Consider the following 71,370-nt stretch of genomic DNA (forward strand, 5'->3'; position numbering starts at 1 on the left):
CTGTGCTCCACTTAGGACTAAATCAAGAATTGCCTCTCCCTTTGTGGGTTCCAGGACCAGCTGTTCCAAGCAGCAGTTATTAATAGTCTAGAAACTTTATCTCTGCATCCCATCCTGAGGTGACATGTACCCAGTCAATATGCGGATAGCTGAAATCCCCCATTATTACTGAGGTTTTTTTTTTAATTTTTATAGCCTCTCTAATCTCCCTGAGCATTTCACAATCACCATCCTGGTCAGGTGGTCAGTAGTATATTCCTACTACTATACTCGTATTATTCAAGCATGGAATTTCTATCCATAGAGATTCTATGGTACAGTTTGAGTCATTTAAGATTTTTACTATATTTGACTGGATGCTTTCTTCACGTATAGTGCCACTCCCGCACCAGCATGACCTACTCTGTCATTCCTATATATTTTTTACCCTGGTATTACCATAGCCCATTGATATCTCATCCTTCTACCAAGTTTCTATGATGCCTAGTATATCAATATCCTCATTTAATACTAGGCCCTCAAATTCACCCATCTTAGTATTTAGACTTCTAGCATTTGTACACAAGCACTTATAAATTTTGTCACTTTTTAGTTGTCTGTCCTCCATGTGATGTAATTGAATGGGACTCTTTCATTTGACTGCTTCTCTTCAGTTCTCCCTGTACTTTATCAACGTATATCCTCTCCTCTCTAATAGAATACAGAGAATCCCCTTTAATAAATCTGCCCCTAAGGGATGTCTCTCTCTGAACCATGTGCTCCTCTGCACTTGTCACCTTTCATAGAATCATAGAATATCAGGGTTGGAAAGGACCTCAGGAGGTCATCTAGTCCAACCCCCTGCTCAAAGCAGGGCCAATTCCCAACTAAATCATCCCAGCCAGAGCTTTGTCAAGCCTGACCTTAAAAACCTCTAAGGAAGGAGATTCCACCACCTCCCTAGGTAACCCATTCCAGTGCTTCACCACCCTCCTTGTGAAAAAGTTTTCCTTTCCCCCAGCCCTTAGTTTAAAAACACCTTTATGACCTTTTTAATTTTACATGCCAGAAATCTGGTTCCATTTTGGTTTAGGTGGAACCCATCCTTCTTGTATACGTTCCCCCTTTCCCAAAAGGTTCCCCATTTCCTAATAAATTAAAATCCCTCCTCCCTACACCATTGTACATGCATTGAGACCATCCAGTTCTGCCTGTCTAACTGGCCCTGCGCGAGGAACTGGAAGCCTTTCAGAGAATGCTCCCATGGAGGTCCTGGACTTCAATCTCTTACCTACCAGCCTAAATTTGGCCTCCAGGACCTCTCTCCTATCCCTCCCTATGTCATTGGCACTTACATGTACCACGACCACTGGCTCCTCCCCAGCACTGCACATAAATCTGTCTAGATGTCTTGAGAGATCTGCAACCTTTGCACCTGGCTGGCAGTTCACCATGTGGTTCTCCCAGTCATCACAAATCCAGTTATCTGTATTTCTAAAGAGCAAATTCCCCCATAACTATTACCTGTCTCTTCCTAATAACTGGAGTTCCCTCCCCTGGAGGGGTGTCCTCAGTGTGAGAGGGTACCATGGCATTACTGGGAAGAAGAGTACCAACTATGGGTCATTGCCTTCTGCTCCAGCTTGATGTTCTCCTTCCCTGAGACTTTCATCCTCTTCAACAGCACAGAGGCTGTCAGACTGGGGGTGAGACCCACTCTACTGAGTCCCGGAAAGTCTCCTCTATGTACCTCTCTGTCTCCCTCAGCTCCTCCAGTTCAGCTCCTCTGGTCTCCAGAGCCTGTACTTTGTCTCTGAGAGCCATGAGCTGCTTGCACCGAATGCACATATGCCACCTGCCCACAAGGCAGGTAATTGTATATGCTGCAGTCAGTGCTATAACCTGAATATCCCCCACTCTGCTGCTGGACTTCTATCTGCATTCCTTTACTCCTGCAGCCTTTTTTGGGGAGTCAAATGGGGGGGTTGTTGGCCTCAATTTAGAGAATGTTAGGTGTATCTCTCTCTAAACTCCCTTGCAAACTGCCTTGTTCACTAGTTCCTCTGGTCGCTTAGTGGCTGGCTATTTAGACCCGTTCTCTCTAAGACCTGCCCCCTGGTTAATGGATCCTAAAAGGATGAAGGATCAAAGTCTCCTTAAGAAGGTCTCAGCCTTCCCAAGCAGACCACTAGGCACAGCACACAGCCCCCAAACAGACCATATTATACTTTAGTCAAGCAACATGCACACAAATAAACTCACCGCAAGGTCACGTAGTTGCTCCTCCGTCACCTGGAGAATTCCCTTGCAAAACTCCCATTTGCTGCTCCTGTACACTAGCTCCCACTGAATCTTGTGCATGTTCCTGATAAGATGCTATTAACAATGAAATATATATTTGCTTTTACAAGCAATAATCAAATTCATCCATATGCCAATGAGAGAGATTTAAAACCAGTTATATGCATAAACTCACTTTCCTTAATAATATACAGTTTAAATAACAGTTAGACCTGGCCCAGCTAGTGGTTTTTATGCCTCTATACTTAATTGCATACTCAATTGTCTGTGTATCGTAGGTTAAAGTATAGTTGACCAGTCTGTAATATATAAAGCACTTTGTCTTTTCTTCTTCTGATGCCCAGGGAACTTCTTCACTGCACACTGATGTATTCTGGGGGCTCCAGTCTGTGGTATGCATCCTTAAACTGCTTATGCTGGTTAATATAACTAACATAATGAATGAGAGATGGGGAGTGTATCACTTGATGACTACATGTTCTGTTCATTCCCTCTGGGGCACCTGGCATTGGCCACTGTTGGAAGACAAGATACTGGGCTAGATGGACCTTTGGTCTGACCCAGTATGGCTGTTCTTATGTTCTTAATACGATAGACTTCTCCACATTTCTTTGTTTCCAGTAACCCAAATTTATACACAGATGAGCTCGGTTTGTTCACAATGCGATGGGGACCAAGCTATTGATTAAACAAGTTATGTTTCGGCATAGACTATGATAGATGCAGGGCCTAGTTTTCTATTCTTTTATTATTTTTCTTTTACTCATTTGTTAAAATAATTTTTGCTGTTTGTTTTGAGTTTCCCAATTCTTTAGCACAAATATACCTGTTTTAGATGCTTTTGCAGTTTTTGCATAAAGACATTATTTCTTACTTCCTTAACATGTGCATTACTAGTTTTCCATAATAAATATAGTGCTTGATGCCAAGACAGTGATCACAATGTTCTGTGAGATGAATTGCACTTCTCCCCACCTACCACCAGGACACTCTTAATAAGTTAGCAACAGAATTTTTAACCAAGGTTCTTAGAGTTAATTTGTATGTTATAGCAATTAAACTTTGTTAATTATTTTAAAGCACAAACTTTTATAACAATACATTGTTAAACACAGCACAAAACAAAAAATAGTATAAAAATTAAAGCAAAATGAAGTTTAAATGAAGGTTTATATATAACCTTGAGGTTAATACATTCTTATGACATTTGCTTATGCTTGGGAGACAAAGACAGAAATCTGCTGAAATTTATTTGGTTAACTTTAACATTGTGCAACATAATTAGACGTAATATATATTGTTATAGCTTAAACACTGGTTATAAAATAATGTAAGTTTATTTTAATATTTAATAAAGGTGCAACCAAATTTATAATAAAAAAGTTATGATCTTATTAAATGTTGTTTTTGCATTGAGGCCTTTTCCCCCGTTTTAAAACATTTTATTTGTTTGCCGTTGAATTATTCTTTGAGACAGAAATATATGTACATATACTTATAAACTGACCCCATTTTGAACTTTGCAGAAAAAATGAAGTGGTATTATGAAGTGCAACCATAATATCAAAATAGTGTGGTACCACTAATGTTAAAAACATATATTTTTATAATTATGCGTGCAAAATTGATTTTGTTGCAACAAAACTGAAAAATATAGTAAAATAAAAGCAAGAAGTCACATGATCCACAAAACATAACACACAGGACAACATATGACACATAGGATTACTTACAATTAAAGACAAATGGTGCCAAAATTGTTATTTTTAAATATACATGATGAAGCATTAAGAGTTAAAAAAGTTACTATGGCAAGGTATACTACAAAACAAAAAGTTAAAAGAATTAAACAATTAGGCAGGTTGGGTTTTTTTTTATTAAAAAACTTTTAATAAGAATTGATTAAAATCCCTATTTTATTTGCCCACTCAGTTGTATTAATTTAGTTAACTTAAGGCAACTTACATTACTTTACAATTCTCTTACCTTAAGAATACTACTATATAGAAATAAGAAAAATCCATGTATATATTCATTAGTTAGTGTCTAGTTAAAAGAAAAAAAAAGAGCAGTTTTAGGATCAAAAGCAAGTTAGCATTCTGTTGCTTGGCAACCATATCTTCTTTAGCTATTGATTTCCAGAAGGGTTAAAATTATTAATTTTACTGAATTTATTTAAAGTAAAGCTTTTACCTTTGGCATTTTGGTAATCTGTTTATTTTAGTTTCTCAGTCTCTTTCTGCAATAGGGGTTTCTGTAATAACTATCACTTTTTAAATTGCAGGAAGGGAAGAAGTCACAGAATCGTTATAGGAAAGGAAGTAGGCACAAGCCAAGGGAAATTAATTAATTCTGTGAGAAGCATGTCACATGTGTCTGATGAAGTGGGTATTCACCCATGAAAGCTTATGCTCCAATACGTCTGTTAGTCTATAAGGTGCCACAGGACTCTGTCGCTTTTTACAGATCCAGACTAACATGGCTACCCCTCTGATACTTAATTCTGTGAGGGCATTCCAAAGCACAGACAGCAGCAGCGAGTTCAGCAAACTGAGCCATGTGAAGAATATAAAAGGAAAGGGGAGGATTTGACAGAGAAAGGACATAAAGAAAAAACTAGAACTAAAAGTAAAAATATTAGAGAGAGAAGGTTATGTCATTGGCTGGGAGAGGAGTGGTTCTGTGCATTTGAGAGGGGAGGGAGGAAGGAGGGCTGGGAGCCAGGACCTCTGGTTTTTATCCTGGCTCCGGGAGGAGTGTGGGGATTGCTACCTGTCCCTGCAAAACCTGTATTTGTTCCCCAAGTACCTGCTGCTTTTGTCTGCACTCCAAATTGTTTACAGTAGTGCCCTTTCTTGCTTTGGTTAATAGTCTGTGTGTCACTGTATAAACACCCATTTCTTTGTCTTCTCCCTTTTTGCTTTTTCCCTCCATCTACAATTTAAACAAATTACATACATGACTCCATGGATCACTTTTTGGATTGCCTTTAATGTGACCAAATCACTGCCATGGTCTGTTATGTACTGTATGATAACATGCTTTAAAACGTCCTGTTTCTCCCTTTCATTTGCTATGGCTTATATTTTTATATTTCTACTCGGTGTTTTAGCACAACATAGTGTTCTGTTGCAAATAGTGGCCACTTTAGCCTTTGCTTTATCTGGGTATTTTGTGCAGAAAACATTTTACTTATAATTAATCTTTAAATATTCTTAAAATATGGCTTTATTATGGCACAAAAGCAGTTTTTGCTTTCCATAATCTTTGTTAACCAGTTATTTGCCAAAGTAACACTTAATATAATTTCCCCCCGAGGGCAAGGACTCCCAAAGTCCAACCTCTAGGAAACAGATACTCCAAATCCAACTGGCTAGCTCATGACCTCAGGACAAACGGGTTTGACTAATGCTTGGCTAATGTCCCCTGGCCTGGTTTGCCAAATTATTGATTAATGGTCTAACCAATTGATTTGACTACACTTATGGTTCATCATTAAGGGCTTGTCTGCACTTAAAATGCTACAGCTGCATCACTGTAATGCTTCAGTCCAGACACTATCTCAATGGGCAGGATTCACCCATCAGCATAGGTAATCCACCTCCCAGAGAGCCAGTAGCTAAGGCGATGGATCAACTTAGATCAACTTAACAACGCCATACAAGGGAGTGGATTTTCCACCACCACCCCCGCCCGACTGACACAGTTAAACCAACCTAATCCTCCTGAGTAAACCAGGCCTAAGAATGTTCAAGGGACCAACTAAACAAGCCTAGCCAAATTTATTGCCTAAAGACAAAACACCATAATACGAAGATGAAACATACATACCCTCCTTCTGGGACGCAATTCTTATCTCGCAGCATGTTCACCTTTCACAGAAGGTGTGCTTCAAAGATATGCCCTCAAACCCACTTCTATTTATAGTGTGATTGTTACAAACTAAATGACCCATGTACGTCCAGTTAAAGTTTAAATGTAACCCACTAGTTTGTGCCAGCTTTGCCCTTGGTACCTCCCTATACTTTCCCATATCTTGTTCTGAATATTACATTCCAAGTGTTGATGAGCCAGGAAAGTACTCCCTAACTGCACTTGGTACAAGGTATTTATGCAGCTTTGCTTTGACAGGTTTCCTATTTTCTAATGCCAAAGCTGACTTCAGCTTTGCAGTGTTGTGGGATACTTGACATAGGTGAACAAAACTGTGGGAAGAGCATAATACAATCAGTTAACGTAATTTCCCAACACCCATATACATAATGTATGTTATATTAATACCATGCACATAATACCTAGTAATGTGGTGTATAAGAAGCCAAAACAGATGTACTAGCTAACAAAATGAGACTCTAAAAAGGCAGAATGTGGACAGTGACAGCGATCCTATTTTTGTTTTTAAAGATAGTCATATCTATTTGAGGAAAAAATAAAATTTAATATGAACCTCTCCTCGTACCATAAAAACCTTTCAGCATGTACAATTGTTTATTATTTTATACACATTTAAAATAAATGCCTATGCTCAAAGCGTGGAGAGCAACACCACATCTGTACTTAGCTTCAGGGGATTGACTAAAATGTTTGTTTTTTAAATTAAAATATAGAGACCGTCATGTGCCACGAGCCAGTGAATTCAGAGGGCAAGACTAGCCCCTACCATTTACAGCTACAATCTTCATCTGTTTGGATTTACAGTCTGACAGCTAAAGTCACAAGCTATGCTGGGTCTGCTGGCTTCCTGCAAAAGAGTCTATACACTGTTCTTCACCCTCTCATAGATCCCATTCTCGTCAATGATCAACGGCGCATGAAATTCTTTGTTTTCCACATACTTTTCCAGACCCTAAAAGGAGAAAGATAGCTGCCGTTAGGAACCAGGTGACAACAGCGCAATGGATTTAGCAGCATTAAGAATGGCTCTACCTGCCAACAGACAAGAGCTAGATACTTAACCAAGTGGGGTGAGCAAATTAAAGTGACATTCCAGAGCAGAAAGCTTGGTTAAATAGTTAATGCTCTGGGCCCATCCGCATGACAACCTTTAACTGCAATATTGCAACCATCCTCTTAACCAGTTATAAGATACAAGGTTCTGTTTTGTCTGAAGGAATGGCTCTCAGCCTTTCCAGACTACTGTACCCCTTCAGGACTCTGATTTGTCTTGCATACCCCAAGTTTCACCTCATTTAAAACTACTTGCTTACAAAAATCAGACAAAAACACAGACGTGTCACAGCACACTATTACTGACAAATTGTTTACTTTCTCATTTTTACCATATAATTATGAAATAAATCAACTGGAATATAAACATTGTACTTACACTGAAATGTATAGTATACAGAGCAGCAGAAACAAGTCACTGTCTGTATGACATTTTAGTTTGTACTGATTTCACTTGTGCTTTTTCTGTAACCTGTTGTAAAACTAGGCAAATATCTAAATGAGTTGACGTACCTTCTGGAACACTGCTGCATACCTCCACGGGTACATGTACCCCTGGTTGAGAACCACTGGTCTAAACAGCAGGGCTCCTGCCATCACAGCTCTGGGGTATGTCCCATCTACCATGCTGCCCAAGAGTGGTTTTTCAGTGAGTTCTGGAGAAGTTTGGGCAGCTCTGACAAAGCGCTCCGAAGACATGTATGCAGAGCAGCATCTGCAGCAAGGTATTCTGGGATGTCCTCCTGCACAAGGAGGAACGGCCAAGCCAGAACATGGCTGGGGGCGGTCCCCATTTGCTCTGTCCCCAGTTGACCATATGGTACCAGTTACAGAAAGAAAACGTGTCAACCTGGGCCACCTTGCTGCCACGGTTCCTAGCCAAGTTTGGCCAATGCTGATTAGAGCAAGCCATGGCAGTAACTGGTTACCAGCTTGGTTAAAAGGCAGTGTGGACAGGACATAAGAGGTAAGTTGTACTGAACTGATGAGCATGTAATGCCAGCAGTCAAAGGGACTGCATTGCATCCTGTGGACTGAATTGGTTCTTTCCAATAAATGCCAGCTTCAGATTCGCTGAGCTGGTCTTAATGAAACTCAAAGCAAGGGCTCTAAGCTGCACAGAGAATCCAGCAATACTCCCTTCAGCTACTAATGTGTGGCCTACATAAGAAGCCAGCACCATCATGTACTGTAAGGTGTTGCAGAATTTTGATGCATCCAGTTGCAATGAGACACACCAGTGACTGTAAGACTGTTCCAACAGCTGCAAACTCACTGCCATATTCACTAAATAACAGCTGAAGGGGTGATATTTCCAGAAGGCCAAAGCACAGCTGCCTGCTCAGCGGATACACAATGCAGATACACTAGGCATGGGCAAAGTCAGGCCCTGACTAGACAAACACTCCACCTCCAGAGGATCAAGGATGTACCTTGCCTAATTCAGTAAAGCCTAGGTAACCTCACAACAGGAGAAATTCTCAGTGTCTCTAACAAGCCAACTCTACCCCTCACTCCCTCCCCCTTCAATTACAGAATCTGCATAATCCCTCAGTCACCCGAAAACCTCATTAAGCTAGTTTACAAATGCATTTTCAGTTAGAAAGAAAAGGCGGGGGGAATAATACTTACTTCTCCACCATACGAGGTGAGAGGAGAAATTTCACACTGAATGGGCAAGTCGTTAGCATCCTTCAAACTAAGGCAGAAAGAGAAAAGTTGTGTTAAGAAACAGATGCTTCTAGTTGTGGTGACTATCAGTAAGAGCCCTGGAGAATTCAGCCCTTAAACACCAGCAGCCTTCAACGTGCAAGCAGCTGCACTTTATATACGCAGACTGTGTGTGTACAGTAGCCCCTGATGCCAATGCAAGGGGCGAACACAGTATACTAAAGAACGAACATGGCTTGTACTCATGCACTGCCTTCCAATGCCTGGCTCATTCACAGATTCATCAAGCCTCAGCTGTGCATGCAGGATTAATGCTTGCTAAGCCTGAGATAGAGGCAGTGACTGATTGGGGAAGACCCAGTGAAGTGACATAGTGTGACCCTGTTCTCTTGTTCCCCATGATCAGCCCCACCCCCATGTTATATCAGACTACTTGTCTGTAAAGGTGCATGAGCTGTAGCTGTTTCAGGATGCCTCAGACTGTCTCTGGGGCATGCAGGGACTCCAGTCTAACATCAGGGTTTTTCTTAGTCTTAATTCAGAAGCTGGAGGTGTGTTTTATGCTGTAAGTGGTGCATGTGCTGTTTGCTTTTTCTGATTCCAACAATTGTTAGCAAAACTTTTTAGATGCAGCTCACCTTTTTTAACATGAAATTTCTACCAGGAAGCCACACGAGATGGAGAACTTCCCAAGCAGATATTTTAAAAGACTTTAAAAATTACTGATCTCCTGTCCACTGCTGTCCCATATTTAGTCACCATTGAGTGGTTCTCAGATCCAGTTTGCTCAATTTGTAAGTTTCTGTAAGTATCACCCCTGTACTTGAGGACCAGATACTACTTAGCATGAGTCAGGTAGTAGAAATGCAGTCCTCAAGCAGGCCCACATAGGGCTTGTCTACAGTTAAAATGCTACAGCAGCACAGCTGCACCACTGTAGTGCTTTAGTGTACACATTACTTACCCCAATGGAAGCTGTTCTCCCATTGGCATCGGTAATCCACCTCCCTGAGAAGCGGTAGCTAGGTTGACTTCCATCCATCTAGTGCTGTTTACACAGGGACTTCGGTCAGCTTAACACTGCTGCTCAGCCGTGTGGATTTTTCACAGCCCTGAGCAATGTAGTTATGCCAACCAAATTTCCTAGTGTAGACCAGACCTAAATCAGCGAGGCTACTTCCAGAGCAAAGAGTTGCTCAACATGAGTTCTTTCTGTTTTGTGTTGAACAATGCTAATGCTGGCAGTGGCAGTCATTACCTGATGCAATGCAAGGGGGACAGAATCCTACTCTCTCTGGGAGGCAGCATGATCTGGGACTCAGGACACCTGGGTTCTATCCCGAGCTGTGCCACTGGCCTGGTGGGTGACCTGGGGCAGTCCCATCACATGTCTGTGCCCATCTCCTGCCCCCCTTTGTTGTCTGGTTAGACTAAGACCTGCAGCAGGGCTTGGGCTGGCTCACTAAGTTTGCACAATAGGTCCCCGATCTCAGCTGTGGTCTTTCAACTGTTTCTGTAATACAAATATCAACTTGTACTGGTTCTGCAGGGCGGACGGTATCAAAAAGGGGTTTATATGAGAATTAAGTGGATTCTGGGTGATAGGAAACACGAGCAGTAGCCAGACTAAGCTCTCTGGGAAGGGACTGATTTTTGGTGTTTGTATAGTACCTAGATCCCATGGGTGTACCTTCTGGTTCTACTACAGTACAAACAGAAGGAGACCTCTCTTTAACCATACCCCATGTCAAAGCACAGCCAAGAGAGCCTCAGGAAATCTGTTTCTGTGACACTAGAACTCACGGCATCTCAGGACAGAAGTAGAGGAGGAAATATGCTGTAGAAGTAGAGATTGAGGGAAAGGGGAAAAAGGATGTGGTCTCTACATGTGAAGGGCCGGGACATAAGCATGTCAGACTCAGCAATTCCACTCTTTATGTGGCCGGGCATGTGTAGGGCTATGCTGATTATTAAATGAGACCTCAGGAAGATCTAGCATATCTAGCAGTGTTCACTGTTGTGGCACCCTCTCCCATGCCTTACCTGTTAGGCGGGAATGGAAAAGTTTGAATTCAAGCTGCTGGACAAGTTGACCACAAGGTACTAGAGCACTCTCAGTGCGTTGCTCTGATGAAAGGTGAAGGGGTTGGATGTTTTCCCTTCGTTTACTGATTTTATCTTGCCCAGCTTCACAGTGACTGACGTCCTTATCACCTGACATAGATCAAGCAGTTAAAGAGGGGAGAGGTGTGTCTTTCTCTCTGCCCAGTTCTTAGCTCCCAAACACTCCATCTTCACCCGAGGGAATTCTGCGCCAAAAAATAAAAAATTCTGCACACAATATTTTAAAATTCTGCATATTTTGTGTGTCAAAATAACACAATAAAATCACATCATTTTTAATTATTTGCTGACAAGTATTAAATTACCAAAATAATTGAAATGGTGTGTGTTAGTTTGACAAATAAAATATGCAGAATTTTAAAATTTTTAATGTTTTGGTGCAGAATTCCTTCAAGAGTACCAGGGTTTTGTGTGGCGCCATCTGGGTGCAGGCAGCTCGGTGGAGGGGATCTGGATGCACAGGGGCTCGTTGGGGGGGTTCTGGGTGAAGGGGGAATGGAACTCTGCAGTGGAGTCCCGGTGAAGGTGGTTATGTCTTGGGGAGGGGGGGGTGTCTTGGTGCTGGGGGAGTGGGGCTCAGGGTGCAGCTGGTTGGGGCTCAGTGTGGCGGGGGTCCAGGTATGGGGGGGGGCTCAATTCAGGGGATGTGAGACTGGGGAGGTGGGAGTTTGGGAGTGGGGAATTGGGGGGGAGGGTCGAGGTGCAGGAGGGGGCTCCCGATGCAGGGGGTTTGGGGGGGGGGGGGAGTGGTGTCCAGCTGCATAGGGAATGGGCAGACAGGAGGAGCAGCTCCCTGTACAGTGACCCCTCCCCCAGTAGCTGAAGAGTCATGGGGCCAGGAAGTGGGGAAGGCGTCACTGTACAGGGAACTGCTCCCCCTGTCTGCCCATTCCCTATGCAGCTGGACACCCCCCCCAACCAAACCTTGCCCTGCCCAGACCCGGAACCCCCACCCCACCAAGACTCACTCCCTGAACCCAGATTCCCCTGCCAAGCCCCACCCCCAGCGGTGCAGAGCTTCCTGCAGCCGGGGAGGTTTCTGGGGATTGATCTGACCCAGCCCTGGCTGCTCCATGCAGGGGAGGGAGAACTCTGTTTCCATCGTCCTCCTCCTCCCCCTCTGCCTAACTGGGACTAACGTCCCTGGGCAGCCAGGGCATCCCCGGAGACTTACCTCTCCCCTGGCAGCCCGGGGTGGCCAAACAGACGCAACTGTGCTGCCAGGGAGTGGTGAGTGAGCACTGGTGCAGCTTCTCTTTGCTTCCCCACAGAAACCATTTTTCTGTGGAAAAGCAAAAAGAGAGAGAGAGAGAGAGAGAGAGAGAGAGAGAGTGTGTGAGTGAGTGTGTAGGGGGGGAACATGTTTCTGCAGACGTGCAGTGGTGCAGAAGTCCCCCAGGAATAGCATTTAAATGAATCACAGAAGCAAGCCTGAATGACCACTGTCTCCCAAAGAGTCCAAGGCAGACCTTCTCCCAAACACGTACAGTACAAGGCTCATGTGGCAAATAGCCCCAATTCCTAACGTTCTAAGGAAACTGTTTTCCAGTTAGTTTCCCTAGTGTGAGGCCTGAGATGATGAACACTGAAGAGGATGGTCTCCATTTATGGCTTGAAATACACAGACTCTCTGGAAGTACAAGTTCAAATGCCAGCAAGCTCAGCTGGGCCCGTAGATGGTGGCTAGAGTTCCAGCCAGTCTCTGGTGCAGGAAGAACAGTTTGACAGAAGGCCACAACCAACCCCTGCCTACTTTGCAAGGACGTGAAGAGCTCCCATGCCATTTTTACATGGTTCACTCTCTCACCTTTTCCCAGTGTGTATCGGATTCAGATCCACTTCCTAGAGAGAAAGACAGCACAGCCACAGAAGGGAGCTGAAGTCTTTCCTGCATCAGCAAAACTGTAAATCCAAATTCCAACTGCCAGGCTAAGTTCTGCCTCAAGTTACACCACTCAGTCTCATTGCTGAGAGGAGCAGTAGGAATTAACACACACAAAGGCCTGGACATGAGACAGGTCCGGGCAAGAACACACAGAATATTATAAATCATTGATTTTGGATCTAGCTACCGTGAGAAGCAACAGATACAGGATTCTTTAGCAGGACATGCTCTCCGTTTCCCAGCATGCACCCTCGCTACCATTCTGTTAGTAGCTCCCAATCAGAAGCCAGTCACCATGAAAGCAGTGCACACCAACCAGTGCGAACTGCCACTCACCAAGCACCTGGCCTTGCAGTGAAATGCAGAGCCTGTTAGTACCTAAGCATAGCCCCATCACCATGCATGATGCACAGCCTGGCACTGGATATTTACTTGCAATTGACATCAGCTGTGATGGCATCTGGCTTTCCACTTGTGAAGCTGTTATGTAGGAATAAATAAGGGTTAAAGAGGACGGAAACAAACTGAAACGGAACTAAACCAAGTTAGGAGGTAAAGCTGTTCATCAGCCCCTTCCTGGAACCCCCTAGTAGTGGTGGCTGCGGTGAAGAGCTGGTGAGGGGGATGGCTAGCAGCGGAGAGCACAATTGCTGGCAAGGATACATTATAACTCTAGCTGCTCCTTAAGATGGGCTGTGTGGTGGAGAACTCTAGTAACCTCTTCACTGTATTGAACAAACTCAGCCCAACTGCCTGAGCTGGTCAGGAGCCAGGGGAGGGCAGCTCACACCAGCAAAGTTGCGTGCAGCTACCCTTAATGCAGAGGTCGGCCAAAAGGAGACTAGCAATACACAACTGATCTCTGCAGGTTGCACTTCCGCCAGTAGCAGTGGCCATGGACCACATGACAGAGCTCCACAAGCCATATTTCACTTGTGGGTGGCACTTTGACCACCACGGAGTAGGGACCAATTAGCCATCAGTTCCAGGTAACGAGTCTGCACAGGCTCTCAAAGGATCTGTTTGCTGGTTACTGAATGGTTGCACAGCGGCTGGGGACTATTTGCTAATATTTTCTCTGCTCTGAACCCATGGGATGAAAAGAATTCTCTTCAGTGTACAGACAGACCAGTCGCTGCCCCCTACTCAAGACAGGTGCTCAGCTGAGTAACAGAACAGTACATCAACTGGACGACACGAGTCACAAGCGGCCAAGCCTCTCCAGAAGAAACCTTTAAACCCTGAGGGCAGGAAGAGTGCTCCCCGGTAGGACAGCCAATGGGGCTCCCTTGTGTTCCCAAGGCTAGATCACCAACTGGGAATGAAATGTCTCTGCTCTGATCCCACCATTGAGACGGTAAAGGAGCCTGCTCTGTGGGGATGGAGCAGAGGTAGGGCAGCTAACAACAACTTACCGGGGAATCGCAGGGATGCGGGTGCCATTTTCATCCACAAAGTGGCCCCCAGCATTGAGGACCCAGCAATGGTGCAGCGACATGAGGGCATGTCGGGCAGTGGTGGGGTTGTCTTTCCCATTCTGACTATCTGCATTCTTCAGAGGAGAGAACTCATCTTCACGCAGCACTTCGTACACCACAAACTGTCTAGAGCGGGGATAAGGCAGGGAAGAGCTTGGTGTCAAAGAGAAGAGCTTTGCTACAGATTCCCTTTATTCTCGCTTCTCTGGAGCTGAAAGGAAGCCTCCCCTCTTCTCTCCATCCCAGAGACTTGTCAGCAACCGGCAGCACAGATAATGCCAGTGGCGTCACAATTAGCTCCTCTGGGCCGAGATACTGCACCCACTCAGTCTGTAAAGTCTGTAGCCACCTAGGCCTTACAGCCCTGAGCCTGTGTCGCCTGCTCTGAGTACAGTAACTCCTCACTTAACGTTGTAGTTATGTTCCTGAAAAATGCGACTTTAAGTGAAACGATGTTAAGTGAATCCAATTTCCCCATAAGAATTAATGTAAACAGGGGGGTTAGGTTCCAGGGCACCTTCTGCTACTCTGAAAGCACCAGGGGCGGGGCTCAACCCTCAGCCTGCCCACTCCACCCCTTCCCCCAAGCCTCCACCCTTGACCCGCCTCTTCTCCCCCCCCCTTTACTTCGCACGCTGTGTCCTGGCTCCTCCCCCCGCCCCTTCTAAACGCTGCAAGCCAACTGATTGCCATGTTCAGGAGGCAGGGGAGGGAGGGGGAGCCTGCGCACCGAGTCCCCCTCCCCGGGGCAATCAGCTGGCTTGCTCCGTTCAGGAAGCAGGGGAGGGAGGGGGAACCTGCACGCTGAGTCCTCCCCCCTCCCTCCTGCCCAGGATAATCAGCTGGCTTGCTGGGTTCGGGAGGCAGGGAAGGAAGAGGGCGCCTGTGTGCCGAGTCCTCACTCCTCCCCCTCCCTCCAAAACACGGCAAGCCAGCTGATTGCTGCCAGCAGGAGGGGGAAGGTGCTGATCCGCAGGGTCTGCCAGCAGGCGGGAGGCATGGGGGGGCTGGGGGGGTGCATAGGGAGGCTGCCAGCTGTGGAGAAAGCAGACAGCCAAACAACGTAAGAGTGGAGCATTTCACAACTTTAATTGGATATGTTCCCTAATTGATCAGCAACGTAACAACAAAACAACATTAAGCGGAATGACTTTAAGTGAGGAGTTACTGTACAACACATTTTCCTTGTTGCTGGAGGTGGCTTTTGTCAGTCCAGAGACCACTCTGCTCTGACAAGAGCTCCATGATTCAGGCTGTTCCCAGCAGAGGATGTGACTGAGATCGCTGGCAATGCACCAGAGGGAGTTCGAGAAGCTTCTCATCCCAATTCCAGGAGAATGGCCTATCTCAGAAGGTGGTTTCTGGTCCCACTCCCCAACCTGAAGAGACCATGTAGGGGCTGGAGCGGGAAGCATAGAACTTTCCAACCCTGCCCTGCTGCTTCCTCTCTTGGCTAAAGGGCAGTGCAGAGTGCACCAGACAGAGGTGACAGGGCAGCTGCCAGCCTGCAAGGAGGCAAACGAACAAACCAGGGAACAAAGCCTGGGCAGAACTCAGAGCAGGACTGGGCACCAAAACTGGCTCTTGCAGCTGGACTCCGAGTCTTTATCTGTACAGGCCAGAGACACCACAGTCAGCCCTCCTCAACACTGTGCTGAGAGCCACGTCATCAGCATGTGACAGCGCAGCTTCCTACACGGTTTGTAATGGAATCTAGAGTGTAACTGCACTGGGGGAGGAGCCCTGTGACCAAGCCATGTTGTCCTTGTTGGGAGACCACTGCCACTGAGCGGCCGAATCCGTGCTGGGTTATAGCATACCAACACCAATACAGTAATTGCCAGTAACACTGGCATACCCAGCTCCTCCTTGGAGCAGCCCCAGGAAGAGGGTACAGCAATATTCTACCATCTGAGTAACAAGCAGCAGAGCCCAGGGCATACTTGGCAAACTGGAAGATGTCAAAGACAAACTTCTCCATCTTGATGCCATTCGGTTTGTCTGGCTTGACCAACTGCCCACTGGTGATGTCCACGTACGGAATCTTCTTCTGGGCCACGTGGTGCTTCAGCTGAGGTTCGTAAATGCTGGCAGGGCAAGAAAGAGGAGTCAGAACCTCCTACAGTTAGAAGGCATGGTCTAGCCGCCACTGTCCTCTAGTCATTCTGGCCCAGGAGCAGAAGGTAATGATGGGGGTGTATCGTCCTCCCAGCTGCCTCCTCCTTTGGTCCCACAGCTGCCTGCACTTTGCTTGCCCTATGGCCAGAATACAAAAAAACCAAACTCCCTACAACCTGCCCTCCTCCTGCTGTTGGTGCCCATTTAATGCCCCCTGGATCAAACCATTCTGTCCCCCTCTTCCCTAGCTTCTGGGAGTGTTGGCAGGCTCACAACCTTCTCTGCAGGTTGTGAGGCTGGAGTGGAGGAAGCCCAGGTACTCCAGTGCTTCCGCCTCCTGCTGAAAGACAGGAGAGCAGAGCAGAGCAAACTGGTGGACAGAGCACGAGAGGGTGACAAAGCATGATGCTGATACTCCAGGCCTGGTGCTGTGCACACGATGCTCCTGAGGGATTTGTGGAGGGGAAGAAGTTCATGTACAGGGCCAGATCTTGTCCCTTGTCTCAGTGCTTTGTTGGCTGCACATATGCATCCTAGTGCCTGTTATTAATCTTGCTAGACAGTCCAGTTGGGTTTCAACCCTTGCTAATTGTGCTTCAGTTTCTAGAAGCAGTTTTGTTTTGTTTCCTTATTTACCTGTCAGTGACCGTTCCGGTCCATATATTCCCAGCCCCAGCAACCACCTCCCAGCTGCCCCATACCCACAAAACAATATGCTCCATTTACATTAAGGAATGAAGCAATATTAACCAGTCACAGTCTTGCCAGGGACAGAGAACGTATAGGGGTGATGGAAAAGAGAATTTAGGGGGTTGAGAGCAAGAGGAACTATTAAAGTGGCGAGACATCTGGAGAATAACAGTGTGATGTCTGCTCCAAGGAGTGCCAGCTTTCGCTATGATGACCATGTGAATAGACATGCCAGAAGGCCACCTGAGGCTACAATAATGGCAACAATGCATACTGCAGCTGGTCCCTGCTCAGTAATGACAGCTAGGGCTTCTGCCAGTAGTGCAATATAGTCAGGGCAGTGAGGGACTGTGGGCCTGGGGACAGGTGTTACAATTCATTCCAGACATAATGGGAGAGCGTTCATTATGCCCGGACTCTCAACCGTCCTGTCTGCAAGGATGTAAGTGACTTTTGTTCCCCGGTGGCAGGGGGTCCCAACCTCACCGAAGCAGGAACCTAGTGAAGGCAGAGGTAGTTTGCCATTTTACCCATGTCACTTTAGGGCGGGGGTTTGGATTGCTGGTTCTGAGAGCTGTCTCTATAGCAAGAACAGCAGCAGCAGGGTACTTTACCTATCTTGCACTCTGCAGTTGTTTTCTACTTCCTGAGGGGTGCCACAAAGTTCAGAGAACAGCCTCATTCTGACAAGAGATGAAAGTCTCCTGCCTTCCACCATTAGCTTGGACTTTACTACACATGGTGAGCGTGAACACAGCCACTGGGCTGCTGCAGAGGTAAGGTGGTTGTGAAGAAAGGGGCTAGGAGGAGAAATACTAGTGCCAGAAGGAGACACTCAGGCCCCACTCCTCATCCTACTCTGCTCTGGGAAAGCTGCAACCCCTGTAGTGTTTAACAGAGTGATATGCTGCACAAGAGCTTTTGCCTGATTGCAATGGGACCAGGCTAGATTTCCAAGTCCCAGCTCTTCTCTTTGGCACTGCACTAATACACAGCCCCTGGTCCAAGCTTGCCCGTACTTGATAACATCTCTCAGAAAGGGCACTGAGAGGTAGTGATTGGCAATGTTGCCTGCGTTGAACAGTAGCCGGCCATCGGAACTACGTTTCTGTGCTGTGGCCAGGGAGATCTCGCTGTACTCCACCACCTGGTACATGCCATCCACTCTGCACACCACGCCCACTGGCTCCATGGGGTTTGTCTTCTCCACCACCTGCCCAGAGAACACACACAGGAGAACTCAGATGAAAGGGCATTTGTCCAGGAAGCCCCTGTAAGGGGGTGAAGTGGGTTACCACAGCCAGTGCAGAAAGGGGCACGAGTGGGAGCACCTCACACAGGGGTTCACAACTTTTACACTGGCTTTTAGGTGATGCTTGTCCTTAGAAAAAAAAAAAAAAAAAGAAGATAAATCAACCCTCTTTATCCCAATCTGTTCTACAGTTCTTCCCCCTCCATCCAAGCCCTGTCCCCTGCATGTGCTTCCCTGGCACCTGCCCCTCTCCCTCACAGGCTATCCAGTCCTCTGCTTCCTTCTCCCAGAAACATTGTTCTGCCAGGAGAGGACTTCACTCCCATAGACAGCTCCTCTCCTGTGGCAGCATCTGGTGCACCAGAAGAAGGACAGAATACTGCTGTCTCCCTCCTGCTAGGGGAACTGGCTCTGCAGTTGGTAGGACACTCCATGCTCACATTGCCCATGGAGAATCAAAGAGGACATGGAGCTGGGGAGAGAAAACGGAGCAGGGAGTGGCCTGCCCTTCGGGCTGCTTTGCACAGGAGCTGAATGAGACTGTCTACTCACACCCACAAGTGTCATCTGCGGAGGCAGCAGGTCTCGGACTGCCCTCTGTGGCAGGCTGGCTGCTCACCTTGGTGCTGAACACTAGAGAATCTGGGCCAGCTATTGGAATATGGAAGAGCTCAGCTGCTGCCTTGGGCTTTCTAAAAACTTGGTCCCGGCTGTGGGTGCTGAGCTTTGTTAGACATGGCTCGTGGGGCTAGCTCCCCCTTGTGCTCTTTGTCAAAAGAGGCTGGATGCAAATAAAAGTGGCTTGGCAGGAGGGAGTTTCCTAGGAATGGACGGAGGCATGCCCTGAAGGTCCTTCCAGTGAGATCTTTAGTTAGAGATGGATACGGTAAGTCACAGCAGACACTGCTTTATATCCCCAGAGTATCTACTGTTCGGTAGTGGTGAGGAGTGCATGGGAAGCCTCGTGTGGCACTAGAGAAGAGTCTTACAGGGTAAAGCTATGTTTCCTACCACTAGGGCACTCCCCACACAGAACTACAAAGTACCAGGTCTCTCCTTGGATGAGTCTCCTTGCCTGCATGGAATCTGAAGACCATTCTGGTGCAAACTGAAGTGTCCAATCACAAGTGCTTTGGGGGAGGGATCATGGGGGCTAGCACAAGCTGCACTGAGACATGGGCCAGAATCAAATCACTTCAGCCAGCCAAGCAGCAGGCAGTCACCCCCTCCAACACGACAGTACTCAGCCATGTTTAGAAAAATCAGAACTCTGTAGAGGTTCACATATCCCCCAGAGACAGCATATGGTACCAGGCAGCACTAGAATGCATATCAGGTATTGTATTATGTCCAGGCTTCCATTCTAACTCATTATTTTCAAATGTCCATCACCTCCAGAAATATTTGCTTTTGAATGAAGTTTCCCTTGCTTGATTTCAGCCCAAACTGTGGAGTTTGAGCACAATTTCCTCCTCCCTTCAGTTTGGCAAAAAATGAGAAAAAACCCACAATGATTGTGGTCGACCTTTGCAGACTGACATCTTTCAAGCAGCTACTCCTCACTGACTGTTAGAGTATGGCTACACTTGCAGCTGTACAGCACTGTGAGTTAAACCGGTCTTCGTACAGCTGAGTAGGGAAAGCGCTGCAGTCTGTCCACACTGTCAGCGCACTGTCGTGGCCACATCTGCAGTGGCATTGGGAGCGGTGCATTATGGGAAACTATCCCAGCATTCAAGTGGCTGCAATGTGCTTTTCAAAAGGGTGGGGGTGGGGTGGGGTGGGGTGGAGCGTGACAGGGAGCGTGGGGGGAGAGACAGTGGGTTTATTGAAATGCTGAGAGTGTCAGCAGGCTGCCCTGTAAGTTCTGACCCCCCTCCCTCCTCCACCCCCTCTCACTCACTGAAAGCAAACAGCAGCTGTTTTTTTTCCCCCTCATAGACCAGATAAGCAGCTGCTGAAAACGGACTCCAACCCCCTCCCCGTCTCTCTCTTCAAGCAAACATTAGCTGTGGGCATTCCAAAGGGAGCCCCCCTGCCTGCCTCTACTCATTCACAGCAAACAGTAGCTGTGTTTGTTTTTTTGATAAGCAGCTCCCCAAACGAAGCCTTGGGAGTTCACAACAAAACAAAGAGAGGAAGCTTCAGTTAAAAGGATTATGGGGAGTTTCCAGAGGTAATAATATTGAATAAGGACTGGCAATGGCTGAGCCATTACAAACATTTAATCTATCTCCCCTTGTAAGTATTCTCACACTTCTTATCAAACTGTCTGTACTGGGCTATCTTGATTAGTAGGGGAAGCAAAAGTGGATGGGAACCTGGGAGGCAGTGACCATGAGATGGTCGAGTTCAGGATCCTGACACAAGGAAGAAAGGAGAGCAGCAAAATACGGACCCTGGACTTCAGAAAAGCAGACTTTGACTCCCTCAGGGAACAGATGGGCAGGATCCCCTGGGAGAATAACATGAAGGGCAAAGGGGTCCAGGAGAGCTGGCTGTATTTTAAAGAATCCTTATTGAGGTTGCAGGAACAAACCATCCCGATGTGTAGAAAGAATAGTAAATATGGCAGGCGACCAGCTTGGCTAAACAGTGAAATCCTTGCTGATCTTAAATGCAAAAAAGAGGCTTATAAGAAGTGGAAGATTGGACAAATGACCAGGGAGGAGTATAAAAATATTGCTCAGGCGTGCAGGAGTGAAATCAGGAAGGCCAAATCACACTTGGAGTTGCAGTTAGCAAGAGATGTTAAGAGTAACAAGAAAGGTTTCTTCAGGTATGTTAGCAACAAGAAGAAAATCAAGGAAAGTGTGGGCCCCTTACTGAATGAGGGAGGCAACCTAGTGACCGACGATGTGGAAAAAGCTAATGTACTCAATGATTTTTTTGCCTCTGTCTTCACGCACAAGGTCAGCTCCCAGATTGCTGCACTGGGCAGTACAGCATGGGGAGAAGGTGACCAGCCCTCTATGGAGAAAGAAGTGGTTCGGGACTATTTAGAAAAACTGGACGTGCACAAGTCCATGGGGCCGGATGCGCTGCATCCGAGGGTGCTAAAGGAGTTGGCGGGTGAGATTGCAGAGCCATTAGCCATTATTTTTGAAAACTCATGGCGATCGGGGGAGGTCCCAGATGACTGGAAAAAGGTTAATGTAGTGCCCATCTTTAAAAAAGGGAAGAAGGAGGATCCGGGGAACTACAGGCCAGTCAGCCTCACCTCAGTCCCTGGAAAAATTATGGAGCAGGTCCTCAAGGAATCAATTATGAAACATTTAGAGGAGAGGAAAGTGATCAGGAACAGTCAGCATGGATTCACGAAGGGGAAGTCGTGCCTGACTAACCTAATTGCCTTCTATGATGAGATAACTGGCTCTGTGGATGAGGGGAAAGCAGTGGATGTGTTATTTCTTGACTTTAGCAAAGCTTTTGATACGGTCTCCCACAGTATTCTTGCCACCAAGTTAAAGAAGTATGGGCTGGATGAATGGACTGTAAGGTGGATAGAAAGCTGGCTAGATCGTCGGGCTCAACGGGTAGTGATCAATGGCTCCATGTCTAGTTGGCAGCCGGTTTCAAGTGGAGTGCCCCAAGGGTCGGTCCTGGGGCCGGTTTTGTTTAATATCTTTATTAATGATCTGGAGGATGGTGTGGACTGCACTCTCAGCAAGTTTGCAGATGACACTAAACTAGGAGGCGTGGTAGATACACTAGAGGGTAGGGATCGGATACAGAGGGACCTAGACAAATTAGAGGATTGGGCAGAAAAAAACCTGATGAGGTTCAACAAGGACAAGTGCAGAGTCCTGCACTTAGGACGGAAGAATCCCATGCACTGCTACAGACTAGGGACCGAATGGCTAGGTAGCAGTTCTGCTGAAAAGGACCTAGGGGTCACAGTGGACGAGAAGCTGGATATGAGTCAACAGTGTGCTCTTGTTGCCAAGAAGGCTAACGGCATTTTGGGCTGTATAAGTAGGGGCATTGCCAGCAGATCGAGAAACGTGATCGTTCCCCTTTATTCGACATTGGTGAGGCCTCATCTGGAATACTGTGTCCAGTTTTGGGCCCCACACTACAAGAAGGATGTGGAAAAATTGGAAAGAGTCCAGCGGAGGGCAACAAAAATGATTAGGGGTCTGGAGCACATGACTTATGAGGAGAGGCTGAGAGAACTGGGATTGTTTAGTCTCCAGAAGAGAAGAATGAGGGGGGATTTGATAGCAGCCTTCAACTACCTGAAGGGGGGTTCCAAAGAGGATGGAGCTCGGCTGTTCTCAGTGGTGGCAGATGACAGAACAAGGAGCAATGGTCTCAAGTTGCAGTGGGGGAGGTCCAGGTTGGATATCAGGAAAAACTATTTCACTAGGAGGGTGGTGAAACACTGGAATGCGTTACCTAGGGAGGTGGTGGAGTCTCCTTCCTTGGAGGTTTTTAAGGCCCGGCTTGACAAAGCCCTGGCTGGGATGATTTAGCTGGGAATTGGTCCTGCTTTGAGCAGGGGGTTGGACTAGATGACCTCTTGAGGTCCCTTCCAACTCTGATATTCTATGATTCTATGATTATCACTTCAAAAGTTTTTTTTCCTCTTACTTAATTGGCCTCTCAGAGTTGGTAAGATAACTCCCACCTGTTCATGCTCTCTGTATATGTGTGTGTGTATATATATATATATACACATACATACACACACACACCTCTCCTCAATATATGTTCCATTCTATATGCATCCGAATAAGTGGGCTGTAGCCCACGAAAGCTTATGCTCTAATAAATTTGTTAGTCTCTAAGGTGCCACAAGTACTCCTGTTCTTTTTGCAGATACAGACTAACACGGCTGCTACTCTGAAACCAGTCTTTATTTACTGCACTGTTATGACTACCTCACAGCCTAATACAACATCCTCTAATTTGTTCATAAGTCCAGTCACTCTGTCTACTGTCCCCAAGTAGAGGTGCAGTGGAGGGGGAAAAGCAGAAATGTGTTCTATCACCTGCCTATAAACCCACTGCCACTGCTATCAGGAGAGAGTGCTTGCACTTCACCCTGCAGACTACTGCAGTTACATCCCAGCAGCTTTTCTTTTCCAGACTCCCAGACCCTGGGTTCATTGAGAGGGAGTGGAGAGCTGCCGTTTCACTGGATTCCCCCTGCCCTGGACCAAAGCTCTTCCCTTCTGCCCTCCTTGGCCAGCAGGGCACTCCAGCTCTGCCTCCCCGCAACCCCCTCCTACTCAGGGAGGTGAACAGTAGGGAACTAGTTCCTCATCCCTCTCTAGGTGAGAGGGAAAGAGTATGGTTGCTCCAGTGCACACCTCCTTCGGCACAAGAGAAGGTAGAGACAGATCCCAGGTCCTCTAGGATCATTAGGGAAACTGTACACCAAGGGGAACATCCAGGCAGTGAGTTGACATGTTTGCCCCAAGCAGTCCTTCCCCACTGAGGACAGGAGTAGCCACCCCTCCTCTAAACCACCGCTGCGAAGAGATAGCACAGGTGAGTTTGCTTGGGGGGGGAGGGGAAGATTTAAAAGCATTAAGCCTTTGGTGGAGAGAAACAACTGATGTGAGGAGTCAGTAGTGCAGCAGGGATCTGGAAGCAGAGAAAAAGAATTTTGTGCACATAAATGAAAAACTAGCCCGAGACATAAGGGAAAGAGAAAGCCAGTCAGCAGGGACATGGCAAGTGTCTGGAGAGGGAAGCATGGTAGTAGTATTTATTAAGTGGGTGGGCAAGTGGTTTTTTGCTTGGAGTGGAACGGTTTCCTGACTGCTCTTCCTAGCAGTCTCCAGCAGGTGAGAGCCTTGCTCCAGAAGCACTGATGTGGACTGTGCCCTTTATCTGGACTTCGCATTGCTAACCTGGCATCCCAAGGAATTAGTCTTTCATTATTTAATTAACCCAGAGAGTTTACATTTGTCAGGATTTTAGCTGGACATCCTAGAAGCCCACTCGTTGGTTAAGGTTCACCAGTTTCCCAGGGTAAGCTCCACCCATACACTACTGTAGCCAAATATTTTTTATAGACCGGGGTGGGCAAACTACAGCCCGTAAGCCACATTTGGCCTGCCAGCCATTTTAATCCAGCCCTCCAGCTCCTGCTGGGGAGCAGGGCCTAGGGCTTGCTCTGCCTGCTCCAGTGCTCCAGCTGGGGAGATGGGTCGGGGGCCACTCTGCACAGCTCCCAGAAGCAGCGGCATATCCCCCCCGGTTCCTATGCATCAGGGCAGAGGGGAACCACGGCCAGTAAGAGCTGTGGGGCAGCACCTGTGCATAGGAGCCGGAGGGGGGACATGCCACTACTTCCAGGAGCCACTTGAGGTAAGCACCGCCTAGAGCCTGCCCCCTTGAGTAACACCTGCCCCCCCCCACATGACCCAAACCCCCTTGGTCCCAGGCCAGAGCACCCTTGTGCACCCCAAACCCCTCATCCCCAGTCCCACCCATCCACAGCCCTCACCTCCCCATTCCCCAACCCCCTATCCCAGCCCTGATCCCCTTCCCGCTTTCCAAACTCCTGGGTCCGAGCCTGGACCACCCTCCTACACCCCAAACCCCTCATCCCCAGAGACCACACCCCCACCCAGAGCTCTCACATTCTCCTCCCCACACCCCACCCTCCCTGCCCATCCCAGAGCCCCATCCCACACCCTGAATTCCTCATTTCTGATCCCACCCTGGAGCCCACCGCCAGAGCCTTCACCCCCTCCCACACCCCAACCCCAATTTCGGGAGCATTCATGGTCCACCATACAATTTCCATACCCCAATGTGGTCCTTGGGCCAAAAAGTTTGCCCACCCCTGTTATAGACAATACACATAGCAACACTTATAGTTACAGTGTCTACCACTTCCCATTGTATGACCCTGTTGGCTTATACATTTGCTGAACTTAACCAATTTAGGCTGAAGATTTCCATGGTGGCTGTCTCTTATTAAAAGATACAGCACAGATAGCTCAGTGGTTTCAGAAGACAGGGAGATATGTTCTGCCCATGCTCAGTGAAGACTTGCAGCCATTCCCCAGAGAAGCGCTAGCAGCTTATGTAGGTGGGGGCATCATAATGCTGGAGTCTGGGAGGTGCCTTTTGCTCTCCCTGTGAGAATTAACACAAAATCAGGCCCAACAATTCTTTGAAGAGTCCATCTGCACCAACCGTGCTCCATCCCTTCACAGCCTCGACACGCCAGGCTAACCATGTGCCATCCCCAGAGCAACTGAGCCTACTTGATCCCAGGCTGCTGGGCCTGAGCAAGACTTCCCTACAATTGCTTCTTCCAGAAGCCAGGGGTCTCTGTGGTGCAGGGTACAGTGATAACAGCTGACTTGTGTTTTCAATGCTGCCAGGTCCCACATCTGCATGACTGTAATGCAAAGGGGTGAAGGAGGACAAAGAAGAAATGCACAGGGGAAGGGGGAACATGGGCAGAAACAGAAGGATCTGTAACTGCTAAACCTTCAGAACCTGAACTGAACTCATTATTGGTTAGTCCCACCATTTTTCTGCTCTGTAGCACATAGCTAGACCATGGGTAAAATGTGTCTATTTCCTCCTTAGGAGCAGGTCAACAAAGATATCAGTTATGCCATTACTGGTGCAGTGAATCTGAAGGTCCTGACCTTGCTGATGAGCCATGAGAGAGAGCTAAGATGGTTTTACAGGATGAAGTTTGCATTTAAGCTTAACAAAAATTGGGAAATTACATTTAAAAATGTTAAGAAACTTGTGATTACAAAATTGAACATGGTCATTTGGAAGTGCCAGATCTATGGTTTCCCAGGAAACTTATTTAGCCCTCTGTGCATATACATTATGATGCTCCTTTAATTACACGATCATACTGTTTTCTCCACATGACCCCTGCTTCATTCAGTGTACAGGACAGACCTGGTCTGGGGATGAGTCAAGGCTGTGGTCTGACAGACCTCTGCCTCAGCTGTTGCAGAAGGTGGGAGATTGTACTGAATGAAACAGGGAATTTCAGGAAGAAAGGTAGCTGAATGCTGCTCTGGAAACAGAATTCTAATCCTTCTCTCCCAGAGAGGGTGGATTAGGTTAAAATTGGCTTTAACTGTGCTTTGCATGCGTACTTTTATTTAATAAAGTACGCATGCAAAGCGCAGTTAAATTCTCATTTTTAAATAGATACAGTAGATAGATGGCTACTTTGTGCTAAGAAGGACACACTATTAATATAAATTTAAATGACAGCTCAACATACATTTATTCAGATTCTTAATTTACTTTGATTGTTAGAAAATGGTGAAAGATGTATTTCTTAATTTGGTTGAGATCTATGTCAAACTGCATTTGGATGGAAATAAGAATTTAAAATGCACAAAAACAACATTTTAAAGTTGTTTTTTTATTAACTACACCTCTACCTCGATAGAACGCTGTCCTCTGGAGCCAAAAAAAAAAAATCTTACCACGTTATAGGTAAAACCGTGTTATATTGAACTTGCTTTGATCCGCCAGAGTGTGCAGCCTTGCCCCCCCCCCCGGAGCACTGCGTTATATCAGAATTAGTGTTATATCGGGTCACATTATATCAAGGTACAGGTGTATAAGGTAATTTTATTTAACTATATAAAAACAAATAAGTAAAATTGCCCACAGCCATATTTTTCAAATTACTTCAGCACCTAAAGATGCACATACATGCCTCACAGGATTTTTGAACACCTAACTTACTGAAATCAACTCCCAGTCGATTTCTCAACTTTGAATTAACTAGTCCAAATGGAGAAAGTGTTCCCTGTAACTGCTAGCTAAACTGAAGGCAAAAGCAATTAAGGCAAAAGGTTTTCTGCACAACAGGAACTGAAATACAAGCATCTGCTCTTCTGGAAAGCCTGAAATTGATACTTAATGTACTTTATGATACTGACATTATGAATTTAACTTTTGAGATCACCTCAGATGTAAAAAAGCAGCACCCTTTAATTCATTGAAGTTTGAGAGCTCATTGATCAAGCATTTATTTAAATGGTTTTAATAGATCAAAGTAAGTTTGGGCCTCAGACTGTCAATTTCAACTTTAATTGTATACAAGTATGGATAATTTGGATCACTCAATGATTGCCTGTTCTGTTCATTCCCTCTGAAGCACTGGCCCGTCAGAAAACAGGATACCATCGGTCTGACCCAGTATGGCTGTTCTTATAGGTTTGTTTTGAATCATTTTAACCTAAGTCTGATTTTTTGCAGGTTGGCATTAACTGTGGTCCTCATTTTCTAGGTATTTGATTTGAGATCATGGGGTCTGATTTGCAGAGTGCTCTCTCACTCTCAATTGCAAATGAGATCAATGAGAGCTGTGCTTTCAACATGTGAAAGGTTATGAAGTTCTAAGTACTCTGAACAAAAATCAGGTCCTAGGCTGCTCAAATTTGGCACTGAAAGTTAGCTGACACTTTGCTATAATCTGTGCTTTAGTTCCCCAGCTGTAAAATGGGGTTATCACCCACTCATCTCACAGGGGTGAGATACCACATTCAGTAATGTCTGCACAGAACTAAGACTATGAGGCGAGCACCACAGAAGAACCCATGAGTAATTTATTCTGTATTTGGCAGGATTTGGACGGCGAACAGTAAACACATGGGCTCTGCACTGAATGAGGACAAAATCCTCAATACCCGTTCAATGTGCATCATCAATCCTGTGCACGGAGTGAGATGGGGTCTTGTGGTAGTAGTATGTGATCAAGTAATTAACAGCTGTACTACATACACAAGAGGACTGGATTAAGGGTGCACAGGCATCTCCTAATTTGAGTGATTAACTTTGCAATTCTAATATGTTTAATGTAATTCTGTTGGACGCACTACACAAACAGAGCAGGTGCCAGGCAGATGGCCAGTCCACTAAGGAGCAGATGCCTGAAATAGCAACAGCCACCTACTCTACTCCCCGCTCAAGGGAGCGCTCGAGTAGCTCAGCCATCCAAAAGGACCAACTGGAAACAAGAACACGGAAGCAGGGGCTGGATTGTGGCAGCTCAGTGAGACAATACTGCTCCCCTGGGGCTGAATCAGGCTCCAGAACCTAAACTTTATATTAGAGTGACATCTAGCACTTGAGAAAAGCTTCACAATACAGACCACATATAAACAGAGACATTGCCACCTGCCTGGGTGCACAGGCTTTCTGAAACATAGCTCAAGATGACTATTCATGCCTCTTAACCACAAGGCCATGCTGAAGCTGAAGTCTAGGGATTATAATTTAAACAAACTATCAGCTATTCATCTGGTCATCAAGTTATGTGAGAAAGGAGAGGCACTGTCCTATTATGGAGATGTGCAGTCTCCTGACAGTGGCATTACATGGTGCCATGCACAGAGATTGGAGTCAAGTATCAGAGGGGTAGCCGTGTTAGTCTGAATCTGTAAAAAGCAACAGAGGGTCCTGTGGCACCTTTGAGACTAACAGAAGTACTGGGAGCATAAGCTTTCGTGGGTAAGAACCTCACTTCTTCGACATCTGAAGAAGTGAGGTTCTTACCCACGAAAGCTTATGCTCCCAGTACTTCTGTTAGTCTCAAAGGTGCCACAGGACCCTCTGTTGCTTTTTACAGATTGGAGTGTACCACATCCAATTCCTAATTACAGGGGCTAACGTGGTTGCAGCCTGAAAAAACAGCACCACACAGCATTCATTGCTATGAGAGCAGTTCCAACTCCTCTAGGATCTAGAGAGCCCATGTTGATGGAGGAACCAGAAGAGCCTGGATACAGCCTTGATGGGGAGCAAGCTGCTGATGCCAACCAATGGTGTGATTACGACAATTGTGCCAGCGTACTCAAGGGTGTATGAGCCAGCTCCTCTGCCCTCTCCACCCCACTGCAGCCCCATTACCTTTGCACCACACTCAGCTCCCTTCTGTATGCAGAACCCAATGAACCTGGGGTCAGCCACCTTCACTAAGATGTTGTCAACGCAGTACATATGGATGCTCCAGATGCCTCGCTGCTCCATGTCCTCCACGATGCCATGGGCGCCAAGGGCTCGGTACAGCCCCCCATTGCCATCTGGTGAGGCGAGAACACATTACTGCACCAGAAGCATACAGCAGGAGTGAGTATTTAAGCCAGTCCCCAGCTGGATGCCATACAGGGATCAGCATGTTCCTAGAGATTGAGGGAAGCTGCCAGGGGAACAGACTAGACTGTAGTAAGAGGAGGCCAAAGTCCCCACCTTGGCCCCTGTGAGCGCACCCCAGACCAAATATCCTCTCCCCTGGTCTGTTTCCCTGATGCCCTGTTCCATCCCATCCCTCAGGCTGGGGCCTGGCACTGTGACCCTGCAGCAGAGGCTGGGCCAAAGAGAAGCCATGACAACCCTGACTGGCCAGCACCAGTCTGTCTGCTCTGTGGGGGAGGAGGAGGAATAGTCCTAGCAGGAGCAGCATATGCAGGGAATTAGGGGGAAGAGGGAACTACACAAGACAGGTGTTTATGGGGAAGGGGCTGTGCCATGGTATGCAGGATGGAATTGTGAAGATCCTAGGGTTCATTGAACACTGAGATGCCAAGTCAGGGCAAGGACTCCACTCAGCTCAATAAAAATGCCATTGGGCTGCAGGGCACCAATTGCAGGAAGGATCGGACTAACAGTGGCTTTTATTCCAATAGGACCAGGAGATACTGAGCCCCTCGTCACTACTAAAGCCCTGCAAAGCCTCTCTCTCGCCCCTCCCCATTCACTTATGACCTAAGCAGGCTCTTTGGCATCTCAGTGCTAACTCCATCCCCAAGATGATGGATGAGTGATAGGGCACAAGCCACACTGTGCAAATTCACTCCCCTGTCCCAGAGGGAAAACAGGAACCCAGCTGTGCTATAGCAGAGCAAACTACTACACCTAGATAACTAGGCAGAATACTAAGAGGGTCACTCCCCAGTTTGCAGGCAAGATGCCTGGCTTTGTTAGAGCCATATTTGTCTAAGGGAAAGGGACAGGCAGGCACTTACTGTTGCGATACAGATGTTTAATGACACCAAGCCTGCAAGTTGCTTTCTGAAAGGCCAGGTCTGCCAGATCTATAAGGATAAGCAGTGATTCTCTGCTGTTTCCTAGAACCAACCTTTCCACAAGTCACCCTCTGAAGTCCCTAGAGCGAGTTTTATCCCACTTATGTATTTTCTGTCCCTCCCATCTAACCTGTCCTCCTGCATGACGTTCTGGGATGAGAGAAAGGGGGTATCCCTAGGCTGCAGTCTAACAAGCTCCTTCCCTCCCACTCAAAGCCTCTTCAGTCCAGCCATTTCTGTGACTCCCCTCTGCTCTGGCTGATTTTGAGCAACACTGGAAATCCATGGGAAATTGGGGGATTGTTGCTGGATTTGGCACAGACCATGAAACGTTTTGTAAGTTAAACAGGATTCCAAACAAAGCATTTCTGCATCTAAAAACACCTGTGAGCTTCTGGCTACATGTGTCTGATGGAATTAGAATGAACTTTCACCCCACCATGGTTTACCCTATCTCCTCAAAGCTTATCCCCATCACCCTCCAGATCAGTGTTTCTCAAACTTTTGTATTGGTGACTCCTTTCACACAGCAAACCCATGAGTGTGACCCCCTTATAAATTAAAAACACTTTTTTGTATTTAACACTATTATAAATGCTGGAGGCAAAGCGGGGTTTCGGGTGGAAGCTGACACCTTGCAACCCCCTGTTTGAGAAGTCCTGCTCCAGATCTTGCATTTGAGACCTTCTAATCTGAACGACCTTGATGCCCCATTCAGAGCCTTGCTGAAACCAGTCTGCTGGATAGGTTTGCTCCCCTAAACTCTGACTAATGGGCTTTCAACAGCACAGACCTGGTGCCATGGAAACTTTGCCCTTCTCTTCCAGAAAAATCTTGCCATCAAACCCCATAGCAGGCAGCATCCCTTGCTGGAAAAAGATCACATTTTTCTGCTTTAAACCAAAGTAATTGTGCTTCAAGAAGAACTCCTTTGTAGATTCCATTGTTCTGCCACTTGTCATGATGTACCTGCCACAGGAAGAAGAGAAAAACCCAAGTAAATAGGAAGATAATCAGACTCTGCTCCTGTCTGATCTTCACACAGGATTGCTTTTGAAGCCCACGTAGAGCACTTGTGGGATAGAGATCAGGACCCCCTGGGATCAGGATGTATCACAGAACAGCTCTCACTCGCATCTAACAATGAATCACATCAACATTTCACCTCTGACCAGTAAGCTCTCTGCAGCCACAGGTTTGGCAGCAATTGTCTGAGTGGCCATGTCAGGGACCTAGGGAGCCAGGAGGATGGTGCTGGTGGTCTCCATGAGCTGGGAGGAGCCCATGGTTAGAACAAACATGCAGGAGGAAGTTGTATCTGCTGCGGTATGATCTACTGGCACTAGGGAGGATGAGGACTAGCTGCCCCAAGCCAGTGAGGAACCTCAACACAGGCCTTGAGCAACACTTCCACTGACAGAAACAGACACTGGAACCTCCTTGAGCAGCATTGGACAATACTTTGCTGGGTAATTTGGCTGGAAGACCCTTTGTCAGCAACATCTGGCACTGCTGACTTACTGGCCCTTGAGCCCCATTGCAGCTGGAGGAGGCTCATCTCCTGACCTTTTGGGGTTCTGCTTGAATAGGCAGCACAGAGAACTAGAGGGATTATGGCTCAGGTTCTAGAAACACTAGCAATGGCTACCAGGAATATGGTAAATCAGTGCTTGATGCTGACCGCCCCAGCCAGGATACCAGAGAGTCAGACCCCAAGCAGAGATCAACTGTACAGGATGGGAGACTATCCCAGAGGGATGAGGATGCACAAGCAGCTTAAGAAGGCAAGGCCGCAGTAGTGCCTGCAACCAGCAATTAGAAAAACCACTTTCAGAGAAGACTGAACTAACAAGAGGGAGCTAAACTAGATCAGTTCATCCTGTTACTTCCCTGGTCAAAGAGCAGCCACCTCAGAATGAATTTAAGGGCAGCTGGAGCCATCCCCCTTTACTCCCTTCAGTCCCAGCAGAAATGGTGGAAATGCACTGTAGACCCAGACACACTGCTTACTGGAAGTTCCTGAACACTCTCCCCCCCCCCCCCCCCCCCGCGCACAGGCACATTTAGAACATCTGTTTGCTTTTTTTGACTGCCGCTGCACATTGAGTGGATGTTTTCAGAGAGCTATCCACAATGACCCCAAGATCTTTCCTGAGTGGTAACAGCTAATTTACACCCCATAATTTTATATGTATAGTTGGGATTATGTTTTTCCCCACGTGCATTACTTTGCATTTATCAACATGAAATTTCTTCTGCCATTTTGTTGCCCAATCACCCATTTTTGAGAGATCCTTTTGTAGCTCTTTACAGTATGCCTGAGTCTTAACTATCTTTAATAATTTTTTATCATCTGCAAATGTTGCCACCTCACTGTTTACCCCTTTTTCCAGATCTATGAATATGTTGAACAGGACTGGACCCAGAACAGACTCCTCAGGGACACCACTATTTACCTCTGTCCATTCTGAAAAAACGTAGGTATAGTCAGTTATTTCCTATCTTTTAACCAATTACCAATCCATGAGAGCACCTTCCCTCTTATCCCATGACAGCTTACTATGCTTAAGAGCCTTTGGTGAGGGACCTTTTCAAAGGCTTTCTGAAAATGTAAATACACTAGGTACACACTGGATCCCTTTGGTCCACATGATTGCTGACCCCCTCCAAGAACTCTAGTAGATTGGTGAGGCATGATTTCCCTTTACTAAAACCACGTTGACTCTTCAACAAATTATGTTAATCTATATGTCTGACAATATTGTTCTTATAGTTTCAACCAGTTTGCCTGGTACTGAAGTTAAGCTTACAGGCCTGTAATTGCCTGGATCACCTCTGGAGCCCTTTTAAAAAATTAGCATCATATTAGCTATCTTCCAGTCATCTGGTACAGAAGCTGATTTAAATATGCCCACAAAAGCTTATGCTCTAATAAATTTGTTAGTCTCTAAGGTGCCACAAGTACTCCTGTTCTTTTTGCGGATACAGACTAACATGGCTGCTACTCTGAGACTACAGTTAATAGTTCTGCAATTTCACATTTGAGCTCCTTAAGAACTGTTGGGTGAATATCATCTGGTCCTGGTGACTTATTACTGTTTAGTTTATCACTTTGTTCCAAAACTCCTCTAATGGCCTCTATCTGGGCCAGTTCCTCAGATTTGTCACCTAAGAAGAATGGCTCAGGTTTGGGAATCTCCCTCACATCTTCAGCCATGAAGACAGACGCAAAGAATTCATTTAGTTTCTCTGCAATGGCCTTATCGTCCCTGAGTGCTCCTTTAGCACCTCAATTGTCCAGTGACCCCACTGGTTGTTTAGCAGGCTTCCTGCTTCTGATGTACTTAAAACAAAAATTTGCTATTACTTTGAGTCTTTGGCTAACTGTTCGTCAAATTCTTTTTTGGCTTCCTAATTGTATTTTTACACTTCACTTTATACGCCTTTCTATTTTCCTCACTAGGATTAAGCTTCCACTTTTTAAAGGATGCCTTTTTGCATCTCACTGCTTCTTTTACTTTGTTGTTTACCCACAGTGGCTCTTTTTTGGTTCTCTATGTTTTTTTAATTTGGGGTATACATTTAAGTTGAGCCTCTATTATGGGATCTTTAAAGAGTTTCCACACAGCTTGCAGAGATTTCACTTTTGGCACTGTACCTTTTAATTTCTGTTTAACCTCCTCATTTGTGTAGTTCCCCTTTCTGAAACTAAATGCTACAGTGTTGGGCTGCTGTGGTTTTTCCTGCCACAGGGATATTAAATTTAATTATATTATGGTCACTATTACTAAGTGGTCCAGCTATATTCACCTCTTGGACCAGATCCTGTGCTCCTCTTAGGACTAAAAGAAGAATTGTCTCTCCTCTGGTGGGGTCCAAGACCAGCTGCTCCAAGAAGCAGTCATTTAAGGTGTCTAGAAACTTTATCTCTGCATCTCATCCTGAGGTGATATGTACCAGCCAAAATGGGGATAATAATGGGGTATTTCAATTATTATTATTATTGAGTTTTTTTATTTTAATAGCTGTGAAATGCTCAGGCAGATTAGAGAAGTCACTGTCACCATCCTGGTCAGGTGGTTGGTAATATATCCCTATTGCTATATTCTTATTAGAGCATGGAATTTCTACCCAGAGACTCTATGGTGCAGTTTGATTCATTTATGATTTTTACTTCATTTGATTCTATGCTTTCACATATAATGCCACTCCCCCAACCAGCATGACCTGTTCTGTCTTTCCAATCTATTTGGTATTGCTGTATCCCATTGATTATCCTCATTTAATATGAGGCACTAGTTCACCCATTTTATTATTTAGACTTGTATGTGAAGAAAGACACAGTGTGCAGAGAACCACCATCAACTGAAGGCAATCTCTTGGGATTCTTTCATGGCTTTTCCCTTGCTTTCGAAATTTGTCTCTTCTCCCCCATTTTTCTTCACAGGCTCTAAGGGTGCCTGAAGTGCCAGGCTTGTGACAGAAACCACACAAAGGAATCCCAAAGCTACTTGTTTACAATTTCAGTTCATTAGGTGAGAGACATACCAGGGTACAATCCAGACCAATGAGTAGATGTGTCACCCCTGCCCTGTAACCTGGGCTGCCCTTTACAGCAGCAAGGCATTGTAGTCTCCAGCCTGGCCCGCTCACAAACAGCCTTTGGCATGTAAATCACTCCCAGCAATGTCTGTATGTGCTGCTGCCAGCCAGCCACACCTTGGCACCTACCAGCTTTGGTTATGCTGCAGGGTGACCCCAACACAGCCCCAGTCTTGGATCATTCCCCAGGAATATATGTCCTGTACTGCCCAGTCCTCTCCTGAATAGTACAAATATGTTAAATCTGTTACTCCTTTAAAGGAATAACATGCACATAACTTGTTACCCCAAATGGAGTCACCCAGACCCTTCAACTTGAACGTGCTGATTAGATAATAAACTGGTTTTACTGTTTACTCCACAGAGAGATTTTGAGTACAAGTTACGAGGTATAAAAGTCCAAATGCTACAAGAAAAAAAAAGTAAAATGCTTACTGGTGCCTAACCAATCTATATTAGATTGGAAACAAAAATCTTTTGCCACATGCTTTCAGCAGTTTTACTGACCAAACTAAGTCAGGACCCCTCCCCCAGAGTCCAACAGCTGCTTCCTTTGTTTCTTTAGTTGCAGTGAATGTGATGGGCAGGGAAGAGAATTGTCTTGGGGTGTCTGTCCCTTCTTTCTATAGTCCTGTCCCCACTTTGAGAAGCATTTCCAGCTGGGAACAAGGCAACAAGCAGTCAGTGTGGAAGGAAAAATCCATGCTGTTTCTTCACTAAGATGTAGAAGTTTGCCCTGCCCCCTTTCCTGCCAAAGAATGGCCACTTGGCAGGTAACTGTCTAGTCTTGTTTACACATGGCTCAGGCATCAGCTTGCCCTTTGTCTCTGAGAAACTTTTAGGTCACTCCCCAGACTTCTCCAGAAGACATACTTTGGTCATGATTTCAGCTTGTTTATATATGAAGAAGTTTATAGTTTCACACATAATGCTGCTATTTGTATTTGGCCATGACAATGATGACCAGCAAATTATGCATTTTCCAATCAGTGCACCTCAAACCAGGGGTCCTGATACAAAAGGGGGTCACAAGATCACAAAAAATATTGCCAAGAGGAAGGGGAGCTGGGGGGGGGGAGGGGAAGAGAGATACAGCAGCTGCTGCTCTCTGGCCACCAAGCTCCAAAAGCAGTGCCACCACCAGTGGCAATACAGAAGTAAGGGTGGCAATACCATGAGTATGCTCCTATGAGCATCTACAGTAATTTACTATCACTTTTGAGGGGGTCATCACAGTCTGAAATATTGAAGCCAGTTTTAAGTTATACTTTACAATACATACTTTGTAGATTGTGAACAAAGGTGTATATTCTGTCTACACTGGAATTAGATACCCCTGGCTGGCCCATGCCAGCTGACTCAGGTTCACAGGGCTCAGGCTGTGAGATCATTTAATCACAATGTAGACGTTCTGGCTTGGGTTGCAGCCCTGGCTCTGAAACCATCCCACCTTGCAGGCCCAACAGCCAGAGCCAGCTGGCATGGGCCAATCATGGGTTTTTAATTGCAGTGTAGACACACTCAAATACCTCCTGAACTCAGACACCTGACATACAATTTGGAGAGCAGCTCTTTGAAAAGCTGCATCACCCCCACCCATGAGAGTGATGGCCCAGAAAGGTCACAGTCCACATCCTTCTTGAGCCAGGCTGGGAAGACCAGCTTAAAGACCAAGAAAGAAAAGAAACAATGGCAGACACCCATCTCCCCCACCCAGAGGGGAGAGGATCGAGGCCTGGGTCTACACACAAAAATTAGATTCATCTAGCTACCCCACTCAGGGCTATGACAATGTCTCACCCGGAGCACAATGATTAGGTCAATCTAGGTACTGCCTCTCAGAGGTGGATTTATCTACACTACAGTGGCACATCTGCAGCACCACAGCTGTGTCGCTGTAGCACAGATATACCATTAGAAGACGGCTTATAATGGAAGTCTGGTTGCAACCTTAACTATGGCATTACAACTCATAACTCAATACTTTGCCTGAGTATAGTGTCTTTCAGTCACCAATGCCTTGCAGAACAATTTAGATGGGCAGACTCGGGCCACAGCTACATTAAGGAAATTCACACGGACATGACTGACTATGCTGTATCACCAGTGCAACCCTCTAAAAAACAGACATTGCACCAGTGCAGCTTAAACTTGTAATTTACTGAGAGGACAGCCTCAGCATAGGCTGCTCTCTGCATGGGCACCTGGCAGGTTAGACAAACACCTGCCAGGAATGGTCTAGATCAGTCATTGCCAACCTTTTTAAGCACATTATCACTTTTTGAATTAAAGTGAAACCCAGGATCTACCCCGCCCCTTCTCCAAGACCCCACCTCACTCCCTCCACCCCACCCCATTGCTCACTCTCCCCCACCTGCACTCACTTTCACCATGCTGGGGCAGGGGGTTGAGGTACAGGCTCTGGGCTGGGGCCAAGGGGTTCAGAGAGGGAGGGGGCTCAGGGCACAAGCTCTGGGAGGGGGCTCAGGGCACAAGCTCTGGGAGGGGGCTCAGGCAGAGGATTGGGGTGCAGGAGAAGGCTTGGGGTGATGGCTCTGGGAATGGGCTCAGGGCTGGGCCAGGGTGCGGGGCTGCACTGGGCAGAGCTTAGCTCGGGTGGCAGTGCAGTGGAGCTAAGGCAGGTTCCCTGCCTGCCCTAGCTCCATGCTACTCCTGGACGCTGCCGGCACATCCCTGCAACTCAGGGCAGGGGGGGGAAGGGAGGGAAGAGAGAGAGAGAGAAGGAGAAGAGGAGGGGCTGAGGGGAGAGAAGTTGGCTCTGTGCACTGCCCATCCCTGCAGGGACTATGACCGCAGCTCCCATTGGCCGCAGTTCCCCATTCCCGGCCAATGGGAGCTACAGGGTCAGTGCCTGCAGGGGGGAGCAGTGCCTGGAGACCCCCTTTCCCTTCACCCCCTCCCTACCCAATAAAGGGATGTGCCAGCTGCTTCCAGGACCAGTGCTGGGCCAGTGCAGGCAGGGAGCTTGCCTCAGCCCTGCTGCGCCGCCAAACTTAGCAGCCCGAGACTGCGGTTGACTGGCAGAGGCTCTGCGATCAACCAGTCAATCACAATCTACCGATTGGTAACTACTGGTCTAGGTAATACTTAGTCCTGCCGTGAGTGCAGGGAACTGGACTAGATCACCTCTTGAGGTCCCTTCCAGTCCTATAATTCTATACCACTGCCAATTGCCTTCATCTAGGAAGGGCCAAGGCAGAGATTAGTTACCATGCCCAAGTTTACACAAAGGAAATAGAGCCAGGACCAGAACCTAGAACCCTCCCCCAGGCCCCTGCTGCAGGCAAACCAGACTACCATCAGGATGGACTGACAATGCAAACCCCTTACCATGGAATGACACACTTGGTACCATGCTGTTTTTCAGCCAGCTGCTGTAGTTTCAGGATGCGCTCTGCTTGGATCTGGAAGAGCGTTTTGTGGGATGGCAACCCCACATCATACATTCCCTTGGGATAAGAAACACCCAGTCTTGTCCCCTGTCCACCAGCTAGGAGGAGGACAGCTACTTTGCTCTGAGAAATCTGATGGAGACCTAAACAAGAAAAGAAAAAAAGAAAAAAGTGACTAAAAGCTTTCCCCCTGCAGAGGGGAAACCATGTGATGCCTTCCAGTTTATGAACAATATCATTGGAACCATAATCCTCCAGCACCCAAGCTGTCTGGCTTTAGGGAGGAAGGCAGCACAGCCAATCCCAGTTAAACAAAGACTCTCCGGTTATTGGTAGGGGGACAGGATGGTCTGAGGGAACGTGTACTGGCTCAGTCACAGCAAAGGAGCTCTGTCTGGAGAAGACAAGAATGAGCTTCAGAGCAGCCCCAACAGCACTAGACTAAGTTCTGGGCATGCGTGTGGTGTTTACCCCGCACCCTTCTTGAAAACAGCCAGCTCCTGTCCACCAGGATCACACCACTCCGCCCAGGAGTGGCCTTGCGGAGGGGCAGATAGATTATCCTTTGGGGGTACAGAAGCTCAGCTGGCAGTTTCATGTAGTAAATGTGCAGTTTCATGTAGTAAATGTGCAGGAAGGATCTTCAAATCATCCTGTTGCAGGAGTGTAATCCAGGCTCAGCCAAGTCTCTTTAGATTTCTATTTACCCCAAAATCATTGGGACTCTTAGTGCTGGGCTTCACAGAACCAGGAAGACAGTTGTCCTCACAACTCCCAGGTCTTGCAGAGATTACAAGGACAGCCTAGATCAGTGACACATGTGGCTCACTAGCCTGAGTGTCTCCTGCAGCTCTCAGTGTTTTAACAGGTGCTGCAGATTTAATTAACCAATCAGGATGCTTTTACTATGTTATTAACCAATTGTGTTAAAATACTTGGTCAGTCATTTTGTTGAGAACACACACACAGTGTAACTCCTGCTTAAAGTTGTCCCTGTTAACATGGTTTCGTTGCTGATCAATTAGGGAACATGCTCGTTTAAAGTTGCGCAATGCTCCCTTCTAATGTTGTTTGGCAGCCGCTTGCTTTATCCACTGCTTGCAGGAAGAGCAGCACATTGCAGCTAGCTGGTGGGGGCTTGGAACCAGGGTGGACTGGCAGCCCCCCTAAGTTCCCTGTGCAGCAGCTGCCCAGCAGACTAGCAATTGCTGCTGTCCCTCCCCGCACTGCCATGTGCTGCTCCTGCCCTCTGCCTTGAAGCTGCTCCCCGAGACTCCTGCTTGCTGTGCAGGGGAGGGGAGGAAGAGGGGGGCTAATGTCAAGGTGTCTCCCTCCCCCCTGCTCTTGCACCCTGCTTACCCCCATCTTCCATACAGCAGGGGGAGCACACAACAGAGGGAGCTTCGAGGCAGCAGCAGCTGCAGTCTCAAACTGATCTAATTAACAAGACAGTGTACTTAAAGGGGAAATCCACATCTCTCTCACATACACACAGTGTGTGCGTCTGTCTGCAATCCTCTCTCCCCTCCCTCCATTCCTGCTGCCTTGTAGACAGAGTTAATCCTTGAGGGCTCAGCCAATTGCTAGATCATTTAGCAGTAAGGCATTCCCTGGAAAATATCCCACCCTCTGACTCCTCCACCTCAACCAGGCTTCACAATCATCATCACGGTGTACCCAGTATTAAGTTTGTTGGTTTAAAACCTATACTGTGCATGTATATTTTATAGTCTTGTCTGGTGAAAAAAATTCCCTGGAACCTAACCCCCACATTTACATTAATTCTTATGGGGAAACTGGATTCACTTAACATAGTTTCACTTAAAGTCGCATTTTTCAGGAACATAACTACAATGCTAAGTGAGGAGTTACTGTGTGTGTATATATATATATATATCAAATATTCTTGATACTGTTTAAATATGACTATATAGTACTATAGTTAATGAATACACACTACTGTGGCTCTTTTGAGTAATGCTGATCACTAATTTAGCTCCTGAACCACTGATGTCAGAGTATCACTAGCCCAGACTAACCACATCATAAGGAGTGGTAAGAAGTGGCCAATCCAACATGTATTCAAAGTACTATACAAACATTAATTAACACTCAAATCCCTTGTGAGGTACATGGCTTTATCTTCATTTGGGATTTGCCCAAGGGCAGAAAGCAGGGAGGATGGGAGGGAAGTAGAGTCAAAAACAGAATTCCCAGACTCAGATTTCTAGCCCAGAACTTAATTCCCTAGACAATGCTGCCTGATCTAAGATAAATGCGGTCTGGCAAGTTAACACAGATAAGGAACCTGTGCATTCCTATTGCCTAACTGGCATTTCAGTTATGCACCCTTCTTGTTGCACCCGTGTAGATTTTTGTATTTAATAACCCACCCCTCGAATACTATATTACTTACAGAACTGAGTATGTAAGTTAAAAAAATAATCAAGATTGCACAGCTAACATGGAATTTTCCTATTTGAAAGTTTAGAAAGGAATTCAACAAACAAAAGGAAGACCGAAAGAAGGGAAAGAGTACCTATGTGTTGCATTAGAGAGAAGCATGGCCTAAACATAGGAATGAATGGGAGCCACAAATGCTGGAGTTCTAATCCCAGTTCCGCCAGCAGCTTGGGTAAATCTGTACCTCATTTTTCCCCCCGTCCATTCCCATATCCTAGGACACATGCTCTCATCTCAGAGGAGCTAGTATAAATGCTGTTTTGTAGGTGCATAGCAAAAGATACTCAGCATTTAAAGTACTAGAAGAATGCCAAGTGTTAGGAGTGCTAGGTTGTATGTGGGGCTAAGACATGAAGCAGTTATTCACAGAGGGTTTGTATATGCTAGATGTTACACAGCTAATGACAAGTTTCAGAGTAACAGCCGTGTTAGTCTGTATCTGCAAAAAGAAGAACAGGAGTACTTGTGGCACCTTAGAGACTAACAAATTTATTAGAGCATAAGCTTTCGTGGACTACAGCCCACTTCTTCGGATGCATATAGAATGGAACATATAATGAGGAGATATATATACACACATACAGAGAGCATAAAGTAAGACAACTCCCACCTGTTTATGCTCTCTGTATGTGTGTATATATATCTCCTCATTATATGTTCCATTCTATATGCATCCGAAGAAGTGGGCTGTAGTCCACGAAAGCTTATGCTCTAATAAATTTGTTAGTCTCTAAGGTGCCACAAGTACTCCTGTTCTTCTTTTTGCGGTTACACAGCTAGGCAGTTCTATCACAATAGCTTCAGCAACAGAATGTGCTCAGTTGTGTAGCATACATGGGTGGCTCTACTCCAAGAGTGAGAATTCAAGACAGTTCTGAACTTGTACAAAGAAGTGCACATCTTCAAGCAATGTCCAAGCAGTTGATGTGACAGACCAAAAGAATTTAAAGTTACAAATAACTGGACATTTAGGGATTTATATAGCACTGTTAAGAGTCTAGGTCTAAATTTTTTTTTGACTATGGGAGCCTAAATAGGTGCTTAAGGCACAGTAGTTATCAATAGGGTTTGTGGTGAAGGGTTCAACTTCAATGGGAGTTTCAATCTTCAGCACTTCATAAAATTTAACCAATTAATTAGGTGCCCACCCCAAGCACAAAGACATTGGCCCTTGGCTCTCTAACCGTGCCACAATGTAATTGAAGAGTTTGGGTTTCACCTGTTGTCACAAGACTCCAAACAATGGTAAAGGTAAAGTCAAATACATTTCAATTTAGAAAGCTATGCAATCATTTTTCAACCCAACAGTGACTGTTCTTCATGTAGTCCAGCCATTGCCTAAGCATATTATGATGTCTGCACCTGGATTTTCTATCTGCAAAAACGTTTGTCCCCTCTTCGCAAACAAAGTGGTTGGACCAATTCACAGAAGTTCATTTTCCAAGAAAGCTTTGGTTTCAGTCAAGTCAAATTTCAGCAAAAATGAAAACTTTTGCAAGAGTAAAAGCATTCAAATAAGGTAAAGCTGAAACAGTCAATTTTATGCAGCTAAGTTGTGCTCTTTCCAAACGGTCTACATTTACAGGACTGCTACCTAGAATAGTGCACAATAAAAAATCCACAATAGCTGGAAATTGTTTGACAATGCCATTTTCAGATCAGTAGCCCTCACTGAGGAATGTCCACTTAAGTTGGAGTTGTGTGTGAAGTTTTTTGCATGTAATTAGTGTCCAGATTCTCCTACCCTCCCAATGGAAAAAGTATGTCACCCTCTTGATACAGCTACCCCCAACCCCACTTTGGCCCAGAAGAGTTTAGAAAGTTGCAGGTTTCTGCAGACAGGCATTTATAATGAAAAGCCTTTTGCAACATTAGAGCTTTCTCCACCAGCAAAAGCTATGTGGTATGGCTGTTTTTTTCTGATAGCAAACAGCTGAGAGTTTACAATGAACCTCCAAAGGTCAAATGCTTCCTGGATAACTTCCTGCTTGGACTCATGCCTCAAATTTGTTTTAACCATCTGTTAAGGAATGGAACAAAGGGTGCCACACATATCGAGGTGCACTGGCAGGACACCATATGCATAGTAACTAGTAGGTCAGTGCAAAGCTTAGTAGTCTGTTCAGTTATGCTCTCCCCACTTTACCCAGCCACACCATAGTGTCATACCGAGAGAGCAAATAAAACAAGCAGGGCCATTGTGTTTCGATACATTAATGCCAACTCTTTTATGGCACATTCCATCGGTCAATCCGAAAGCGTTGCAAAGGTGGTCAGTATCACAGTCCTCCTGTTACAGATAGGGATATGGAGGCACAGAGAGGGAAATCAATGCACCAAAAATCACCCAGCAGCAGAGCTGGGACCAAAACTCAGCTCCCTCAAGTCTCAGTGAAGTGCTCTACCCACTACATTTAAGTGTAAGCTTTATCCTTCTATTACTGTTACATAGCAGCTACAAGACTCATTTCACAATCACGCCTGCTGTCTCTTTATCTAAGCTATCATTCCAATCCTAGCCTTACTAGGGATGTCTACATTCTCGGATATGCAGTGTTAATGCTGCCTTTCACATGGAACTGCAGTATTTGGAGGCAGCAGATCTTGGGGCTTGGCTACACTTGTGAGTTAGCGTGCATTAAAGCAGCCGCGGGCACCCTAGCTCACTACCTGTCCACACTGGCAAGGCCCATACAGCGCTCTGACTCCAGGCCTAGAGCACTCCTGGTACTCCACCTCGGCGAGAAGATTAACACTTGGTGCGCATTGGCTGAAACACCCGGGCGTCAGTGTGTTGCATTACTGCGCTCTGATCAGCCTCCAGAAGCGTCCCATAATCCCCTTAAGTCAAGTGGCCACTCCGGTCATTGTTTTGGAATCACTGCAGGCATGCCAATATGCCCTTTGAAAGCTCCATTTCTGACAGCCGGCATGCTTATCTACTCTGAGACAAAGCAACCATTACTATGGAATGCTGTGTGTGAGAGAGAAGCGGTGGCAGGGGGAAGAGTGTGTCTGTTGCTATCTGAACTTACAAGACAGCATGCCAACATGCTCTCAGCCCCCCAAAAACCCACTCTCCCCCCACATACATACAACACACTCCCTGTCACACTCCACTCCACCCCACCCCCCTCATTTGAAAAGCATGTTGCAGCCACTTGCATGCTGGGATAGCTACCACAATGCACTGCTCTCTGTGGCCATTGCAAGAGCTACTAATGTGGCCACGCCAGTGCACTTGCAGCTGTCAGTGTGGACAGATTGCAGCACTTCCCCTACTGCGTGCGACGAAGGCAGGTTTAACTCAAAGCGCTCTACATCTCCAAGTGTACCCATGCCCTAAGCTAACACTACAACTCTGCTTCCATTATAACCCTCTCCCAGTTTTCAAACACCACTTCCAGGAGGTTCTGTTGTGGCTAAGATATTACACGCCTGGACTCCGTCCACAGTGATTTGTCTTCCACTGAGCCACATCCATATGCCAGCTTGCATTACTGATGAGGGGGAAGGATCATTAGTATTTACCCCTCCTTTACAGCACAATGTTCTTCACTTCAGCTGGGTTTGATGTTTGTGCGCAAATGTGAAGCGCCACAAGCACCTGACTGGCCCTCATGGAGGAACAGCCACTGGAACAAGTTTAAACATATTTATGTTAATGAAATCTAAAGCTGAGAATTTAAAGAAAGAGGCTTGTGCCCAGCTTTTCAGGCCCCAGGGTCTGTCATTGTTCACAGAGCAGCACTCGGGAGAAGGGCTCCCAGGCACGGAGGTTGGATTTCCCGAGATGCTTAGTGAAGGGCTGTTAGAGCTGAGCGTGCCCAGGGAATTCCCGAACAGCTTGCCACCACTGGCCGCCCGGCTCAGCTGGCCTCCGCACTGCTAAGGCTAGGGTGACCAGACAGCAAATGTGAAAAATCGAGACAGGAAGGAAGGGGGGGGGGGGGCAATAGGAACCTACATAAGGAAAAGACTCAAAAATCGGGACTGTCCCTGTAAAAACAGGACATCTGGTCACAATAGCTCGGGGCCTATTGGAACGCAGAGGAGACCCCGGGCTCAGCCGGAGGCTAACGGGGGAGGCCCGCTAGTGTATGGTCGGGCAGTAACACAGCAGGGACAGCAGAGCCCACCACCCCCAAGGGCTGAGAGCAGTGGCATCCGAAGGGGCTCCCTCCCGCCAGGGACCTCGCCAGACGCTAAGCGGCGCCCAGAGGCGGGGAGCCAACCTAGCCCCAACCCGTACCTTCGCGCTCCCACTCGGGGAGCTGGTCCGCGTCTCGGATGACGCTGCCCAGCACGGCCCGCGGCAGCGCCTCCATCCGCCCGTCCACCTTGTCGCGGTCGGCCGCGTCCGCCCCCTCCATGGCCCGACGGAAGCAGACGCCCAGCGCCTCGCAGTCCAGTCTCTGCAGCTCCTCGCACAGCGCCCGCCGCTCCGCGCCGCCCAGCTCGGCCCAGAAGCGCAGCAGGTGGCCCTGCCCGGCCGTGGCCAGCCGGCGGCGCAGCACCTCGGGCTCCATGGGCAGTGAGCGTCGCCCAGACCCGGGCAGCCCCAGCCCGAGAACCAACGGCGCCGCTCACGGCTCCCAACCCGCATGCACCCGGCCCACGAGCCCGACTGCTGCCCAGCTTCCGCTCCCCCAGACCTGAGCACACCCCCCGCTACCGCGCTCATATAGGCGGCTAAGCCCCGCCCCTCACGGCCACCAATCGCTGCGCTCAGGGGCGGACCACTTCGCCGTGTCCGCCAGGGCCACGACGCGCCCACTGACCCTGACTTCACATTCGGCGGCGGGGACGCGTCCTAATGGCTGAGAGCCCACGAGGGGCGGGGTCACAGCCACCTCCGCCCACTCTCTTCCTGGGGCACGTGGCAGGCCCTAGCGTATGCGGAAGGGAGCCACTGCTGTCTTCTGCTAACTCCGCAGCTGTTTGCCATGGTGATGTTTGTGATGTCACATACACTCAACGTCGCCGACTCGCGGGCTAAACAAAGGCTTTCTCCCAACCCCGCCTCCCCTCCCCTCCAGCACCTCTCCGTGCTACTACCTAACCCCTCCCCCCTCCAGCCCTTCCCCCCAGCACTGCTCCCTGCTCCCACCCAATCCCTCCTGCTTCCACTTCCCTCCCCCCCACCTCGCTCCCTGCTCCCATCCAACTCCTCCCCTCCAGCACCGCTTCCTGCCCCACCCAACCCTTCCCCCTCCACTCCCCTCCCCCCCACTCACCTTCCCCACAGCACTGCTCCCACGGCACCGCTCCCTACCCCACCCAACCCCTACCCCTTCCACTCCCCTCCCCCACAGCACCGCTCCCTGCTCCCACCCAACCCTTCCTGCCTCCACTCCCCTTCCCCACCCAACCCCTCCCCCTCCATTCCCCCATAGCACTGCTCCCTGCCCCCACCCAACCCCTTCCTCCTCCACTCGCAGTCCCCCACAGCACTGCTCTCACCCAAACCCTTCCCGCTCCACAGCACTGCTCCCTGCCCCCACCCCACCCCTAAAGCAGCACTCAAGGACAATAAGGCCGTTGCGCAGAAACTAAATTAATTCTTTGCATCCATCTTCACAGCTGAGGATGTGAGGGAAATTCCCAAACCTGAGGTATTCTCTTTAGGTGACAAATCTGAGGAACTGGCCCAGATAGAGGCCATTAGAGGAGTGTGATGATGTGGCTCTGATGGGACCCAACTGAGAGTGCCAATTCAGGACAAATTGCTAAAAACAGGACAGTTACAGCCCAAGGCTGGGGTTTTTCTGCCTCTAAGGCAAACCAAACCAGCCAGACTAAGAGGACTTCGGTCTCACCCCACTGGCTAACCACAAGTCACACAAGCAATTCCCTAAGACACTCCAGTTTCCCAGTATCACCACCAGTGCCACTCGTTATGGGGACAAATGGTTATGAAAACCAATACTCCAATAAAAGAAAAAGGTTCTCCTGATCCCATAAGACCAAGCCCCAGACCCAGGTCAATATACAAATCAGATCTTACCACAAATCACGCTGTTGCCAATCCTTTAGAATCTAAAGGTTTATTCATAAAAGGAAAAAGATATAGATGAGAGTTAGAATTGGTTAAATGGGATCGATTACATACAGTAATGGCACAGTTCTTGGTTCAGGCTTGCAGCAGAGATAGAATAAACTGCAGTTCAAATCAAGTCTCTGGAATACATCCCCAGCTGGATGGGTCATCAGTCCTCGGTGTAGAGTTTCTGTTTGTAGCGAAGTCCCTCCAGAGGTAAGAAGCAGGATTGAAGACAAAATGGAGATGAGGCATCAGCCTTATATAGTCTTTTCCAGGTGTAAGAACACCTCTTTGTTCTCACTGTGGAAAATTACAGCAAAATGGAGTCTGGAGTCACATGGGCCAGTTCCTGCATACTTTGCTGAGTCTCAAGGCATATTTGCCTTCTCTGAATGGGTTCATTGTATAGCTGATAGTCCTTAATAGGCCATCAAGCAGGCTAGGCAGAGCTGACACCAACTTGTCTGGAGTGTCACCCAGAAGCATAGCATAAGTTTGAAATACAGACAGTATAGAGCCAATATTCATAACTTCAACTACAAAATTGATACACACATATAGACAGCATAATCATAACCAGCAAACCATAACCTTGTCTTAGACCCCCTTTGTACAAGATTTGGGTGCCACTACAGGACCTTGGTTGCAACAATGATCTATATGGTCCCTGATTATATCAATAACGTCACAAGAAGGTTTGGAACAAATTGATAAACTAAACAGTAATAAGTCACGAGGACCAGATGGTATTCACCCAAGAGTTTTGAAGGAATTCAAATGTGAAACTGCAGAACTAGTAACTGTAGTCTGTAACCTATCATTTAAATCAGCTTCTGAACCAAATGACTGGAGGATAGCTAATGTGATGCCAATTTTATAAAAATGGCTCATAGATTAACATAATTTGTTGGAGAAGAGTAAACGTGGTTTTTGTAAAGGGAAATCATGCCTCACCAATCTACTAGAACTCTTTGAGGGGATCAGCAAGCATGTGGATAAGGGTGATCCAGTGGACATAGTGTACTTAGATTTTCAGAAAGCCTTTGACAAGGTCCCTCATCAAAGGCTCTTAAGCAAAGTAAGCTCTCATGGGATAACAGGGAAGGTCCTCTCATAGATTGGTAACTGGTTAAAAGATAGAAAACAAAGGGTAAGAATAAATTGTCAGTTTTCAGAATGGAGAGAGGGGGTCTGTACTGCACTGGGACCAGTCCTATTCAACATATTCATAAATGATCTGGAAAAAGGAGTAAACAGTGAGGTGGCAAAATTTGCAGATGATACAAAACTATTCAAGATAGTTAAGTCCAAAGCAGACTGCGAAGAGCTACAAAAGGATCTTGCAAAGCTGGGTGACTAGGCAACAAAATGGCAGATGAAATCCAATGTTGATAAATGCAAAGTAATACACATTGGAAAACATAATCCCAACTATACGTATAAAATGATGGGGTCTAAATTAGCTGTTACCACTCAAGAAAGAGATCTTGGAGTCATTGAGGGTAGTTCTCTGAAAACATCCACTCAATGTGCAGCAGCAGTAAAAAAAAAGCTAACAGAATGTTGGGAATCATTAAGAAAGGGATAGATACATACTGCAGATGTGCCCCTTCCCCCCCACACCCTTTCAAAAAATATATATTTGAATTGGAAAAGGTTCAGAAAAGGGCAACAAAAATTATTAGGGGTATGGAACAGCTTCCGTATAAGGAGAGATTAATAAGACTGGGACTTTTCAGCTCAGAAAGGAGATGACTAAGGGGGAATATGATAGAGATCTATAAAATCATGAGTGGTGGTGGAGAAAGTAAATGCAGATGTGTTACTCTATTTACTGTAACTCTTGTTCTGCTTCATTCTCCCCCGGTCTGCTTATGGCATGTTTGACCTTACACTGTGAGTCTTTGGGGACCGGACCAATTCTTCACGTGGACAGTACCTTGCACACTTTGGGCATTCAGACAGAACTGACCACCCACTATGAATTCAGCATTTCTGAGGCAGAGGGCACAGCCAATGGTTCCTGTCAAACAGCCTCCTTGCCATGGTATAGGATTACATTTAATCCAGCCACCAGGCTACAGAGTTTGGACCTGGGTTTTTCATTCTGGTCCGACTCTAATTCAGACTATCGCAGCCAAGGAACCTGGGTGAGTTCAGTCAGGGAGAGGGCGGAGGCGTCTGTGTCATGAATGAGCCATCTACAGCAGTGATCTCAGGGGAAGGATGGGTGGGGCCCTGCAATGTGCATAGCTACAAGCAGCTATGTAACAAACAAACCCCACCGCAGCCCAGTTCCTGGCAGGGGTGTGCAGCCAGTCTGGGTGTGCGGTCACACCCTGTCACTGTTGGCCTGTGCCATTCCACCCAGTCCCTGCCCTTCAGCTTCGCCACACAACCATTTCATATCCTGCCCCAACACTTCATTCTTATTCACCCCCACATCCCACAGCCCAGCATTTAGTAGTTAGCCCCTGCACCACCCCTGAATTTTCTGCCTCCTAACCTTTAGAAGTTGCCCCCTCTTTCTCCATCCTGCAATGTAGGGGTTGGGGGTTCCTGGAGAGTTCCTTCTTCCACAGGCATCTAGCTCCCTTGTCCCCATCAAAATGGTCACAAGTGTTGGCCAGGGGGCAGCTGCAGAGATGGCAAGAATACCCATGTCCCTGGGGGTGGCAGCACACAGAAGCATTCCCAGCCCTGTAGTGCCAGTGGAGCACTAGCTACTCCATGTGCTGAAGAAACAGGAAACTCAAGATGTCCAGGAGCTCTGGTGGCTGCCCTTTCACAGGAGGTGGAGGCATGGGAAAGGACAACCAATGGGGCGGTCTGTTCCCCACACCCATAGAGGGGTCTGAATATGGAGAAAGATCCTAGAGTGAGCAGAGCTGCAGCTTGCCCTTAGAGGGAGAATGGTGTCCGTTCTGTTTGTTGCTGCAAACTCTAAGATGCTGCTCTGAAAAGTTAGTCCCACTGCCAGTGCAAGACTGTGCTTGTGCTGTTAATTACACCCAGAAAAACTATATGAAAAGCATGTTAAAGTTGCAAATATTATGTGACCATACTAGGCACAGGGTTGCACACAGAGCCCTATTTCTGGCATTTCTTAACTTTTGATGGCTTCACTTTGCAACACTGTGGGGATGGCGCATGCCCACTCCAGTCAGCATGTAGGAGCTGTGAGGGGATGGAGCACACTCAGTGCAGACGGACTCCTCAGAGAAGAGAGGCTTTTTAGACACTAACAAACTTCTACTGAGCACGAGAGAACAGAGATTTTCAGGAGCTTCTCACCATAAATCACTGTAAGAATTTTATAACATGGGCAAAGCAAGGTACTTTCCCCTAATTTCATTCTCAGAAATGCCTGAACAATTCCACTGACAGTCAAAAAAAAAAAAAAAAAAAGTCAGCCTAAGGCAGGATCCCAGCATGGGAAATTTCAGTCCAAACACTTACAGTTTGGCCAAAGTCATAAGCAAATGAAAACAGGGTCTTATAATGGAAAATGTCAGGCAACCTTAACTATAGGTTTCAGAGTAGCAGCCATGTTAGTCTGTATCTGCAAAAAGAACAGGAGTACTTGTGGCACCTTAGAGACTAACAAATTTATTTGAGCATAAGCTGAAAAGAGCCATGGACAGCAGTCAAGGCTGGGGTGGGTCTGAAAGTAGAGCTGCACGGAGGCTGGGGTCGGGAGCACAGCTGGGGACGCGGCTGCCGATGGGACAGAGCAAAGCTGGGGCCAGGGAGAGGCTGGGTGGTGCTCCCTCCCTGTTTTCCAGAGGATCTGGTCCAGGCCCCACCACGTTCCCCTGAAAGTTCCTCCATGAGAGAACTGGCGGTTAAAGCATCATCCCTTCAGGCTAGCCCAGAGCACAGCCAAGCTGTAGTGAACCATCCCTCCAGCCTCCTTCATCAGACTCCAGGTGAGCCCTGATGCATTCCAGCAGCCAGCTCTCACACCCTCCCCCTCCACCTCACACCTTCCCAGGCCTTTGTTCTCCAGCTGGGGAAAGTTGCTCAGCCTCTGTGCAGAGAGGTGGGGAGATCCAAATACCTCTGGTTCGTTGGATGCTAGGTATCAATGTCCAGGCAACCGATTTGCCATGGTTTTCTCTGATGCTCCACTGATATGGAGCCTAAGGCCCTGACAGATAGGTGACACTCATACCCATGTATCTTAGCCTCCCATAAGCAAACAGTCCTTTTCCACCCCCACTGTGTTACAATGCAGCATATCAGGGAAATTGGGGGAGACTCCCACATCTGGTCTCTCTCCGGGGATCACCATGGCTTCTCAGGCAAGGTGCGGACCCCTGCACTGACCTGAGTGGGGTACAGCCTCATGGGCTGATGGGTGCGGTTCAGACCTCTCACTGGCAGCACCCCTTTCCTGACAGTTATCAGGCTGCAGGCCACCACAGTCGGGTTTTCATGGGGCCAGGCTATGGCTCCACGTGGGCCTTGCTTCCATGCCAATCTCTTGTCTTGCATGGGAGGACGGTCTTGGTGTTCTGTCCTATCCACAGAGGGCAGGCGTCTCGGCTCTGAGCCTGTCCCATCTCACTGTGCATGCTGGCATCTGCCCCCTTCCCCCCCCGTGGGCGTCGCCAAGGTTCATGAGCCTGTAGCAGTTTGTCACGGCCGTGCTGGAGCACAACCTGGGTCAGAGCATGGCTACCCAGGTCACCACGCTCCCATGTTGGTGAAGCAGCTTGGAGCCAGCTGTACGTACCCTAATAAGGGTTGCTGAGCCAGTTCCCAGCAGCTAGCTGGCTCCAGCTCTTGGGAGGGTTCAATAAGTCCTGTGGCCACCAGCGCTGGCAGAATGTCCTTTTCTGGACAGTCTTCACCTGGGAACTGGTCTCCACTGGGGCAGCCGGCCACATAGCGCTGAGGACGATGGTAACCATTGGGCACTTGCTGATGGATCTAGACCATTCCCAGTCAGGCCTTGAACCTAGTGGCTATCCCTGGAGTTCAGTCCTATGCCCTAAGAATCCCCCTCTTTAAAGCCACCCTCCATTGGGAGCACCCCCTTGTGCTGTGGCTGGCATCCCGCATTCCCAGCAGAGGTGCTGGCCATCCTGAGCAAACTGATTGTTGGCCCTTCACCCTGGACTGCCTCAGGCCAGTCTCTGCAGCTTCATCTCTAGCTGTGTGCTCAGACCCTCCATGTGTCTGGACAACTCAGCCAGCCGTTCCCTTGGGCCAGTCCTGGGGGAGTGGAGGAGGTGGCACCCAGTTCCAATCCAGAAAGCTGAGCCACTTGCTGCCAGGCTGCCTTGGGGCTGGGGGAGATGTGGTGGGTCTCTCTGGGAAACGTCAGCCCTTCCCCAACTGGCTCCCAAGGGTTACATGCAAGTAACCCAAGCTCAGCAGGGGGGTGGCTGCCCAGCCCTGGCTCTCAGAAGCCTGCGACCCAACTCCAAGCTCGTATCAGGCTGTGGGACCCCCCGGGAGCGCACCAGGGTCACAGGCCTGCCTGCTCATCTCCACGCCAGGCCCTGGGCCAGGGAGGTGTTGCAGCAGAGGCTCCCTTGGAGCTGACTAGCAAAGGCCCCGTGTGTCTTGGTAGATGTTTGGGCCCGAGCAAAAGGGTCTCACTTGTTCCAGGGGACCAGGGGCCCATAAATCCAATCTGGCCACTTACAAATATTTGCGGTGGTGGGCATCTGGTCAGCAGGCCAGGTCTGCACCGCACCAGGGCAGCTCCTCCATTCGTTTTGTCTCTGAATCTCCCAGGCTGATCCCCTAGGTGTGGCGCTGGCAGGATGGGGTGGGGGTCTGGGCTGGAATGGGAGAGTCCGTCTGTGCCCCTGTGCCCCTCCGTCTGTGCCTCTGCCATGGTCCCCAGGGATCCCTGTTTGTGTCATTCCTTGTCAGAGGGAGACTCCCAGATCGTAGCCATGCACCTTGGCACACACACCAGCCCTCCCTTCCAGCCAACCGAGGGACAAGCACCTCCCTGGTCCCCAACCGAGGGACAAGCACCTCCCTCATCAGACCCAGGGCAGGATCTCTGGCAGGGGCTACAGCTTCCCGTGCCCTAGCACAGCATGCAACAAAACAGTCCCCCCCGCATGCCTGGCTAGACACACATCAACTCTGCCCCGCACCAGTGTGATCCCTCCCCCACTGGGTCAGTCTAACTTGTCTGTGCTCTGCTCTGGTTCTAGCATGTGGTATGAGCGCAGGGTAGTGGGTGGGTGACATGCTCTCAGCTCCTATGAGCTCCAGGCTGGGTCTCCTTCGCCAGCGGCTGGTTCTCTAAGGGTATGTCTACACTACGAAATTAGTTCGAATTTATAGAAGCCGGTTTTATTGAAATCGGTTGTATACAGCCGATTGTGTGTGTCCCCACATAAAATGCTCTAGGTGCTCTAGTCGGCGGACCGCGTCCACAGTACGAGGCTAGCGTCGACTTCCGGAGCATTGCACTATGGGTAGCTATCCCACAGCTATCCCACAGTTCCCGCAGTCTCCGCCGCCCCTTGGAATTCTGGGTTGAGATCCCAATGCCCGGATGATGCAAAACAGTGTCGTGGGCGGTTCTGGGTACATGTCGTCAGGTCCCTCCCCCCCTGTCACAGCAACGGCAGACAATAGATTCGCGCCTTTTTACCTGGGTTACCTGTGCAGACAACATACCACGGCAAGCATGGAGCCGCTCAGCTCAGCTGAGCTCACCGTCACCATATATCCTCTGGGTGCCGGCAGACGTGGGACTGCATTGCTACACAGCAGCAGCTGCTAACTGCCTTTTGGCGGTAGACGGTGTAGTAGACTGGTAGCCTTCATCGGCGATCTGGGTGCTGGCAGCTGTGGGGCTGCATTGCACCAGCCCCTTGCCTTTTGGCAGTAGATGGTGTATTACGACTGTTAACCGTCCTATTACAAGTTGGGTCATCGCACATTAGCAGAGTCTTCCCCGAGCAGCAGATCGTGCAATAGGCCTGAAGACCATCGTCATACACTAACTGCCAAGCACCCAGAAAGATGCCGAGGGCTATCAGTCACGCTGCACCGTCGTCTTAAGATGTAAAAAATAGATTTGCTCTGTATTCATTTGCTTCCCCCTCCCTCCGTCAAATCAACGGCCTGCTAAACCCAGGGTTTTCAGTTTAATCTTTGGGGGGACCATTCTGTGTGACAGTTGTTTGTGTTTCTCCCTGATGCACAGCCACCGTTCTTGATTTTAATTCCCTGTACCTGTACGCCATGTCGTCACTCGGCCCGCCCTCCCTCCTTCCGCTAGTCCGTCAGATACTACTTTCGCGCCTTTTCTTTGAATTCTGGGTTGAGATCCCAATGCCCGGATGATGCAAAACAGTGTTGCGGGCGGTTCTGGGTACATGTCGTCAGGCCCCTCCCCCCCGTCACAGCAACGGCAGACAATAGATTCGCGCCTTTTTACCTGGGTTACCTGTGCAGACAACATACCACGGCAAGCATGGAGCCCGCTCAGCTCAGCTGAGCTCACCGTCACCATATGTCCTCTGGGTGCCGGCAGACGTGGGACTGCATTGCTACACAGCAGCAGCTGCTAACTGCCTTTTGGTGGTAGACGGTGGTATATTATGACTGGTACCCATCGTCGTCGTACTGGAGTGGCTGTCAATCATGGCCACCTGGGCAGACATGCTACTGTTTCGATGATGATGGCTACCAGTTGTAGTATACTATTTTCTGCCAATTGCCCAGTATTGTCTGCTAAGCACCCAGAAGAGGCCGAAGGCGATGCTGGGTGCTGGCGGACGTGGGGCTGCATTGCTACACAGCAGCAGCCCCTTGCCTTTTGGCAGACGATGGTATATTATGATTGGTATCAGTCATCATCATACTGGAGAGGCTATCACTCATGCTGCACCGTCGGCTGCTAGTTTAAGATGTAAAAAATAGATTTGTTCTGTATTCATTTGCTTCCCCTTCCTCCGTGAAATCAACGGCCTGCTAAGCCCAGGGTTTTCAGTTTAATCTTTGGGGGGACCATTCTGTGTGACAGTTGTTTGTGTTTTTCCCTGATGCACAGCCACCCTTCTTGATTTTAATTCCCTGTTCCTGTACCTGTACGCCATGTCGTCACTCGGCCCTCCCTCCTTCTCCTGGTCCATCAGATACTAGTTTCGCGCCTTTTTTCTGACCAGGCGCCATAGCTAGCACTGGGATCCCGCTCAGATCACCGCGGCAATTATGAGCACTATGAACACCACGCGCATTGTCCTGGAGTATATGCAGAGCCAGGACATGCCAAGGCGAAACCCGGACCACCCGAGGAGGCGATTGCAGCGCGGCGAAGAGAGTGATGAGGAAATTGACATGGACATAGACCTCTCACAAGGCACAGGCCCCAGCAATGTGGAAATCATGGTGTCACTGGGGCAGGTTTCTTGCCGTGGAACGCCGATTCTGGGCCCGGGAAACAAGCACAGACTGGTGGGACCGCATCGTGCTGCAGGTATGGGACAATTCCCAGTGGCTGCGAAACTTTCGCATGCGTAAGGGCACTTTCATGGAACTTTGTGACTTGCTTTCCCCTGCCCTGAAACGCCAGGATACCAAGATGAGAGCAGCCCTCACAGTTGAGAAGCGAGTGGCGATAGCCCTGTGGAAGCTTGCAACGCCAGACAGCTACCGGTCAGTCGGGAATCAATTTGGAGTGGGCAAATCTACGGTGGGGGCTGCTGTGATCCAATTTGCCAGGGCAATGAAAGACCTGGTGATATCAAGGGTAGTGACTCTGGGCAACGTGCAGTCAATAGTGGATGGTTTTGCTGAAATGGGATTCCCAAACTGTGGCGGGGCCATAGACGGAACCCATATCCCTATCTTGTCACCGGAGCACCAAGCCACTGACTACGTAAACCGCAAGGGGTACTTTTCAATGCTGCTGCAAGCCCTGGTGGATCACAAGGGCTTCACCAACATCAACGTGGGATGGCCGGGAAAGGTACATGATGCTCGCGTCTTCAGGAACTCTGCTCTGTTTCGAAAGCTGGAGGAAGGGACTTTCTTCCCGGACCAGAAAGTAACCGTTGGGGATGTTGAAATGCCTATCGTGATCCTTGGGGACCCAGCCTACCCCTTAATGCCATGGCTCATGAAGCCGTACACAGGCAGCCTGGATAGGAGTCAGGACCTGTTCAACTACAGGCTGAGCAAGTGCCGAATGGTGGTGGAATGTGCATTTGGACGTTTAAAAGCGCGCTGGCGCAGCTTACTGACTCGCTCAGACCTCAGCGAAAAGAATATCCCCATTGTTATTGCTGCTTGCTGTGCGCTCCACAATATCTGTGAGAGTAAGGGGGAGACCTTTATGGCGGGGTGGGAGGTTGAGGCAACTCGCCTGGCCGCTGATTACGCACAGCTAGACACCAGGGCGGTTAGAGGAGCACAGCAGGGCGCGGTGCGCATCAGAGAAGCTTTGAAAACGAGTTTTGTGACTGGCCAGGCTACTGTGTGAAACTTCTGTTTGTTTCTCCTTGATGAACCCTCCAAACCACCCCCCCCCCCGACCCGGTTCACTCTACTTCCCTGTAAATCAACCACCCCATCCCACCCTCCCCTCCCCAATTCGAGCACCGCTTGCAGAGGCAATAAAGTCATTGTTTTTTCACATTCATGCATTCTTTATTAGTTCCTCACAGAAGTAGGGGGATAATTGCCAAGGTAGCCTGGGATGGGTGGGGGAGGAGGGATGGAAAAGGACACACTGCATTTTAAAACTTTAACTCTTATTGAAGGCCAGCCTTCTGATGATTGGGCGATCATCTGGGGTGGAGTGACTGGGTGGACGGAGGCCCCCCCACCGTGTTCTTGGGCGTCTTGGTGAGGAGGCTATGGAACTTGGGGAGGAGGGCTGTTGGTTACACAGGGGCTGTAGCGGCGGTCTCTGCTCCTGCTGCCTTTCCTGCAGCTCAACCATACGCTCGAGCATATCAGTTTGATGCTCCAGCAGACGGAGCATTGACTCTTGCCGTCTGTCTGCAAGCTGACACCACCTATCGTCTTCAGCCCGCCACTTGCTCTTTTCATCCCGCCATTCAGCCCGCCACCTCTCCTCTCGTTCATATTGTGCTTTTCTCATGTCCGACATTGACTGCCTCCACGCATTCTGCTGTGCTCTATCAGCGTGGGAGGACATCTGCAGCTCCGTGAACATATCGTCCCTTGTCCTACGTTTTCTCTTTCTAATGTTCACTAGCCTCTGCGAAGGAGAAACATTTGCAGCTGGTGGAGGAGAAGGGAGAGGTGGTTAAAAAAGACACATTTTAGAGAACAATGGGTACACTCTTTCATTACAAAGTCGCATATTTCGGCTTGCAGGCAGCCATGGTAGGCCACAGTGTTTTGGGTTTTTTAACCTTCTTAATATGCGGGAAAGGTTGCAAACAGCAGCGCATTTCCCATATCAAGGATGAATTGGGTTGTCCATTTAAAATGGGTTTTCAATGTAAAAGGAGGGGCTGCGGTTTCCCGGTTAACATGCGGCACAAACACAAGTAAACCACCCCCAACACACACACACACGATTCTCTGGGATGATCACTTCACCCCTCCCCTCCACCGCGTGGTTAACAGCGGGGAACATTTCTGTTCAGAAGAGCAGGAACGGGCGCCTCTGAATGTCCCCTTAATAAAATCACCCCATTTCAACCAGGTGACCGTGAATGATATCACTCTCCTGAGGATAACAAAGAGAGATAAGGAATGGATATTGTCTGTATGCCAGCAAACACCGGGACCATACGCTGCCATGCTTTGTTATGCAATGATTCCAGACTACGTGCTACTGGCCTGGTGTGGTAAAGTGTCCTACCATGGCGGACGGGATAAGGCAGCCCTCCCCAGAAACCTTTTGCAAACGCTTTGGGAGTACATAAAGGAGAGCTTTCTGGAGATGTCCCTGGAGGATTTCCGCTCCATCCCCATACACGTTAACAGACTTTTCCAGTAGATGTACTGGCCGCGATTGCCAGGGCAAATTAATTATTAAACACGCTTGCTTTTAAACCATGTGTAATGTTTACAAATATTTACAAAGGTACACTCACCAGAGGTCTCCTGTGTGCCCTGAGGGTCTTGGGTGAGTTCGGGGGTTACTGGTTCCAGGTCCAGGGTCACAAACATATCCTGGCTGTTGGGGAAACCGGTTTCTCCGCTTCCTTGCTGCTGTGAGCTACCTACAGTACCTCCATCCTCATCTTCCTCGTTCCCCGAACCGTCTTCCCTGTGTGTTTCTCCAGTGAGAGAGTCATAGCACACGGTTGGGGTAGTGGTGGCTGCACCCCCTAGGATCGCATGCAGCTCAGCGTAGAAGCGGCAAGTTTGCGGCTCTGCCCCGGACCTTCCGTTTGCTTCTCTGGCTTTGTGGTAAGCTTGCCGTAGCTCCTTAATTTTCACGCGGCACTGCTGTGTGTCCCTGTTATGGCCTCGGTCCTTCATGGCCTTGGAGATCTTTTCTAATACTTTGCCATTTCTTTTACTGCTACGGAGTTCAGCTATCACTGCTTCATCTCCCCATATGGCGAGCAGATCCCGTACCTCCCGTTCGGTCCATGCTGGAGCTCTTTTGCGATCCTGGGACTCCATCACGGTTACCTGTGCTGATGAGCTCTGCGTGGTCACCTGTGCTCTCCACGCTGAGCAAACAGGAAATGAAATTCAAACATTCGCGGGTCTTTTCCTGTCTACCTGGTCAGTGCATCTGAGTTTAGAGTGCTGTCCAGAGCGGTCACAATGAAGCACTGTGGGATAGCTCCCGGAGGCCAATAACGTCGAATTCCGTCCACACTACCCCAATTCCGACCCGCAAAGGCCGGTTTTATCGCTAATCCCCTCGTCGGAGGTGGTGTAAAGAAACCGGTTTAAAGGACCCTTTAAGTCGAAAGAAAGGGCTTCGTCGTGTGGACGTGTCCAGGCTTAATTCGATTTAACGCTGCTAAAGTCGACCTAAACCCGTAGTGTAAACCAGGCCTCAGTCTTCTGGGTTGGTTCCTCATCCTGTCCTCACTATGATGTTGCACTCCATATGTTTTATGGAAATATGTTTATAAATGTGAATATGATGTAACTGGAATATGCTTCATGCAAAAGGTCTCTTGTAAGGTTTCATTACAAAGCTTATGATCTACAGAGTGTAATTATCCTATTTGTTTGCATGTATTATTTCTATGTCTGGAGTTAGGAGAATAAGATATAAACTTGTGTTACTGATGTAAACATGTTAAGTGGAAGCCATTAAGGGTGCTTCAGAATCAATGAACTGTGAATGGGTTTGTTTACCTGCAAGCCTTCCTATGTACACATCTTCCAGCTCCTAGGTAATGAAGAAGGTCTTAAAGTGACATGTGATCATGTCACCTGAACTGGAATCCATCTTAAACCTGGTGCTTCTCCATTTAGAAGGAGGGGTGGGGACCCAGAGAGACAAAAGACTCCCGCCTTGTGCCAAAGCTATAAAAGGGGGTGGAACAGAACAAATGGGGCTGCCAGTCATGAGAAAACCCCTAGTTACCACCTGAGCTGGAACTAACAAGAACTGTACGAGGGGAAAGGATTGGGCCCAGACTAAGAAGGAGTCTAGTCTGTGAAAGAAGCTTATTGGAACATCTCTGAGGGTGAGCTATTACCTGTATTCAGTCTCTTAAATGTATTAGGCTTAGACTTGCGTGTTTTATTTTATTTTGCTTGGTAACTTACTTTGTTCTGTCTGTTATTACTTGAAACCACTTAAATCCTACTTTTTATACTTAATTAATAAACAAAAGTGATTTTATTAACCCAGAGTAAGTGATTAATACCTGGGGGAGCAAACAGCATAGCATATCTCTCTATTAGTGTTAGAGAGGGCAGACAATTTATGAGTTTACCCTGTATAAGCTTTTATATAGAGTAAAACAGATTTATTTGGGGTTTGGATCCCATTGGGAACTGGGTGTCTGGGTGCTGTAGACAGGAGTATTTGCTTAGCTGTTTTCAGTTAAGTCTGCAGCTTTGGGACTGTGGTTCAGACCCTGGGGCTGTATTGCAGCAACAAGACAGGGCTCTGGAGTACCAAGCTGACAAAGAAAACAGGCTCAGAGGTAATTTCAGCACATCAGGTGACAGTCCCAAGGGGGTCTCTGTGACCTAACCCACCACACCCACATCCATTCATTGTTCCATTCCTCCCAGGGCTCAGTGAATCGTGTGGGTTTGCCTGACACCCCCCCAGTGGCATGAAGAGTGGCAGGGAGGAGGAGAAAGGAGGGTCCAGGGAAGGAGGTCTTGCTCCAGCTCCACAAATGGCACTAACAATGGCAGGGGGAGAAGGGCAGTCCTTGCTCCACAGGTGGGGAGGGTCTGGCTGGGTCACAGGTGCACTGCATGCACACAGCACAGGCAACGTGCTGTCCCTGTTGGATTGGGGCCCACCCCCTACTTATGGTGTCTCTGCAGCACTGCACCAGAGGCCTCCTCCCTCCTTGGTGCCCCTGTGCTAGTTCTGGGCATGATGATGAGACACCCTGGCTGCTGGTGCTGGTATGGGACCTGCTGCTCAGGATGGGAGTGAGGGACTTGCTCACACTCACCTCCCCAAAGCACCCACCAGCTGCCCCCTGCAGGAGCATGAACAAGTGCTCTTACTCCCTATTGCTGCTGCTCTACCCTGTCCCTGCTGATTGCTCCAGGGACCATGCCTGCAGGGCAGGAGATGTGCCCCATTGACTATGTGGGCTGAGGCAGGCCAAGCCTTTCTCCAGCTGTCATCTTCCAGCCAGCCAGAGCCCAGCTGCTGGGAGGAGGGGACTGAGCTGGAGCCTTTCTCTAGGGCAGAGACAAAAGAGCCCTAAACAGGGGAACCAGACCCACTTGGGTTGTGTGAGGGAGGGGAGCCACTGGCTCATTGGTGCTGGGGTAAAGGGCAGAGGAGACCAAATTGCTCAGAGCTTGGGCCAGGCTGAATGTCAATTTGCCTGGAAACAGTCAAGCTTGGTTCTCCCTCCTCAAATACTGTAATACTGGCTCTGCAGGCAAACTGCCTCCAGTTCCAGCTGAGCACACATCCAGCCCCCTGCCTTCGGGGCCTCGCATTGGCCAGTAAACAATCCCATTGATGAGGCAGGAGGATAACGTGGCTGGATCTCAGCTGTGCTGACTCCGCTGAGTGCACGCAGGGCAGAGCCAGCTGTGCTTTGACACTGGTACTGTGCTGACCCCCACCCCACATTGGAATTAAAGTACATCCTGGGCCCCACAGGGGTTAGAAAAGGCAAGTTATTGCTGCAGCTCTGCCTTGCGCCGATTTCCCAGTTGTGGGATTTGCTGCCCGAGCTCTGGCCATGAGGAGAAATCTCTCCAGTACGGCTGCTTCTCCAGCAAACTGGGCAGCCTTTCCCCAAGGTCAGGAGGCACCTGCCTGCCTGAGTGCTGCTGCCTCGGCTGCCCATCTGAGTCTGCCAAACACGCCTATGCCTAGATGATTCCTTTTGCTGGGCCAGCACTGTTCTGCTGCAGATATTCCTAACCTTCTTCCTTAGGGGTAGGGCAGCGCTCATGTGCAGAACAGCAGTAACATTAGTTACCAAGTAGCCAGAAAGCAAAAGGCCCCTCTGTGATCTGACCCAGCCACCCTGCAGAATCCAGCTTTCCTCAGGCAAGAAGAGGGATTTGCACATGGTGAGACGACTCACCTAGTACAACGCTGCTCTTTGAGCAACCCACTGACAGCACCTCTTCTTGGGCTGCCCCAGTACACAGGGACAGTCAGGAGTTAAGGAGCCGAAAGACACTGCTACAGCTGAAAGTCAAGGCATCAATCTCCCCACCTCCCCCTTTAGTTTCTTTGTGCAGTAACTGAACCTTGTAATGGTGCTTTGTTTTAGAAGAGGGGGAGGAAATACAGCTGTTAGGGCAGCATTTCCTATTGCCCAGTGACTGCAGTGATCCCCACAGACATGCCCACTGCGTTTCAGGTGTGTTCAGCAAAGCCACTGCTGTTAGTGGAGAGGGTCCGAACCCTCCTTGTACTAGAATATGCCTTGACACACCATATTCAGATGGAGGTATGACAGAAAACATGTGTCATCAGAAATGGTGGGGTAAAATATGACTAGTGTAATTAGCCCAAGAACAAGCATTACACATACAGGAAATTGAGAGCTGAGGTAGAACCTGAATCCAAACATGTCAAGGTCTAGAACTGCACAGTCAGGGTAGCCAAACAACTTTGGCTTTGCTCTGCAGTGACTTCCCATTATAGCCATATGAATGACTGGGATTAAGGCATTTAGTGTCTGGGATCCCAGATTTGATCACACTAAGGCTATGTCTACACTACCGCAGTAAATCAACCTATGCTATGCAACGCAAGTCCAGCTGCGTGAGGTTGAGTTACCGCGGGGTCTTACCTTACTCTTCTCAGCAGGGGTAGAGTATAGGGGGTCAACTGGAGAACGATCTGCAGTCGATTTAGCGGGTCTTTCCTAGAGGGTACCACATAATGGAGAGCTAGGACAGGTGCCCTTCTTTAGGAACATCAGCCAGAAACCAAGCTGGACCTAATGGATCTTTCCTAGACCCGCTAAATCGACTGCCAGTGGATCAATCTCAGAGCATTGAGCCCTGCTGTAGTGTAGACCTGCCCTGAGTTTTAGAGCCAGCAGATTTTCTCTCCTCACTGCCCCTCCCCAGTCACTCCAGGGCAGAGTTAAAGCTGAAGTTTGAAAAGGCAGGCCTGGCTCCCTGAAGGGAAGAGGTGTTGTGACACAGCGTTGCAATGCTTAACTATATAGGTGCCTACAAAAGTCACAGGAATACACGGGTATCCACACAGCCTGAGTTTGGCACCTACTCTCCCTGTACAATGAATGGGGGGAGAGAGGAGCCTAAGAATGGGATTTGCAAAAGTCAGCACAGTAGGCATGGAACCTCCGAAGCTAGCTAATGGGAGGACCCATAACATGGTATTTCAACAATGCTTGGTTTAAGAAAAACTGAATGAATTACCTTCCTTGTAGTGAAGCTTTATTTTTTTTTAATCACCTTTATCAAGCACACATCAGCTCAGCAACAGTGCATAAGGGAGTACATCAGCTTAGATCTAATCTGAACAAAGGCATGTGTTTACAGACCAGATTACAGCAAAAAGAAAAGATAAGAAACAGGCTGAGAGACTGTCACAGTAGATACAGTGCTCCTGCGAAGAGTGGATGGAGGCTAGTGCGGAGCAAAATTAAACCAGCTCGGGCTTGTGTTTGGTTTGAGGAGTAACTGGCAGTGAACAGCTACACAGCTCTTCACCCAGAATCATGGCCTTTGCATTTCCTGACAAACAGGCTGCAGACTGTTTGCATCTCTGAGTGCTGCTATACAGCTACCTTGGGGTGTCAGTAGAGTAGCCTCTAGGTCACAGTCTGGCACAAGAGTAACCAGGTGTCATTAGTCAGTACCACATAATGGAGAGCTAGGGTAGGTGCCCCTTCTTTAGAAACATCAGCCAGAAACCAAGCTGGACCTAATGGATCTTTCCAGCATGAGCTGCGGCACATTTCGGTGTAGTTGAGGATTGTACAGCATAAACAGGATCCCTCTTCAGTTGCTGTATCAGCAGTTGGGCTGCCTAAGCATAGGTAGCAGACTTCCACTCCAGAAGCGTGCTGTTCACTGGATTTGGCACAAGCTCACAGAACGCCATGTGACCCCAGAGAGGGGAGCACGCCTGGCTCCCACAAATTTCTGAACACCATGCATGGGCGGAAGCAATGTGAGAAAATCAGAGCAAAACCAGGGTCGTGCTGGAAGCTTGCCTTCAGCTTGGGAAGCAACTGTTCCAGCTCAGGTTTGACATTTTGTACCTGATTAGGTTGCCAGATTTGGACGAGGCCAAGAAACAGTTACATCCAAACATTTTTATGTCAACGCACACTTGGGAGGGAGCAGACGGTTTCAAACACTCCTGTCATACAATCAAGGAAATCTACACAGAGAAGAGCACATTGCACATTCCCTCATGTTCTCCTCTTAACCGGGACTCAGTGATATTTCTGGTCCCACACCATTGCCTTGATTTCCCTACGGAAGCAATTTACAAGGAAAGTGTTCCAACAGTTAACCCTGTAAATTCTGCCTGGGCCCAGAGTTAAGATGGGTTCCTTCCCTCTCCTGCTTCAGCACCAGCGACAATGGCTCTGTAGGCCAAACCAGGGCCACAGTTATACATGGGCAATGCTACCACCTCCAATGGATTGGCAGAGATGTTAGTGTGTTAGTGACAGGAGCAGAGTCAATTCTGTTGCTGCACAAAGAGGAAAAGAATCCAGCTCACTAGTTCTTCTACCACCTCTCAGGAAGGTGGAGTACCCACCGCAATGGGAGACCCTCCCCCGTTGCTGTAGTAAGGGTCTGCTCTTAAACTGCTCTAGTGGTGCAGCTCCAGTGCTACAGCGGTGCTGCTGAAGTGGTTTAAGTGTAGACATAGCCTAAGTTAGGAGCAGATTCATCATTTCAAGGTTAGAGTCCTACGTCAATACTAACTAGACAGGGCCCCAAAATATTCTGGGGAGGGATTTCCACTGGTCCAGCAGTTAAAAAAAAAAAAAAAAAAAAAAGAGAGACATGGAACCAATATATCTGGTGTTTGCAGGGTTGTGGCCTTGTTGGTCCCAGAATCAGAGAGAGAAGGTGGGGGAGGGAATATCTTTTATTAGACTAACTCCTCTTGGTGAGAGAGAGAGAGGGGTTTGGAGCTGCACAGAGCTCTTTAAATATGCTCTGTGTAGATCCAAAGCTTGTCTCTCAGCAACAGAAGTTGGTCCAATAAAATATTACCTTCGCACCCTCGTCCCTCATCAATATGATGACAGGTTAGGGAACACCAGTTTCTGCATCTCCTCTAACACAGCTGCACTGAACCCCACAAGCAATGAGCTGTTTAAGTAGACACACCTCTACTTACAGTTACACTTGGGCAGATTTTCCCCAAGACACTGTTTACTGCCCACAGCTTGTGCCTTGCTGCTTCACAGTTACCAGTCCCATTGCTCTGTACATTAAGTCCCGCACTATGGAAAAGGTAGCTTAGAGAACAGAGTGGTTAAGAAAGCACAGGCATTTTGTTAGTTAGCTAGTTTAGCATAATAAGAGCAATGGCCTCCACTTGCTCCAGTCTCTAGCAGGCAAAGCAAACACCAACCCAGCGATAGTATTACAGACAGTGCGCTACACGCCAGTGCCAACCCCATTTTAGTGCAAACACTGTCAGACATCCATCCAAAGTGCTGCCGGGAAAGTCTCCCTGCCTGTCATGCAGGTCAGACTCCATTCAAAGGACCCCAAAGAATAAATCAGTGCCCTTCCCCCACCACCCCAGCAATACAAACCCCACCAGTGACATGTGAAAATCCTGCCTGCAGCATCACGCGCTGACAGAACCGGCTCTAGGTTTTTTGCTGCCCCAAGCAAAAAAATTGTTGGCTGCCCCACAGCCCTGGGCCCTCCCCCCCCGCCGCCCCAGCCCTGAGTTCTCCCCACAAAACATGACCTCCTCTTTCATCACAGCAATCCCTGTTTACACTTGTAGTGGGGATCAAACCATTTCTCTTATTTTTATTTCACTTTAGTATAAATCTCACCCCCCCGTCCCCTGCAACCCCATCTTTAGTGTTCCAAATGCACATGGAAGGCATAGGGACTAACCCTCAAACCTTGTACCCAGAAAGGAATGGGAATCTAGTAAAAAGGGTTCAGGCAGAGGAGCGGGTGTGGGGGTGCTTGGGGGCTCTACACTGGCAGAGAAGCAGGGTGTGATGTACTCACAGAGGAGGGTGGAGGAGGAGAGGGGGTATCAGGAGGGTTGCGGAAGAAGAATTGCAGGGGAAGGTGTGGGAGGAGAGGGCTGGGGGAGGGTACAAGGGGAGAGATGCGGGTGAAATATAAGGGGAAGGGGTGCGGTGAAGGAGCGATGGGGGGAGGTACAAGTGAAGAGGCTGCAAGTGGGATGGGCGGGTGCAAGGGCTGAGAGGGGCAAGCACTGACAGAGCCGAGAGGACAGACACTGACCCTCCCGGGTGCCCGAGCTGTGAGGATCCCCTGGAGGGGCAGTATCCGCTGCCCCGCTCGAAGCCGGGCTCTGCCTCTCCCTGCCCAGGACAGGCAGCACGGGGCTGAGGTGGGGGAGGTGCGCAGCAGGCTGGATCCAGGGGCAGGAGGGGGCAGTTCCCTGGCAGCTCGGGCTGCCCAGCCACTCGCCCTGTCAGCGCGCGAGCCAGGATCCACGCCCCCTGCCCAGTCCGGCGGCGCCCTGCACAGCCCACTTGAGCGGGGAAACGCTGAGCTGCCCTGGGTAGACTCAGAGCAGAGCAGCAGGACCCCTCCCCCCTCCCTGCATCCCGGGCCCCACTTCCCTCCCTCCCCAGCTCCTCACACACAGGCTGGACTGCAGTTCAGGCTGCCCTGCCGCTGGAGAGCCAGAGCATCATCCCCCGGAGCTGAGCCCCTCTCGCCACCGCAGCCCGGGCTCAGCTCCCGGGGATGATGCTCTGGCTCTCCAGGGGCAGGGCAGCCTGGACTGCAGTCCAGCCTGTGCAACTCAGGCTGCCATGAGCGCCATCTAGCTACTGAAGCCAGAACTGCAGTGTCAGTTCTAGCTCAGCTGGAAAGCTTCAGCTGACAGGGAACATCTTGCTTCAGGGCCAGCTCCTGGCATTTTGTGCCCCAAGCAAAAAAAGTGGGGGGGACTGGAGTGCCGCCCCTTGGAAATTGCCACCCCAAGCACATGCTTGGAGCGCTGGTGCCTAGAGCCAGCCCTGCGCGCTGGAGGAGACTGGGCATGTGGGGGGTGTGTGTTCGGCCATCGCTCTGCTCTAGTCAGACAACTCTTGTACAAACCGCAGCAGGAGCTGGGTGACGCTCATTGTCCTGAAAGGACAGGAGACTGTTCCCTCGTCTGACAGCTCCCCTCTGCTGACCCAGTCTCCCTTGTACAAACTGGTGACAGCATTTCATTCCACTTCCTCTCCATGCACGTATCCCTTTGCCCCAAACACTCCTTTGACGACCATCTCAGCACAACCATGGAAAGTGAACTCTCTGCTGATGCCCTGATTTTCTCCCCATTTCACTGAACCCCTGGAAGTCTCCTACATATTCCAACTGTATTGTGCTACAAGTGCAGCATTGAGTCTACAGCTGACATCTTTCCCCAGTACACTGGCAGAGCATGAACTGATGCACCATTCTTTTTTCTTTGCTGACGCAGTATTGTATTATCCCAAAGGTCATGTCTGATTGGCCTTAAGTCCCTAAAGACTGTGCACTATGGCTAATAGCCAGCTTTGTACCTATACCCATGGCCATCATGCCCATGTTAAACTACATCAATGGAATGCATTTTACATATGGATATTCGTGACTAAATATCTTCTACTCCACATTCACCACCCTGAGAGCAATCAGTGAAGTTGCTAGAGGTTCTTGGTGGAGAACAGTCTTAGTTGAAGGTTATGGGCACTACAAAGTCCTCCAGAGTGCAAACATGGTAAATAAATATGGAAACTTCAGAGTCTGAGCTGCCATTGAATGTCTGACGGCTAGCAGGAGCTAACAAACAAGGCATAGATAGAGGATCAACAATTTCCCAGTACTCCTGCTCTATATGATCCCAGAATTCCCAGAGTTTAGGACTGAAGCTGTGACGTCTGCACATGATACTTTCAGGCACAGATCTTTGCAGACTGGAGCAGAACAATAGGCTGCAAAGGGCTGGGATGAAAACGTAACAGCTCACAGGGCAGAGACTTGAGGCAACGGAGATCAACCATGAGCATCCAAGATCTCCAGACTAAAGTCCTGGTTTCTTCTGTGGAGAGCTTGAAGTACTTGACTCAGCAATCAGCTCTCCTTGAAATGCACAGCATTGTCACATTGATTGATGTACGCATGTAGCACCTGATAGTCCAGCCTGACTGAATCCCACTTGCCCAGTCTGAACATGGCCCATGCTGCTGAAACTACGTTTTCATTTTAAAGAGTATTTTTCTAGTCCTGCTGGTTGGAGGGAAAACCTTAAATGGGAATGAAGTGTGAATAGTGCAGCGGCTGCTGTTACGACATGGAACCTTTAGGGGGAGCTCCATTCCTTGTCTCAGCACTAGTCAATGGAGGAGTCCTGGCAAGCTCTTACTACCTGCCCCAGACTCCTCCTAGCTGGCGCCCCATCCCTAGGCACAGGCAGGGAGAGTTACTGTAGGTACATGACACTGACTCCGCAGAGCAGGGAGGAAGAGACAGGAGACTCCTGCCAGCAAGGAAGCTTTGAGTCCCAGTAGGCTACTGTGGCTGCTGAGCTTTGAAGACAGAGGCAAATTTGGTGGGGCCAGGGAGAGAACTGCTTTGTCTTTGTGGGGGGAAGAACCTGGTGGCAAAGAGGAGGGGACCGAGGTGGAGCGTGTCTGAGCGTGTGGGGTGTTAGTAGCAGTGAGTGAATGGTGGGGAGGTAGAAGATCAGGAGGGGATGATAGTGTTTGTGATGAGGGCACTAAATCTTCTCTTCCATCCCTAGAGCCATGTTCAGCTCCAAGGAGATACAAACTGTGCCCAGCAAGCTGGGGTTCTGCGTGGTGCGTAACTAGGGCGAGAGCAGGCCAGAGACAATGGTAGGAACGGAATGGCTCGGCTGCGAAGAAAGCTGTGTCTACACAGATCCCAGCTCTGAGCAAAAGGCTCAGCTGAAAAGTGCTTTGGCAGCAGCGTTCTTTGGCTGTCTACACTAGCACTTCTGTCCATCAGGGGTGTGAAAAGCCACCACCCTGACCGACATAAGTTACACTGATGGAAGTGCTGGTGTGGACGCTCTCCTGCCAACACAGCTACCACCATTCATTGGGGCTGATTTAATTATGCTGACAGGAAAGCTCTCTCCTGTGGGCATAGAGCAGGTATACAGGAGGCCTTACAGTGGTGCAGCTGCAGCAGTACAGCCGTGCTGCTGTAAGATCTGTAGTATAGACATAACCTGAGTGTGCAGCCTGTTTGGAAACCAAAAAAAGTGAGAGCTGCCAGGGATCAGACAATGAACAGGAGAGCTAATGCATTTGCTTATACTGGGGGCCTGGCTCTGCTATGATCCAGGAGTACAGGAGACAGACTCCTGCTGCCCTTAGACTAGGTCTACACTACGGGGGGAGGGGTGAGTCGACCTAAGATACGCAACTTCAGCTACGTGAATAGCGTAGCTGAAGTTGCGTATTTTAGGTTGACTCACCTGGCTGTGAGGACGGCGGCGAGTCGACCGCTGCCGCTCCGCCGTCGACTCCTCTTCCGCCTCTTGCCGCGGTGGATTTCCGGAGTCCACGGCAGAGCAATCAGGGATCAATTTTATCGTGTCTTCACTAGATGCGATAAGTCGATCCCCAATAGATCGTTTGCTACCCGCCAATCCGGCAGGTAGTGAAGACATGCCCTTAATCATGCTAAAATACCACCAGCAAAAGGTGCACCAATCAACATGCTCTTCCGAGAGATCTGGTTTTAACCTGACTGCTCCACAGCAAGGCTCAAAGGCAAACAGGACAGCCACGTGTAAAGACGACCAAGTGCTTACTAGGTGGGCGCTTGGGAAGGCCTCCCTCCAACACACTGTTGGTTCTGCTTTAGCAATGTTTGTATGTAGCTAAAGTCGCACAGGGACATGAGGGAGCAGAACATAAAGGCTCACATTGGGGTGTGGCCAGGACCAACATCCAGAAACAAATTCTTAGGATCCTTACTGGCTCAGGCCCTGCTTTCCCAGGGCATCCAAGAGACAAGCTAGTAAAAGTGGTTTGCATTTTGCAGGTTTATTTGGTTCAAATCTATTAAAGCTATTAAACAAAAACCCAGCCAGCATCTTTGGTAGCTAACTCTGCCAAGATGAACAAGAACGCCCCCTATGCTCCACTAGGAAGCCCTGTCTCCCCTCTAGGGGTTAGTAACAGCTTGGCTCTGCTACTTAGAACAGTCACCTAACAAAACCAGGCCTTGCAAAGGAGCAAAGGCTGGGATCCAGCGAGCAAAGCACCCCCATACACACACTGAACACAAAGCACCCAAGCCCCAGCGTTGTGTGGCCTGGAAATGGCCTGTTTGGGAAGCAGCTGCTGTTTTCCGCCCTGCTGCATAATCCTTCACCTACTCATTACATCCCCCACAGGCTTAGCTGGGCCTCCAAATTTGTAAGATACCCCAAGGTCAAAGCTAGTGTCTAGGTCATAGGAGATGGGCCCCTGGGACAGGAAATGAGATTCCAGTCTCCTAATAAATGGTTATTTTGACCTTTGCTTCCATTTCTGCATTCTGTAGGGGGCACAGAGTCGGATGGGTGAGGCAGTGAGCGAGCAAAGGCATGTCTGGCACTGGGGGAGCAGCTGAACCCTGTAACTCTGACAGGGTGCGGTCAGCCCCTAATGGAGGCTGGGGGGAAAGAGACAGACCCAGCACAGCCTGTTCCCCAGAATGGGGGCTGGGAAATCAAGGAATGCTGGGCAAAGCTGGGGGACAGAGGCTGCCTCCTTCCCAGCAAGGGAGAGACCCATGACGGGGCACAATCTTGGGGGACTTTCTGCTAGAGAGCTGGGGGGAGCTGTGGCACTTGTCAGGGTCTCCCCAGGCACACAGCCCACATCGGGTACACAAATGGACTGCCATGAGGGCAGCCAATGTCTGGGGAAGAGGCCCCTGAGGGGTGGGGCATGGTCTGACAGCCAGAGAAAGATGGGCAGACCTGACGGAGCCTCGGGGGCCTCTCTGACATGGAGGCTGGCTGAGAGGGAGCAAATCCCAAGGGGGGAAAGTTCGCTGAACTGTGGGGCCAAATCACCCCCTTGGCCAGGCAGGCTGAGGAGATGCCAGTCACCTGCTGCCCAAGGAAAGCTCCCTGTCCCAGTGACATTGGGACTGGTGTGCAGCTGGATCCCATTGACACTCTCCCAGGAGGGATGGGTTAGGGTTCCCAAACAAGGCCCGTTTCCATAGGGCTGGTGGAGCAGTGCTCCCTCCAGGACCAGCTGCTCCAGGCCACAGCAAGGTGTGCTGAGGCTATGTCTGGGTGCCGGTTGGGGGTGGGCAAGGAGAATTTTAGCACGGGGACACTTTACGCACCTCAAGGTTGGTATCTAGAAGACTGAGCTCTTAAAGTTACCATAGACAAAACACTGCATCTTACCCACCCCCACTCTGTGCTAGTCAGGCACCCCATGGTCTCTTCGCACTCCTCGGTACCCCATCCTGAGTTCCTACCATGCTTGTGCATGCCCTACTGTCTCCTCCTCACGGTCCCTTTCTGGGCTCCCATCACCCCCTCCCCCCATGCATGCCCTTTCCCAAGCCCTTGGCTTAACGCCA

The 71,370-nt window shown here is 48.5% G+C and overlaps 2 protein-coding genes across 6 annotated transcripts in view; both read right to left on the reverse strand.

Annotated features, from left to right (window-relative positions):
* Positions 1-3,431: 3,431 nt before the first annotated feature.
* UAP1 (UDP-N-acetylglucosamine pyrophosphorylase 1) lies at positions 3,432-45,640 on the reverse strand. 5 transcript variants are annotated; one of them, XR_004646739.1, is made up of 12 exons: positions 45,217-45,640; positions 38,440-38,644; positions 31,280-31,455; positions 30,427-30,495; positions 29,312-29,484; positions 18,213-18,406; positions 16,329-16,472; positions 14,323-14,511; positions 13,340-13,387; positions 10,942-11,112; positions 8,860-8,926; positions 7,051-7,126 (listed from the first exon to the last, which is right to left on the reverse strand). XR_004646739.1 is itself a non-coding variant. In XM_034778193.1 (11 exons), exons 1-11 carry the CDS (start codon positions 45,491-45,493, stop codon positions 7,034-7,036), a joined length of 1,635 nt encoding a protein of 544 aa, XP_034634084.1. In that variant the 5' UTR covers positions 45,494-45,638; the 3' UTR covers positions 3,432-7,033. The 5 variants fall into 5 exon arrangements, 4 of the variants coding, with proteins under 4 accessions (XP_034634084.1, XP_034634085.1, XP_034634086.1 ...); XM_034778193.1 differs by lacking the exon at positions 10,942-11,112 and having other exon boundaries at positions 3,432-7,126; positions 45,217-45,638; XM_034778194.1 differs by lacking the exons at positions 10,942-11,112; positions 13,340-13,387 and having other exon boundaries at positions 3,432-7,126; positions 45,217-45,639.
* Positions 45,641-69,341: 23,701 nt separating this feature from the next.
* Positions 69,342-71,370, reverse strand: part of UHMK1 (U2AF homology motif kinase 1) — a 35,724-nt gene continuing 33,695 nt past the window's right edge. Inside the window, exon 8 of the mRNA XM_034778159.1 lies at positions 69,342-71,370. This exon is cut by the window's right edge and continues 3,027 nt beyond it. The gene's annotated coding sequence lies outside the window, so the exon portion shown is untranslated.

This window comes from Trachemys scripta, chromosome 8, assembly GCF_013100865.1.
Source record: "Trachemys scripta elegans isolate TJP31775 chromosome 8, CAS_Tse_1.0, whole genome shotgun sequence".
NCBI lineage: Eukaryota > Metazoa > Chordata > Testudines > Emydidae > Trachemys > Trachemys scripta.

Excerpts from the sequence above, each read along its gene's own strand:
- UAP1 (XM_034778193.1), bottom strand. The coding sequence starts at position 45,493 with ATGGAGCCCGAGGTGCTGCGCCGCCGGCTGGCCACGGCCGGGCAGGGC. Across the intron at positions 29,485-30,426 it reads TAAACATCTGTATCGCAACA|ATGGCAATGGGGGGCTGTAC; the intron begins GTAAGTGCCTGC and ends TCGCCTCACCAG. Across the intron at positions 18,407-29,311 it reads GAGCTGAGTGTGGTGCAAAG|GTGGTGGAGAAGACAAACCC; the intron begins GTAATGGGGCTG and ends TTCTCTGGGCAG.